General features: G+C 34.7%; 1 protein-coding gene across 5 annotated transcripts; it reads right to left on the bottom strand.

Annotated features, from left to right (window-relative positions):
- Positions 1–13284: 13284 nt before the first annotated feature.
- Positions 13285–64907, bottom strand: LOC145668003 (uncharacterized). 5 transcript variants are annotated; one of them, XM_081735449.1, is made up of 4 exons: positions 64678–64907; positions 52908–53226; positions 51802–52391; positions 13285–25166 (listed from the first exon to the last, which is right to left on the bottom strand). In XM_081735449.1, exons 3-4 carry the CDS (start codon positions 52293–52295, stop codon positions 24110–24112), a joined length of 1551 nt encoding a protein of 516 aa, XP_081591575.1. In that variant the 5' UTR covers positions 52296–52391; positions 52908–53226; positions 64678–64907; the 3' UTR covers positions 13285–24109. The 5 variants fall into 5 exon arrangements, with proteins under 5 accessions (XP_081591575.1, XP_081591577.1, XP_081591574.1 ...); XM_081735451.1 differs by lacking the exon at positions 52908–53226 and adding an exon at positions 61122–61189 and having other exon boundaries at positions 64682–64907; XM_081735448.1 differs by lacking the exon at positions 52908–53226 and having other exon boundaries at positions 64682–64906.
- Between the last annotated feature and the right edge of the window lie 7182 nt (positions 64908–72089).

Below are 72089 nucleotides of genomic sequence, written 5' to 3'. Positions count from 1 at the left end.
TATACAGCGCCATCTCGCCATTGCTAGCTAAAAGTTCTGTTAAAGGAAGAGGTTAATGTGTATATATGTATGTTGATGTGATGAGAAGGAAAGAGAATTGGATTGGAAGGTCCTATGCTGGTACTGGAATCGTTCAAAATGAATCAGTGACAGATCACCTGTTCCGGAGTTGTATGTATTCCTTCTCATTGAGTTTTTAAAGCTAATTATTAACGGATTTTCATGATTGAAGTGTCAAATGAAAGCTTATAAACTGGAGATTAAGATGCAATAAATATATTTTGTGTAGGATTCCATTGTAAGTTTTTTAGATGTAAGTTTAGGTGTAAAATTCTTTTATGGTTATATATCATAAAAGTAGATTGAAGATGTGTCCTGTATGGGGTCAATGTGGGGAAGATGTAATTTTCGATGTGTATAATTAGATTCTATGCTGGAGGATTTCATATATAAAAAGCCTGGTTTGAGGAAGTGGCCCAAACTGGTTTTATGAATACTCCTAAAGCGCTTTAATTGCAGAACGAACTTTGTTAAAGAAAATATATACACAGTTAACAATCTCGATTTGTACCCTATCATGGCCAGCTATAAAATTCCTGTTAGCATGTATGTTTTTTTTGTTTTTTTTAACGAGAACAAAATCATAGATTGTGCTTCAGTTATTCGCAGGCCATCACTGATAAAAAGTATTATAAATTAATATAACACGCATGTTGAGTCGAAACTGAAATTTACAACACTGATGATGCAATGAAAGTCGAACAATTGTTTGTAAGATTTCATAATTTATAGCCATGCCGTCCAATATAAACAAGGAAGTTAACCCTGTTCAATAGCCGTTTCCTGGATGCGCTGTGGCGTCAAACAAACAACAGTAATGAACAGATGTTGTAGAATCGTGTGACAAAAGACAAACAAGCCCATAAATGGCATTATAGTTTCACATGGGTAGATTGATGATTAGTCACTCGTGCTCTTATTCTTGCTCTGCAATAGTACAAACTACGCTCACTCAATGACAGTGTCTGATGAATACTTTGGGAGACTACTAATGAGTTATGCGTAAGCAATTGTGCACTGTTACTTTCTTTTACGATGGCACTTTGCTAGCTGAGGTGCTAATTGAATACATTATACCGGTATTATCGTTTCACTACTATTTACTTTAACTACGCTTCTCTGGCGATCCTAACACTCGATTCTTCGTCTGCTATAAAAAATGCAATTTTGTAACTACTTACAGTTTTCTTCGGTGTTGCGATCTGTGACAAGATTTATCCTCTTCCGCTGCTATGAGAAGTCCTTGGAACAATTCTTTCGGCGTTTTGTAGAAACGACTTCACACTAAGTCTGGTCAATTGATGTTCGCAAACTTTATCAAATAACTAAGGAATTAAAACTGTGTTCGGGCACTGATCGTGATTAACTATACAAATTCACGATTAAGAACGTATGAAATGGCCTTTGGCTTGAATTTTGTACACTGGGTCTGTTAGCGGATAATTGCTTCTTCGAGCCCTCTGTCGGGGTGGCTCCACATGTACTACTCCCGTAATGGAGGATTTAAGATTCGCTGCCCGACTTCCCTCCCGTGATGGAGGGTTCGATGTTCGTCGTCCGACTGACTTGCGCTTCTCTGGTCACCGTGGGTCACATGACTAGTAATCACTAACTGAATATAACATCGTTCACTATTGGTTGATGACTAAAAATTACTTTAGATGTCACTTAGGCAACTGGGGTGACTTGCTAATTTTCGTTCTCGTGGGCACTGAAGTAGAACTAGTCTCACCGACTTTTCGGACAAAGAGTTATTGTTCTACGCGCACACACATATAAAGACAAAACTAATTTTGGCGTCTTTAAGCCGAAACTCATGATAAGACTGATTTCACTGTTACCAACTCGTATTCTTTTCACTAAAGTTGGTTGGGAAAACTAGTAAAATAAATATTTTAATTTTCTTGTTTCGATGAGCGTCCCGCTGTCGATAGCATACTCACGAATATCTGTTACTAACTCTCCACTTAATAAATCATTTAAATATTCTTTAATGGTGTAATAGCACTTTTCAGCGAGTAGATTATATAACGTATTACCAAGAATGGAAACAATGGTCATATCTTTCAAGTACAGAGGAAGTTTATTATACAATCTGACACAATTCATGTACACGGTTTTGCTGATATTAGCATATTTTTGATGCATCACAAATATGCCACTACCTTGTCTTGTATTATTGCTATGAACATTTTTGTTTAAGATAAAAAGATGCTTGTTTTTCACAGTAAAAAGAATAGATTTATAGATGTATACGCTGGGGAGTGTTAACATTTTTGCTTCTATGAAAACCTTTTTACACGTAGATTTTGTGGCTAATCCAAAAATTATTCTAATCGCATTCTTTTGCAATCGGAAAGTGTTTAAACTATTTTCAGCAGATCCTCAGTGTATTATGCCGAAGTTAATTAATGAATTAAACTTGGCGTAGTAAAAGCTAAGAAGTGCTTCTCGCGATACAGTATTTTGAAGTTTGTATAAGGCAAAACACACGCTACTTAGTTTCTTGTTTAAAGTGGAGATATGAGCAGACCATGAAAGATCGTCACTTATGATTACACCTAAAAGCTTTGTCATGTAAGAATATTGGAATAAGTTAGAAGATATTTTTATTCTAGGTGATATACGCGATTTTCCTGGAAAATGAAAATGTAAGAGAATCGATTTATCATGATTTATAATTAGCCTATTCGCTGTTAACCATTCTACGAATTTGTCCGTAAAAATGTCAGATTTCCTCTCAATTTCTATGGATTTTCCTGATATTATCATACTAATGTCATCAGCATATAGAAGACATGTTGCTGGATAAATATATTCTAACAAGTCATTTATATATATCAGGAAGAGAATAGGACTCGAAATGGAACTTTGAGGAACACCTCTGATTACAGTTGATAAAGACGGACAAGTTGTTTGAAACCCATCTGCAGCTAATTTTGATATTTGTACCGCTTGTTGTCTACTCGATAGATAAGAGAAAAACCAGTTGTGAGCTACTCCTCTAATACCATAATCATACAGCTTGCTTAAAAGAATAGCATGATCAATTATATCAAAAGCTTTGGATAAGTCGACGAATAGGTCTTAAAGATATTGTTTTTTTTAATAAGAGAGTAATCAAACAAGGCTGTTTCAATACTTTTTTATTTTGGAAGTTTTGCTGTGATGGTGATATTAAGTTACATGGACTTTAAAAAATTGCAGAGTCGTGACTTCATTACATATTCAAAAATTTTTGAAAACGTGGAAAGAATGGAGACTGGGCGATAATTTCTTACATCATGCATACTACCCTTTTTATGGAGTGGAATTACTTTTGTCACTTTTAACACTGATGGAAAATATCCTTTCTCAAGAGATAGGTTTACTAAATAACATTGATGATTTACAATGAAAGGGAAACAACATTTAATAACAGTCACTGGAACATCATCAAAACCTGAAGATCCCGAATTAGACATCCTACTCATTATTTTCCATAACTCCTCTATTGTCGCTGGAATTAAAAAGAAAGTATGTGAATGCATTGGAATTTTCATCGAGCCATCATAACTCGCTTGCATGTTGTTAGGTAATGGTACACTATCTAGAAAATAATCATTGAAGACATCTGCAATCTGCTTACGTCCTTTAGTAATTTCGTCCCCAACTTTAACATACTCAAAGTCACTCTGTTTTGTTGTTTGTTCTACCATTTAAGATTTTCCACTTAGGTTTAGCTTTTTTAGTAGAATTAAGTATTGTGGAGCTATTCGGTAGTAATTTAGCTATTTTAATTACCCTTCTGTATATTTTCCTGTACTTAAAAATACAATTTCGAAACCTGTGAGGAAGTGATGTATTTGAGTAATCTATTATATCTGAATGTTACTTTTAGAAATCGTAATACATTTAGTTAACCACGATTTAGTGGACGACATTCGGATTTTACGAGTAACTTTTGGAAACGCCATATTGAAGTAATGTAAGAAAGATTCAAAGAAGTATTTAAACTTATATTCAGTGTTAGACGTGTTATATGTGCCGTTCCAAGACTCGTGAGAAAGCAAGTAATTAAGTTATTACATATTATGACTGGAGAAAATTCTCTTTATAACTGTGTATACTTTAGACATAAGAACAGTGGTGTTGTTTAAAGTGATCTTTAAAATAATCGCAGCACTTAGTGTTTTTAAGTGATATTTAAAATAACTCTATCTGAAAACTGTAGGCCAATTCGTTTGTATTTAAGAGCAATTCCAGTGATTCCTTGCGTTTCTCCAGCGTTCCAACAGTTCAGCCACCTGGAATTTCATGAAGCGACCACAGAAGATTAGGGAACTTCGATATGTTTTTCAGGACATCAAATAGAGCAAATGTACCAATTTTCAGCTTTATAAAATTATTTGTAATTTTATTACGTAAAGTATATGGCCTGCAGGTGCTCCATAACGGTCGTGTAAATGGCGAGCAATAGTGCAGCGTGCGTCACTTAAACGTACGTTATTCCGTAACTATTATTCGTACATGCACTACAAAGATACTAATGAAAAGATGAAAGTGTGCTGAAACTTTTTTAATCGGGGTAGTTTTACGATATCTGCGATAGCAAAAAGTCCATAACCAAGCAAAGAAAAAGCGAGTTCGTTTAATTTCAACTTTCGAGGGGTTCAATCGTTTCGTGCGGCCCTGGATGGCGTCCAGTTAAAACAATATATAGCTTGAACTGAAGCCCTATTATTTATGTTTCATTTGAGACCTATTTTAGCTTTGTGGGTTTAACGGTTTGTAAGTAACATCCTCTCCACTGATAACTTGTGCTTTTCCAGCACTCCAGAATTTAACCGCCTGGAATTCCAGAAAGCGGCCAAGGGAGATTAGGGGACTTTTGATATGTTGTTCAGGACATCGAGTAAAATAAATCTGATAATTTTCAGCTTTAGACTATTTTTCGCAATGTTAAAATGAATGGGCTATTAGGTAACATATCAATGTTCGAACGCGGAGGGTGAAAAAGTGACATAACTTTCTTGGTTACTTATATATTGCCTCACTTGCTAATGAGTACAAAGGTACAAGCAGATCAATATCTTCCCCAATAATTGATACTGGATGTGGCTGTTTTAGAGAGAGTTCTATTTATTGCTGTACACAAATCTGGGTATGTGCATCTCTAGACGCTTGAGGAACACTGGTGTCACCAGCCGTGAGATGATTAGAAAGTATTCCAATAAATCTACATTTTGTCTTCAGATTCACAAAGAAATTCTCTAGAGATGTGACAACTAGCGTTGAAGAAGTAAACATAACAGTTGGAGAGTGTAGCTTGACAGAATGCCTTATTCGCTTTATGCGTAGTCAAGGAATAGTACTTAACGAAGTCTTTTATTATTCCGATTCTATCACCATGATTTGAATGAAACTTGGATGTTATATTGTGTGTATTATGGTGTATTTAGTGTAAGATTAATTGCTACTCTCAGAGGACGAAATAGTTCGCTGATTAAGAAAAAGGAAACCGAAGAAGAAAAGTTTATGTTTATTAAAAAAAAAAAAACTCCGTAACTTCCCTCATGTGTGTAGTAGACTGGTGTCTGTAGCCGTAGTCTTTTGTTATTCGAATGAACTAAAAGTAACATCAATAGTACAAATACAATGTGAGTTATAGCTATTAAGTTAGAACTTGTTATTCTTTAAAAAACACACTTTGTTGGCCATTTTCCAATATGGCGGCCAAACCCGTCACCGGATATTCCCGCCTTCCCAAAGGTATGCACAAAATGTCAGCCCTTCCCTTCAGCGTTAGTCCTTTTTTTCCTAATTTGACTGGAGTACAAGTAAAAGCACTGACATTATTTCCCGCTCGATATTTTCGTCTGCAAGACAATTTGCTGAACCAAACCGAAAAACATCCTGAGTTATGAATTCTAAATTTATTATGTATACGTAAATCTTTAGTCGACCAGTTGTACGAATTGCTATATCGACATCCGATTGCTTCTTAGCATGGTTCACAGGGAGTTACTGTACTGATCTGAACAAATATTATATGCTGAACAGTAAGGCTCTTTTGGCATTCAGAATTAAGACATGTATAGACTGTTAAAAATGAAAGTGCATACGTAAAAAATCAGAGGCCAAACTCTTGCACCACCCAGTTGATTTCACTGGTGTTCAGTGGTAATTTGACACTAGAACTCATCCCAATAAAAAACGGTAAAGCATATTTTAGTAGATACACAACCGGCTGTGTCATACTTAGTAACGAAAGTTGTAGACGCCATAACGGCAGATGTGGAAAAATTCTTTGCAGATTTCATTCTATATGTTGGATGTTTTTCTTATATTCAACTGGATAAACTTTCTATCAACAAATCGGAAACACTTCTAAAAATTAGTAAAACTCCGCCATTTTGAATTTAACTTTGTTCGATTTTTAACCACTTCGATATTGGTATTGTGGAAATTCATAACAAAACTATTCAAAATAATTTGAAATTTTCCATTCTATCGAAATATACACAATGATATGCATTACTACTTCACGTTGCAGCAAATAAATTTTGCTTACAGGAACTAAGAAACCGGTCTTCACTTTGATGCACGAGTAAGAACCCAGGATCGCTGATTGTCAGTTAAACACAACAGCTCAAATACACATTCAAAAGAATCCTTAGACACTATGATGCAAACTAAGAACTAGATGTTGGGTAATGAATAACAGAAAAAAAATATTTCGACAGATAACACAACTCGAATAACAAGTTACATCTCTAGAGGCTTTGTTAAAGTTTAAAGTTGCCGAAGTGCTGTCTAAAATGTGTATGTAAGCCATCACATTCTTTAAATTTAATCCAAATACGTATCGAGTAAAACAACAGATTCTTTTAGAAATATGATCCAAGATATTTTAGTCATTAAATTGTAACCATTTAACGGAGATACTTAACCTCTTCCACTACGATTTACTTTATGAATTGTAATAATTGAAATATAAGTTATAAAAGTGTATTATAGATGGTTTCTCATTATAACATTATATAGTTCAAAACATCAATATAGTAATCCTACGTGATGTTACAATAGTTTAAATTTTATGACGAGTGATGCTCGTCATTGTGTATTTTGGTATCTGGAGGGCATGACGAGCTAGATTCGTCATTTCAGAGCAAGGGGTTAACAATAAGAGGAAAGGAAGAAAGAGAAAAGAGAAGGGAAACATGATACCTACACTTACAAAATAAGCAATTACCTTCCAAACACGTGCAATGCAATCTAGTGTTTCAAGCAGGTAAGAAAAACATTATCTTTCTCTTGAGTCATACACAACAATTAATGTTCACTTTAAATAGTAGAATAAAATCACTTACCTTGCCTTGTAAGAACTAATATACAAAAGAGTAGTAACTTACCTTAATATATACTAAACCGGATATACGACTCACCATTTTCTGTCAAATATTTATCATGTTTTACGTTCACGTGTATATTTTTAGAGAAAATTTAGAATAACATTTTGTAAATGTAGTTAATTGTATTACCTTATGTTCTAGATTCATTCTTGGCAAATACTTAAAGCTCTTTACTTTTCGTTTTCAATTAAATGATTTATATCGCTTGCTTGCAGAGAATCAGTCATTTTAGCAACAAATTTCTGTCCCCTCATACAATCATGACAAAAATTAGTTATCGAATGCAATCGTTAATGAAACTAAATTTTAAGGTTAGCCTGTTTTCTCTTAGTAGGAAGAATTTAATCGCTAGGTGAATCACATATTTGATGATGAATGTCATTAATTTCTGTTATTAACACATACTTGATAAGTGAGGTAATATTTCTCGTCACGATGCTTAGTTTCTTGAGAGCAACACATATAACTTTTTTGCTATTCGTACTATCTATTACAAAATTTCAACTGATAATTAACTACGAAGGGACTGAATTTATGACGTATAAAGTAGATTTGCAGTTTCCGGCGACCCACTACAGAATGAATAAACTTCAGTCTATGAACAGCTCATGTCATTACAACACGACAAATCAAACCAATTAACAAATAAAGTTATATCCTGTGACTTTGAAACAGGGTACCCCGAATAACCTACACGATTGATATGTGATTTTCTACAAAGATTGGTGAATTTTTGTTAAGCGGATATTCTCTTCACGAAGTCCAAAAATAAACATCTACAATCCACCAAATGCAGGCACAAAATGATTATTAAAATAACCAAGTCAAACACAGTAACTTTGATCTGACGTATTTAGTAACGAAGTTTGCTGTAGCAGTTGAAAAACTAGTGACACAAACACATCAACAAATTTTTTCAATATCTTTGCACAACACCACCGAACGAAAGCATTCTAATTACTGTAGTCAATTTTCAGAACAGAACTTTCCGATTTCATCATCAAAAGTTTACTGCAAAAGAATGTCTATTGCAACTTAATCAAGCGAGTTAGCAAGAAACTTCGTTCAGGCAACTCCTAGCCTCAGGGACTCATTAATAGAACAAGATTTATTACTGTGTTAAGATTGCTCTAAAGCATATTTTATGTTCTAAAGTCCTATTTATCTAACTAGGACAATATCATCTAGGCACCAGTAATACACAATAAGGATTATTATTTAGAGGCGATTAATTTTCGCCTAAAATCCCGAGAATTCTTCATATGGAATAGCTACAGCATTTACGAGCGCGATTTCTCTTTGTCAAAAACACCAAATGTGCTCCATTTATAAGATTCAAGCGCAGATGTGATCCCAGAAGATGGATTGTCTGTAGAATGTTGTTCCTAGGGATTCAACATCGAGTTGCCAGCTCTAGTATACATTATCAAAAACTCAATCTTACTTATATATCACTAATGAGTTTATATTTAACAAGCAATAAATCTGTCAAAATTACCAAACCGCGAAACCACATATTACCGAAAGAGAAAATCAATTAATCTTTAACTTACTTTTCTTGGTATGAGGAATTCGAGCGGATCATTATAAACACTCTTAATGTCCGAACACCATTCATTCGGTAAATTTTACGATAGAACAACTACTACGGCGTCGGAAAGATAATTTGTATCTTACTTTCCACCTTCAAAATTTACGACGAACTATCTCTTCTATGACAACTCTCCTCACATACATGCAAAATTTATTACTTGACCATCTTTTGAACATTCATTAAAATTCTACGTTCCCTCGGATTTCTAACACTGTATTAACTATGCATTGATTAGGATTGGCACATTTTTATATTATTTACATAAACGTACTCTATTTGACTGCTTAAACTCATGTCAATATCTTCTAGTATAATGAAGGTGATTATACGTATAGTCCTCGCCGCTATAATTCGTTTTTGTTTTAATGTATCTTTATATCCATATCGGAGACTTACATCAAGATCATAACGGCAATGTCCGATAATTGACATTCCTATGTCAATCCAAGAGGGTCTCTCTAATACACCACCACCCACAGATAAAAAGCTATACATTCCAGCGTTTTTCCAATGACTACCAGCTTCATGCTCTATAAATTTTAAACGTAAGCCCAGTGATCGTACATGTTTATCCCTGGGCAACATACAGATTCTGACTTGAACTGGGAAGTAACTGCAAGTGCCCACTTCCATACATACCGTCATATCCACGTCATCTTATATACTCAGCATTTTATTATACAAGTGTTTGATTATAACAGTGTCTTGTGTCAAATGTCATTGTGATTAAGTGCTGTTGTGATAATTTTGTACAGGGGGTGTAATAAAGAACCAAGCAGACGACGCTGCAACATCAACAGCACCATCGGAAGATGAACAACTCCAGCGCTACCCACGAAGGAGGTCCAAGACTCCCAAAATTCGAGGATAAGAGAATTTGGAACACACTTACCAGCATCACTTTGATGTGAGACTGGTTATCTCACCTTCTTTTGGTTCCTTTGGACTGTAAGTAAACTTTCATGCTCTTTCGGTTGCTGTGGCTGAAAGAATATTCTTTAAACCCTTTCTGTTGCTGTGGGCTGAGAAATTCTCCTAACGCTACTCTAGGCTGCTGTGAGTTGGAACATCCTACCAAGTCTAACTTTCTCGGTTGTTGTGGGCTGAGAAACTTCCTACTGGACTCTCATCGTAACACTATCACATTGAATTAAAGGACGGACATAGATCTTTAGATCTTGATTGTAAAGTGAATTGCATTATAGCCTGTGTAGATTGTGACACTTTTGTAATTAAAGTGTGCTGGGAAACGAAATCCCATATACATATATCGCTACCTAAAAAAACGTTACAATATTACGTATATTCATATTTCTGAAAGAGTTTGAATTTGAAATTGTTGGAAAATGGCATTATGATCTTTGTGCCAATTGAATAGGACCTACTTTATTGGATATTATATTTCTGTAACCAATTCTTCGAAATCATGTTCCATGAAAAACGAAACATTCAAATATCTCATTCCTTGTAACTTTGTTTTTATATGTACTCAAGGCGCGTCATATGATGATCAGAGCTTTGGATCATAAGGTACTTTCGATATGCATAGCAGCTTCCATGTAACTTACGTTGTTGTTTTTGTAAGTTTCAAGCTTAGTGTTGTTTTTAGATGTTCGTAATATAATGGCGTCCAATTTTTAGCTTGTAAAACATTATAATACCTGAGTATTGTAAATTTCTGTACACGTAAATTTAGGGTGGATAATAATTTGATGTACTTCTATGTAAAACAAATAAAATTTTACTTTGGATTCCCAAGTCGTTTCATCTCATTGATGTTGCAGAATATGTCAAAGTCCCCTGTCGATATTTTCATGGTAGGAAAATCTAGCGATTTATATGTTTTACTTTAAAAGTTACAGGAGCGTATCAAGATAAATGATCAAAGCTGCACAACGGAACAAAAGAATACAGAATTTATTTCAACAAATCTAGTTGCTAATCAGAACAAGAAATTGCAAAAGCGAATTTCACACTCTACAAGGGGAATCAGTGCACGTGATAAGAAACAACAGTGTTCTCGATAAGACAGCTAGGGCGAAAAGTTATTACAATGGCAGTTTGGAAAGTAACCTCCGATTGCTTAAAAGAGAAACACCAAAATAAATAACTTTTATATATATGTGAAAACTACTTCTTTGCTCTATTTTTGAACATAGTTTCCATAAATATTCAAGCACTTATTATATCTCTGCACTAGCTTAAAAATTCCATCAGATTAGAATCTCCGGCCTGTGCCTTGAGCCAGCCTGTGACCGCATCTTTGAGATCCTCCTCATTATCAATACGCTGAGATCGAAGACACTCCTTCAAGGTCTGTTAACTTCGAGTTCGTCAGAAGCCGATTTAAACAAATATTATACCACAATTTTGTACAGTTTTGTGCACCACATCTCGAGATGCGTGCAACTTCAGAAACCGAAATTTTTTCAAATTTAAGTACCACAACTGATACCAGGCCTGAGTTCGTCCAACCGGAAAACCAGGAAAACATATACCAATTTCTGGACCGGGTTTCTTGCAGTTTTGTGAACCTCAGAAAAAGCAGATATGGCTTCTTTAAAATACTGAGTATGCCAAAGACTGGAGTCCGCATAACACCGATTCCGGCAAAAGTTATATTAATCGACAGCACATATTTTGTGCAATTTTGTGCACCACATCCCCAGCTTGGTCCACCACAAGTAACAGATATAATCCTTTGAAAATAGTGCGTATGCCAGGTACTGGACTTCGGATAACACCGATTCCGGCGAAATGTATATCAATCATTAGCATTATCTTGTACAATTTTGTGCACCACCTCCTGAGATTTGTGCTCCTCAAATAACAGAAATATAGCCACTTTAAAATAGTGCGAATGCCAAACACTGGAGTTCGGATTACACTGACTTCAACAACGTCATATCATTCATTAGCATTTATTTAGTGCAATTTCGTGCATCATCTCCCATGTTTAGTACACATTAGATACCCGCAATATAACCACTTGAAAAGTGCATATACCATACTGCAAATGCGTAAAGCACTGAAAAAAGGAGTTGGTATTTCAAATTATAGTACTCATAATCTAGAGCTTTGTGCACAATGCCCCGATAATTGTGCACTTCAGATAACCGACATATAACCCCTTCAAAATAGTACCTATAAGAATAACCCAAGTACGTACAGCAAAGATCAAAATAGTTGCTATGTCAAATTTTAGTACTTATTCTGTAGAGTTTTATGCACTTCAGATACCGATATATAAGAACTTGAAAATAGCGCGTATACCAATAGTGCAAGTGTGTACAGTACCGACCAAAGAAGTTGGTAAGTCAAATTATAGCACACATTCCGTAGACTTTTGTGCACCATGTCCCGACTTTTGTGTAACTCACGTAACCGAAATATATATTTGATTGAAAATAGTGCGTACCTCAACCGTCCAAATGCGAACATTTCCGACCAAAGTAATTGGTATGGCAAATGTTAGTACTTCCTTTGCCGGTAGTATAGATCCGACCAGAACAGTTACTATGTCAAATTTTAGAACTCATTCTGTAGAGTTTTGTGCATTTCAGATAACCGATATACAGTATGTCTACTTAAACATAGTGCGTATACCAATACCCAGTCCGTACAGCAAACCAAAATACTTGCTATGTCAAACAGTAGTACCCATTCCGTAGAGTTTTGTGCACCATGTCCCGAGTTTTGAGCACTTCAGGTAACCGATATATAATCACTTAAATATAGTGTGTATACCTATAACACAAGTGCGTACAGCGCTGACAAATATAGTTACTATGTCAAATTTTCATAGACCCTACTCATTCTGTAGAATTTTGTGCAGCATGTCCCGAGTTTTGTGCACTTTGGATAACCGAAATATAAACACTTGAAAATAGTGCATATACTAATAGCGCAAGTGCTTACAGCACCGACCAAAATAGTTGGTATGTCAAATTTTAGTATTCATTCTGTAGGGTTTTGTACATCTGAGATAATCGAGATTTATTCACTTGTAAATAGTGCGTATCTCAACGCCCAAGTGCGTACAATTCCGGCCAAAGCAATTGTTACGGCAAATGATGTACTCACTTTGCCGAATTTATTATTATTATTATTCTGTAGCAAAAGAGATGCTACAGAATATAGACTAAAGCAAACGCCAAAAATACAGGCGGGTTGCGCGCGCAACAAAAAGTGGGTGGAGAGAGCAACAGCTAACAACTAGCAACGTGCGCACTTGCCACATTTATATTTGTCTTGCTCAGTCACTGTCAAGGTTTCATGTTTCGCGCGCGTGTTGAAGATAGGTTACAGCAGAACACAGGCTTTGAGCTGTGGTTGGGTAAACGGCTGTCGTCTGCTTACACCAGCAACAGGAGGGGAAGGAGGTGGCACATGACAAGGGAGAGTTGACAACAGCGAGCTGTAAGGTGCGCGCGCAACCCGCCTATATTTTTGGTGTTTGCTTTAGTGCCGAAAGATTTATACAAGATATCTAAATTTGTTCTCAATATATTACACCAGTACAATCAAAACATATTTTCACTAACAAAATCCTTTAAAAAATAACAAAATAAGGGTTATTCAGCAAATTTATTCCAAAAGTCTTTTTAGATTTCTTTTTTAAATAAAGGTATTGCTTTTGTATCCTTTATGTCTTTAGGCCGACTATTATAAGTTTGTGTACTGTTATGCTTAACGCTATTTATACCATACTTTGTTCTTTAACATTATCAATATCAATATCATTCTTTTTTCTAGTATTATAATTATGTACCTCTTTTATCTTTATTAAAAGTAGATTACTATGTATATTATTTGAAAGTGCATTATGGACATACATACATGATTGAATTTTAATTAATAAATCGAATGACAGTATATTTCATTCCATAAATAAACTCTTACTTGGATAGTCCATAGGTCGACTATACATTACTCTAATGGCTTTCTTTTGTAATATTATGAGTGGTTGTATTTTCGATTTATTAGCATATCCCCAAATAATACACGAATATATCAAATGACTTTGTATATATGCATTGTATACCATTCTTTTTAAGTTCGTTGTTAGGGTTTTTCTAACGCGGAACATAATACCTACAATAAGAATTATTTTCTTTTCTAAATTTTTAATATGTGATTCCCAAGTTAGATGTTGATCTATTATTATCCCTAAATATGTAGTGTATTCACCTCTTTTTACCTCCAAATTTTTAATTCCAATTTTGTTAGACAGAATTATCTTTGACAATGGCTTGTGAAAATTATATAATGAGACTATTCTAAATTTAATGACAACAAGTTTATGCATAACCAATGATATAATGTAGATAAGTCTTCTTTAATGTGTGTTACCAGTTCCTCTACAGTATCAGCTTTATAGAATACATCACTATCGTCAGCAAATAAAGTTATTCTACCTCTTAGATTAAGCAGATGAACATCATTTACATAAATTAAAAAAGTAACGGTCCCGATATGGAACCTTGTGGAACACCATACTCTATTTGAGCCTCATTACTTTCTTTTCCGTTTACTAAGACATATTGTGACCTATCAGACAAGTAACTTTTAAACCATGAAAGAGATATACCTCTGAATCCTAAATTTTCTAGCTTTTTAAGCAATATGTTATGTTTGAATGTATCATATGCTTTCTTTAAATCAAATACATTTTTATTTGCACCAGTGTCCCAAGCTTTGTGCACTTCAGATAACCGAAATATAATCACTTGAAAATAGTGCGTACAGCGCCGAACAAAACTGTTGGTACGTCAACTTTTAGTACTCATTTTGTAGCGTTTCGTGCATCATGTCTCGACTTTTGTGCACTTCGGATAACCGATATATAACCACTTAAAAAAGTGCGTTTACCGATAGCCCAAGTGCGTACAGCAACGACCAAAGAAATTGGTACACCAAATAGTAGTACTTATTCTGTAGAGTTTCGTGCACTATGTCGAGAGATTTTTGCACTTCACATAACTGAAATATGACCACTTGGAAATAGTCCGTATATCAGTAGTGCAAGTACGTGTACCACCGACCAAAGCAGTTGGCACGTCAAATTTTACTACTGATTCTGTAGAGTTTTTGTACACAATGTGTCTAATTTTGTGCACTTCAGATAACCAATTTATTTATTTGCCTGTTTTGCATACAAATGAGAGTATTCTCGAGTACGCATACAGTTGTCAAAATTACAAAATAATTACATATATGCTATATAAAAACTTACAAATAGAGTACATACATCACTACGACTTTTATAGGCTTACACATTCATAACATAACTAACAAAAAACATTTATACATTTTCAAAAAACTCATCTACCGAGTAGCAACATTTATCTACTAAGAACTTGTGAAGGTCAGATTTAAACATAGAATACGATTTGTTTCGTTTTAGAACGTCAGGTAACTTATTGAAAATTCTTTTACAGTTAATATATACGCTTTTTTGAAGAAAAGAGAAATTTTGGGGGATAACATGCAAATTATTACCGAGTCGAGTATTGTATTTATGGACGTTACTGTTTTCAATAAATGTTTGTTACTTACGGTAAACAAGGTAATTTTATATAGATACACACAAGGTAATGGTAATATTTTTTGTACTCGAAAGATGGGCTTGCAAGAAAACTTTGTGACAAACCAAACACAACCCTTAGTGCTTTCTTTTGTAAGCGAAATGTGCTAATACATTCTGTAGAATAACCCCAAAAAATAATAACGTAAGTTATTAAAGAATGGAATTTTGCATAGTATACTGAAACTAAAACCTCTGTTGTGACATTACCTCTTAGTGTACGGAAGCCGAAACAAATACTACTTAATATTTTGTTGAGTTGAGAAATATGCTCATTCCAAGTTAGTTTCGGACTAATGATGACACCAAGAAATTTAGTTGAAATAGAAAAGTCGACTTTTTTTTTTTTTAAAAAAAAATACTATTACATGAGGAATACATTTATTTTGAAGAGGATAATAAACATTTAGCAAGGAAGTTTTATCATTGTTTAAAACTAATTTATTGTTACTTAACCAGTTACTTAATCGTGAAAATGCAGTGTTTAGATTATATTCAATATCATGTCGTGAGTTACCTGTAATAACAACATGGTGTTATCAGCAAATAAAACATTTATTAGGCAACATTTCATGGGTCAAATCATTAATGTATATAAGAAAGAGCAATGAACCTAACATTGATCTTTGAGGTACACCAGTTAGTATTGTATCTTTATAACTACTAACTTATGCATTTTGCCATTATTTTCGTCCGTAATTTGAACTATCTGATGCCTATCCTTCAAGTAAGACTCGATCCATTTATTGGCAGTTCCCCTTATACTATAAAAGCATAATTTTTAAAGGAAGAAATCATGAATTAGATTGTGAAATGCTTTAGTAAGATCAACAAAGAGTCCAATTGCTCATTTTTTACTATTTATCGCATGCATAACAGTACTAAGAAAATCTAAAATTGCAGAATCAGTAGATTTGCCAGTTAAAAACCCATGTTGTGATAATGATATTAGATTATTGGAATGTAGCTAATTCCTTATCCTATTTGACATTACCGTCTAAAAAACTTTTGAAAATAAAGACAAAACGATAGGACGATAATTTCTAATATTGTAACGACTGCCTTTTTGAACAAGGGAATCACTTTAGCCATTTTTAACCGCTGTGGGAAAATGCCTGATTCAAGGGAAAAATTTATTACATGAGTCAGATGGGGAGCAATTATCGAAGCATATATATATATATATTTTTTTTATAATAGTGGACGGTACTTGATCCAGACCTGCAGAACTGCTATTTCTCATGTATTTTTAATAGCTAATAGTTCATCAATAGTTACTGGGGTAACAAAAATACATTTTAAATAAGAAGGTATATTTGAAGAACCACTTGTAACCGCTTAGTGGGATAGAGCACCAACTACCTGAGGAGAAGTTATGAAATAATTATTAAATTTATTTGCAATTTCAGCAGGGTTGGTAATTCTTTTATTGTCGAAAATGACGTCATTCAAATTAGCAATACCATCTTTATTTGTATGTACCGACTGGTGAATAATATTCCACCTGAATATATAACCACCTCAAAATAGTGCGTATACCAATAGCCAAAGTGCTTACAGCGCCGACCATTGCAGTTGTTATGTAAAATGTTAGTACTCTGTAGAATTTTGTGCATAATGTCCCAAGTTTTGTGCACCGTAGATAAACCTAAATATATCCGCTTGAAAATAGCGCATATCTCAACTGCCCAAGTGCGAACAATTTCGGCGAAAGCTAATGGTACGTCAAATGTTTGTACTGACTTTCCACAGTTTTGTGCACCATGCCCCAAGGTTTGTGCACCTCAGATAACCGAAATACATCCACTTCAAAATAATGCGTATCTTACCCGCTTAAGTAAGTACAATTCCGGCCAAAGCAATTTGTACATCAAATGTTAGTAGTCACTTTGAAGAATTTTTGCACGATGTCCCAAGTTTTGTATACCTCAGACAAAATAATAATAATAATAATAATATGTAACAACTTGAAAATACTGTGTATCCCAACCGAAGGAGTGTGTACAATGTCGACAAAGGGAATTATTATTTACTCTGTATTAGTACTTACTCTGTAGTGTCTTGTGCACCATGTCCCGAGTTTTGTGTACCTAAGATAACCGAAATATATCCACTTGAAAATAGTGGTTATAAGTGGGTATACTTGTAGCGAAAGCAATTGGTATGTAAAATGTTAGTACTCACTTCGCAGAGTTTTGTGCACCATGTCTCGAATTTTGTACACTTCAGATAACAAATATATAAAAAAATTTAAAAACAATTCGTATGCGAATTGTCCCAGTGCGTTCAATGGCGATCATGGTAATTGTTATTTCAATGTATTTTTTTGCACTCCCTGCCGCTTCTTGTGTAGCTCAGAGAAGAGAAATATGGGCCTTTGTAATCTATTATCAAGTTGAGTTGATTTTAAGCTTAACGTCCCTTTCATCAGCGAGGCTATGAGAGGGGATGTACAGATTAACGTGGAATCCGAACCACATGAGCTCCCGACAAGAACCGAACTCGGGTCTTGCACTGCAAAAGCATGTACACTAACCGCTTAGCCACGAAGAAGCTCTGAAATCAATTATCGAGTTCATATAAAGATTACCAAGTTATTATGCGAAACATCTTTTCTTGCAATTTTGTGCGGTTATTCCCGAGTTTTCTAGTCCTCTTTTGAACTTACGTGAAGTTACCAACCCTCCCACACACGCAAAACAAACGATTGATTTTGGTTTCGAGTCGAAATTTTTAAGTGGGGGTGGGGCAACTTCACACAGATGCACAGCGAGTGTTATCTCAAACTTCAATAGTGAAATTAGGCAAGAGAGATATATATAGCTTATTACTGGTTATTACCTTCAATATTATAAGGAAACTATCATTGCTTATTTTTAAATATTTTTATTTAATATTTAGGCCTATTCGTTTTATATGTACGCTTATTTTCTCCGTACCGAATACAAGTATGTTTGTTCCCGATTAATTATTTGATTTGTCAACGTTATTTAATATTTAAGTAGATTTTAGCTATTTTTTTTCTCATTTTATTTCGGTTTTGTGGTTTTCGTTTTGATAAAGTGGCAAGTTTTATCAACTTGAGTAGTTATTTCTTTCCAAAAGAATATGGCCTGTATGCTACACTGACATTCCTATAACTAAATTATCCCAGCAGATACCTGAATCCCTTAAATAGCCTTTCAATAAGATGATGATTATTACTATTATCCACTTAAAAATGAAGCTGCGATTGCAGGTATTTGTTCAGGTTTTATTTTAGTCTCCGCTATAGACTGAGTAAACTTAGTTGTAGTGCAACATCTTCACATTCAAATTTTAACTAGCTCAGAATTTTGTCTAATTTTTGTCCACTTTTGTACAATCCGCGGCAGAAAACCTGCAACATGAGGATGTAAGTTTATTGTGAAACTGCGCCTAACAGCACAGGGAATGAGCATAACATCTAAGTGGAACGAATCACGCCAGGATAAAACTCGGCCTCCTCCCGTGCACACGTATTTTGGAGCAAAAGACTTCGTCATTTCACAATAAACTTATATGCTCATGTTGCAGGTTTTTTGCCGCGGATTGTACAACCAAGAAAAAATTTTATATCGCTCAAATTAACAAAGAAGAACCATTTCAACATTTTGGCCACTTCGGTCGTCGGTGACTCCTTTAAATTCGAATTTTAACTAGCTTAGCATTTTCTCCATTTTTGTAGTTTTTTGTACTAATAAGCTAGTGAAAATTCGAATTTTAAGATGTCTCACTACAGGTGATCGAAGTGGCACAATTTTGAAATCAGGTCGCTGGTTTATTTAAATGTTATAGAAATGTTTCTTGGTAGTACAGAAATTGGACAAAATTCGAAGCGTTAAAATTCAAATTTGAAGATGTCGTACTACAGGTGGTCGATGTGGCCAAAATTTCGAATGGTCCTCTTTCGTTTCTTTAGATGTTACATAATTTTTCTTGGTGGTACAAAAATGTAAAAAAAAAAAAAAAAAATCGGACAAAATTATGAACTAATTAAAATTCGAATTTAAAGAAATCACCATACAAGTAATTATATTGGTCAAATTTTGAAATAGCCTTAAAAATCTACAAAATTCTAAGCTAGTTCAAATTCGAATTTGAAGAAGTCAGACTACAGATGATCGAAGTGGCCAAATATTGAAATGGCCCTTCAGCGTTTATTTGGATGAAACATTTTTTTTAACTGGACAAAATTGAACATACTGTGAGCTAGTTAAAATTCCAGTTTGAAGATATAGCACTACAGGTGGTCCGAGTGGCCAACCTTTGAAATGGGCCTTCTTGCTTATTCCAATGGTACATTTTTTTGGTTGGATAAAAGTTGACAAAACTTTAGTAAAGTTCTGAGCTAGTTATATTTCGAATTTTCACTACAGGTGATCGAAGTGGCGAAATTTGGAATTGCCCTCCCTCGTTAATTTGAATGCTACAAATATTTTTCTTTGTTGGACAAAATTATGCACTAGTTTAATTTTGAATTTGTGATGTCGCACTTCAAATAATGGACCGCTTTGGGCTACCTTCAAAAATTTTAATTGTTCTCGGGTTCATTTCTAATATTTTGCTCTGAAAGGGGAATTTGAAGCATTGTTGCACTAAGTTTAATTAATATTACAGAAGATTAAAACCAAAATTTTGAAATTCTGTTAGTTCTGAAGGTTTTAGGAATTACAGAAAGAATCGTGATTGACAAACGTGCACTGCAATTATTTATTTTGATTATCTGACTAATGAAAAAAATAAATGAACTTTCCAAAACATATTTCGGTTATCTGAGGTGCACAAAACTCTACAGAAGGAGTCCTAATATTTGGCACAACTATTCCCTTGATCGACATTGTGCGCGTTCCGGCAGTTGAGATACACTCTATTTTCAAGTGGATATATTTCGGTTATCTCAGGCGCATAAAACGCGGGACATAGTGCAAAAAACTCTGGAAAGTGTGTACTAACATTTGACATACCAATTGCTTTGGTTGGCGCTATACCTACTTTGCGCTATTCGTATACGCACTTATTGGTTATATTTCAGGTATCTGAGTTGAACAAAACTCACGACATGGTGCACAAAACTCTACAGGAAAAGTACTATCATTTGACATACCAACTGCTATGGTCGGTGCTAGACCCCTTTGGGCTACTGGAATACGCATTATTTTCAAGTAGTTATATTTCGGGTATGAGTTGTTGAAAACTCACATGATGCACAAACCTCTACAGAAGTATTAACAATTGGCAAACAAATTGCTTTGGTAGGCGCTATTCGCACCTCGGCTATTGGTATACGCACTATTTGAAAGTAGTTATATTTCGAATATCTGAGTAGCACAAAACTCACGACATGGTGCACAAAACTCTACAGAAGAAGAACCAACATTTGACATACCAATTGCTTTGTTCAGAGCTATACACACTTGGGTATTGGTATAAGCACTATTATCAAGTGGTTACCCCATGCCGTAAACGTCGCCAACACCTAGTGGCCCACTTGCAGGTAAATGTCGATCGTCGCTATAGCGACGCGTCGAAAGACTGCCGCTAGTGTGCCACTGGCGACAGGGTTTCGTCGAACCGAAAGATATATCTACAGTCGGAGTATTGAAGTTGCCACCGCGTAGCAGCGAGGATTTCATTTTGGTCCGCGCTTCTATGATTCGTCGCGGAGAATCGCGAAGGGACCAACACGAACTATCGTCAGTCACGTGCATCCGGTTATTGTTATATGAGTGCGCATAATCGTATGAATTTAGATGACAACTGTAGCCTATCATTTAAAACTAAATATGGGAGAACCATGAAATAAAACAAATAGACGTGCGTTTTGTTATAAAATTACATGGCGAAGGGATTTTATCTAAGTTCAAACGGTTATCGTCGAATATACACGATTACAGGAGCACTCTGATTAGCTAAATTAGAAATACCTCAATGACTTATGCCTCTACAAGCGACGTTTACTCCATCGCTTCCGTGGCTAAGTCGGAAGAGCACGCCCCTAGTAATCCAACGGTTGGTGGTTCGCGCCTGCCTGGGACACGTAATTTTTTACTTTTTAAAAGTGTTTTTAGACTCTCCTTAATGTAGCAAATAACGCATATAGGCGACTTAACATATTTTGGGGGGAGTAATTTTGTTCATTGGCATTTCGTCGTGTGTCTGCCGCTGGTGGTATAATTTTCAAAACGGAAGTGGGGCCACCGTGGATCGAAGCTGCGGGGCGGCAATTTTTGGTGAGATATCTCTAGTTACGAGATATCCTACTTTTTCGTATGCAAGAAGAGATGATTTTCACGAAATTTTCCATCAATTTTCTGAACGAGTTTATCAATGACCACTGGTTGCCTGCCACTCCTCTTTTCGTCATGACTGTTTCTTCGTCCAATTTTAAATGAGCGAACCGATTCACGAGTAAGTTTTTCTCATCACACTTGCTCCATACACGGCACAATGTTCTGTATGAAAAGCTGTTGCCGAATATTGTTTTGCTGTAAGAAAACATAAGCAGCTCTCATCTCGCTCATGACGGGGATTTATATTGCAGCACAGATTCTGACTGAGATGCTACAAAGATGGAACTAGCGATGTGGAAACCTTCACTCTACCACAGCTGAATGCAGGCTGATCTACTACGCACGTCTTTCCGAAGATAGTAGCGCTTAACCTTCTAGCTCACACAGTGACCAATCGGTGGTTACTTTGTGCGAGCGTGCCTCGATTGAACAAATCACACTAAATTAAGAGTGATAAGATAACTAGATACGTATTCATTTCAAAGTGAAAGATCTGTGTTCCACTGGACAAAAACTATAATACACTTAAGTTTATTGAAATAGTAAATAACAGTTCAAAGCCTTCGTGTTACTTCAGCGCTTTTTGTTAGAAAGATTTGCTCAAAACTAAGACAAAACTTAAGAGAAATTTAATTTTCGATTATGTCAAACCTTTCAGTAAACTAAAGAAATTGTTGAGTTGATTTTAGTTTAGCGTCCCTTTCAGCAGTGTTAAAATAAGAGACCAGGAATTTGAATTACTAATGTATAAATAAATTGAACACTGTTCTTAAAAGGCCAAATACCAATAAAGGAAAGTGAAAACTAACATAAATCTTTGTTGTTATTGCAGTACGTTACCCTTCCTTACATTTCTGTAACACAAAACGAGAAGATCTAAAACATAAAGATGAAACTATGATTATATACTAAAACAATAAACTTAAAAGTAAATGATTAAGATGAAAAGCTAAAATAAACAAATTTCTTAGCATGTATATAAAATAGTAGAGACCAAATGGAAACACAACGCTAATTGAGTAAAATACTTAAAATACAGAAAATAAAGTCTCTTGGAAAACTAGGAGGTAACACAAAAGAAAAATAAACATTCTTCATACGTTTGGAAATGTTTTTAATTATTAACTACGTATGTGTTGAAGAATCTTTTCGTCATATTCAGGGATCCTACAGATTTTAATAATCGGCAATATTCCAATAAAATAAGCCTAAAGAAACACCATTACGAAAGTGGTAGAAGGTGTCAACGCTTATGTGACATTTCTTTTAAAAAAGAAAGAAAAATTAGTGATTGTACAATAAGAAATTAAATAACGAAAAGAAAGTTAAATTATTTCAAAGAACTAAACATATCATTATTGTTCTTTTAAAATCAATGCTCCAACAATATATTTGTTAATGTAACTCAAACACCTAGAACAAGGCAGATACATATATTTATGTATGGTGCAGGATTCTATCTTATTCAAGAATTACATGACAATCTCGTTTATAACTGCATTTAAAATATTTTTAAAAATAAAGAAAATAGACTTGATCTCCTAAATTCGTTACACAATTATACACTTAAAAATAGTAAACATCCACTCTTACACTAGTAGTTATACTGGAGGTAATAAATTATGACACACAATTGGATACTTATACGAACTTTTACGGAGAAATGAAATTAATGCGTATCAATCATATCCAATATGAGAGACCGTATTTCGGGGATGAGACTTTCCACTGATAGCCTTCCTAGCTAACGCCATTGTTTTGCATGTATTAATACGTAATAAATGAACAGAGTTGTAAAGGACACGTTTTGTCCTTTTTTCTGGAAGAAAACTTGGGGGGATGAATGAATTTATTGGGCAACACGTAGTTAAAATCACAACTGGAATGTTAACCTGTGTCGTCTGTCCGATGCTCTCCGATAATGGAAATGTGATACCGTGCTCGAAGGAGTAGCTATCTTAGAACTTAACAGCAAATTAAAATTATTCAAATTTAATGTGTGAAAGAGTTAAAAGTGAGTATTTGAGACTTTGTAAGCTGTGGGTCTTCTTCAAAACAGCTAGTAAGTATAGATTTACTCTCACTTGTGCTTGTGCTATGTGAAAACTGCTTTTTTCTTCCATTTGTGCAGCTCTAACATTTTGCTTAATACGTATATAATTAGTCAAATGTGACATAGTATGTGGCGTTTCAAACTCGATAGGTTCCAGTATCTCCTGTTACACTCTTCGCAAATATAAGGCTTCTCACCGCTATGTTTCAGCATATGATTTTCTAAACTAGATTTCTTAGAAAATCCTTTGGCACAGTCCATGCATGAAAAAGGTTTCTCACTAACATGTACAAGCATGTGTTTAATTAGTGTTGACTTTATATTGAATATTTTACCACACTGTTCGCACGTATGAGGCCCCTGTTTTGTATGTGTTACCATGTGTCCTAGCAAACTATGTCTATGACGAAACTTTTTCCCACACTCGTTGCAAATATAAGGCCTATCACGTGTGTGAGATAACATGTGCCGATCCAAAGTTGATTTTAAACGAAATAACTTGCCACACTCCAAGCAATTATGACGCATCTCATCTATGTGAATTAACATATGATTTCTTAAACTTGATTTGTTAGTAAATTTCATACCACACCTTTTACAATTATGACGAATTTCAACTCCATGTACTGACAAATGGACTAATAAACTAGTTTTATGACGAAATCTTTTTTTACACTTTTCGCAGGCATAAGGTTTTTTACATGAGTGAATTAACATGTGCCTTTCCAAACTTCGTTTTGCACTAAGTACCTTGCCACATTGGCGGCAAGTATAAAGTGAAGAAGCTGTATGCGTTACCATGTGGTTCTTCAAATAGCTTTTCAGAGTAAAACGCCTGTCACACTGCGTGCAAATATGAGGTTTCTCACCTGTATGCACTAGCATGTGGTTTCTCAGTTGTATTCTTTTACTAAATCTCTTCTCACACTGCACGCAAATATGAGGTTTCTGACCTGTGTGTAGTAACATATGGCACTTCCAAGTTGCCTTTAAACGATATAGCTTACCACAATCTGGACAAGTGTAAGGTTTTTCACCTGTGTGGACTGACATGTGCATTTTTAAATTTGATTCTGAACTGAATATCTTATAACAGTGATGACAGGTACGAGAGTTTTTAACTGCAAGATTAAATTGTTCGTTTTCTGAAGTCGGCGTATTCCCTTTCCTGAAAACAGTAAATTTGTATAAAGTATAATGGAAAATATGTTTTAATTACCAAAACCGAAAAAAACTGCATGGGTCGGACCTCAATATTTTAAAAATTAACGTTTTTTCCAATATAAAATATTTGAGCTATACGGAAAACAGCAATTATAGAGAGAGCTATTAAATAAACTTATAGTAACAATAGATAATATTTATATTCCTTAAATTCAATATAAAAATCAACAGTAATCTTTAATTTTGTATTTTTAAGTTCTTTTTTAAAATCTTTACAGAAGTCTCCAGCAAGTGTTTCAATACTCAGAGTAATTTTCTTACACAACTAAGATAAGTCGCATCGCCAGTTTCGAAATTCGTACTTATTATTACACACAGTATTAACTGAAAGCAGTTGCTTACATATTCTCGATATATCAAATGTAAATAATAAAGAACGACGCTCCTATGGTATAACAGTAACATGTTACAATTGGATGGAAACATATAAATAGAAAATATGCGCACGAATTGGGTATTGCTGGTGGTAATGATGACTTAAAGGAAAACAAGATACTTAAGAAATCATAACCAAAGTAATGTATATGTTCATAGGTGTTTCTGTTCTGTAATAGCCCTTGCGCTTACAGGTTTCTTTTTTCTTAGTGCGCAACAAATTCGTTTTTAATACAGTCCCGCGACGGGCGACATGGCAGGCGTCGTGGAACTGTAGGCCCATGGTCGCCATTGAGGTATGTCCTCAAAACAGATAACGCATTCCAAGTCCGTTGAATAATAGGCTGGCATGATGGAAACCACATAATCACAATGCCCGCTCGGTTAATTGAGTATTACCGTGACGTAACAGATGGAATTATTCCAATACATGAATGCACTGTACGTGTATACGAGCGAATGAACATAATATCATCTGATACTTCAACATTGAATATACTAACTAGATTATAATGCTACTTCAATTTAAATAATTGAGACCGTTTAAATATAAAGTTCTATTTACAGTTCAAATACATCAACAGTAGTAACACCTGGAATATCAATGAAAATGTGAAATTTTATTAAGCAAATAACGTTTCTTTCAGGAATAAAAAGACTAGATTATAATGAACATGTTCCCTTTTACCAACCGTATTAACAGAACGTAGGAATCACAGAACGTAAGTACCCATTTCAATAATATTTATACATGCAATATTATCAAACTTCAGAAGCCACTGTTTGCTTTACCACAGCACGTTTCACATTAGTGTACCAGATATCGTCTTTGAATTAAGAATCAATTGTACTTTTAGTACACTTAGGAAGATAAGTCGCATCGCCAGTTTTGAAATTCGTACTTATTATTACACATAGTATTAACTTTAATTATACTTTATTTCTTTATATTATTAGTATTAACTTCTTTATATCAATAATTATCTTATACTATTCAATTACGTAGAAATGCAATGACCTATCACCTATATTATTGTATTAATAAAGTATTATTTTCCTTTTGGGTGCAAAATGTCGTAAGCTGGTATTTCAATGCTGAATTCCTAGTGGCAATGATGAATCAAGCTATTAGTAAAACGTGCATGTATTCTTTATTATTTCTGTATTGGTACTCTCGACGATTCATGTATTGATAATAACGTGCATGTATTCTTTATTATTTCTGTATTGGTACTCTCAACGATTCTACGCATGATAAATTGACTTTTGCTTCGGCAGGCCAATAAGATGCAAATTTACCAAATATAGATGATTGAGTTATTTCCAGAATCTGTTTTGTTAACTGTTGATTTTGATTATAATATGGACTTACAATATTTCTATGAATTTTGATGAATTAGCATTGCCCCTGGAGTTTTGAAGAAAAGGGGCAGAGCCCCTAAGCGTATTACTTACAGGTTCATGTTATTCAGAAGATTAATTTTCAAAACTTCAGATAATATTGCTTATTGTCTTGTATCAGTGTAATTAAGTATATTATTTTTTTCTTTCTTATTTTAGTTTCAAGGGATTCGGGCCAAATTCCAAGTTATTTTTCACAGTCTCCTGGTGTAGATTAGGAATAACGTCATCTTAAAGCACTAATAACAAATATAATAACTTAAACGAACAATGAGCAAACCCTTAACACATTTATGTAGGTGCAGGATTGTAATGCGTACACCAAATGGTGGAGCATTAAAGTTTTCTTTATCACTTTTTGTAATATATTAATTCTCTGTTTAGCGTCCTTATGTGGCAGCTGGGTCTTCTGTAGATTAGAGTATAATTTCAGTTCATAGTAATGTATTAAGTTGATCAAGTAAAGCTATAGTATGTAAAGTTATAATTTATAATTATTTTTATCACAAAATTACATGATTTTATATCTTACTGTTATAGCTAGTTATCAGACGAAGCTAAATTGTTAAGTGGATATATAGCTAAAAGATCTCAAGTCGGAGACCTATATTCACGTATCCATTTAAATTCAAAGAGAGAAAAAAATATATACATTCGAACTTAATATTTTAGCGTAATTGATTCTATGAACAAAAACGAGTTCAAGTAGTAATTGCTTTAGAACAAACGAAAAACAACAAACTATCCAAAGTAGGAAAATTAAAAACAACGCAAATTTCTGGTAGAATGCAACTCATCCTACCCATCTATTATATCAGAGATAGAGAGGAAAACGATACACTTCTTCTTAAAGTGTTAAAGATCACACGTAACAACGTAAACCACATTTATTGCAATGTCAAATAACAACCTTCATGATAGAGTAATTTTTTTAATACAAAAAATAGCAAAAAAAAAAAAAAAAAAAAACATTAAACCGAAATTGGAAAGGCCAATATGTCTTTTGCTCATTTTGATGAGGTAAGGGCGATTATTTAATAGCGGGATTGTAAACTAACTATTCTTCCAGCGAAGTGTTTATTATACTCTGTTATATTGTAATTTTTGTAAGTAATACGAAGTAATTTCTGATATGTCGTTTCGTAAATAAATAGAAAATTTGATTTAGAAGTACGCACGCAAACATTGATGTAACAAAATCATTTAAATGACAAAACTGTATTCTAAAATATGTATACACACTAAACTCATGCATAAAGTTGTAGGTTTGTTAAGACGATTTTCAAAATAAGAGCCAAAATTGATTTGAATGATTATTAAGGAACAGTGGTATATCCAGAATTTCATCAAAAGGACTCATGCTTCCAAGCATTACCGCTAGAAAAGAATTATAAATATACATTAAAATAGTAAATGATTTTTTTTCCGGCTAGGCTAAAGAAAACGGTAATGATGAGAATTGAATGAAGAACGTGAGAGCAAACGAGAGAACCCCGATAAAAGCCACGCACACGGTGTTTGTCCACAACAAAGTACACTTGGTTTTAATGGGAATCGAATCAGGGACCCCACGCACCAGAGGCAAATGCTCTACCAGTGAGTCACGGAGGCCTCAGACTGATTTCAAGTTGCCTGGTGCATTTATTTTTACTTTGGATATTCAGTGCTCTTCGTCCCAAGTATCCACATTGCTGGCGCTGCTATTAGTAACGTATCCATACTTCGGGATCACTTGATGGCTTGTTAATGATGGAGATATCTTCTGCTATTGTTCATAGCCAACACATGGCCAGGATATTACAAAACAGTATCTCAGGAACACCTCACTTAAAGGTGATAAAACACTATATAGACTTCTCATTGAAGGAAAGGAGAATAATGTTATAGGAGTTTCGAGAATTGTCGTTTTGTAGTGAGGGAGAAACGAGAGAATTTCTAAATTTTTCATCAGATGGAAGAGTCGTTGTTTATATTTGTGATCACATCAAGTAAAAATGACTGACAAGTTCGAAATGAATTTTAGAACATAGCCAGTACCTACGTTGGGCTATTTCCATCGTGGTGTTCGATTCATGAGCGTAATTTAGACATGAGAGGTTCAAAATTTACGCAAAAAATATCTCAACATTCTCTTAAAGTAGAACTATAGAACTCGACATATAAATACCAGTTTTTGGATGGAAAGAGGGAATTTCTTACATTTTTGCACCTGGACATAGACGTCTATTATTTTGTCATCGCATTACCGTAAAACAGCTAAACCACTTGAAATTTACTTTAAAACAGTAACTAACTACCTCAAGCTTGGATGTTAACGTATCATTTTGATTAAAGCGTAACCAAAGGAAAAAGGGAGGAAAAAACCTTATGCCAGAAATAAGTAGAACTCTTCTTATATTTTCTCATTATACTTTCATTAAAATGTGTATATTGAGGACAAACGGGAAAAAGTTCTTTAGTATAAACCTATTTTCACCGTTTGAAAAATGTAAATGTCAGCTAGTATACTATAAACTAAGATCAACGTTGACGGGATCTTCATCATGCTAGAACGGCGTCGTCGGTATTTACCTCATTCTGGAATTGTATAGTAACATTTTGAATAAAACGTCTATGTTAAGAAGTAGAGGGAGTTCTGAATTAATGCTAGAACATTTATGTCCTTCACGTTAGGGATATAAAACTCGCTTTTCAATCTCCTCACTCAAACGAAGCAGATACTTGTCATTCTTCCTGAAAATTCCACATTTAAGGCGAAAGGGTTAATTTATGCAACTCTTTTCTCGACAATCAAATTGATGTTACCTGATTCATCATCACGGAAACACGGCTGAACCTATTACAATTAATTTTTTAACATGGTTAGTCATGTTTATTTATTCCATAGTAAATTTGCGATAAATATTACTAATCTCCTATCTTAAATGTATTTATAATACTGACAGATTGCGCTACGTTCATCAATAATTGGTCATGTTTCTTTCTTTCCATAGGAAAACCTATGTTCTATTTAATGATGCTTTACCGTTGATCATAGGTTAATACTGCAGAACCGCTTTACTGTATGTTATCACACTACACCAGTGTTTGTTTTCGATATGTTTGGTTGTCTCTCACCATTCTGTTGCAGCAGATACAGGTACTCACATTGATTATCGTCTTTCAACATCTGTAATTATTGATCCTTGCTTTGAATGAGTGAACACAATTTAAAGGATGATTACAATGTTAATAATTTCATTCTCTCCATCATCTAAGTTATTTTCTTGAATTTTTTTCGTTTACGAAACCTAATTTAAAAGAAATTCCTTCTATATCATCCATAATACAAAATGATTTCGCTTTTTCTCTGTACAGACAGATAACCTATTTTTATACAGTGACAGTAGGATTCAAATTGATAACAAAAATAAGAAAATAAAGTAAGGAAACAACACAAAACCAGTCGCAAATCAACAAGTGAACACGTTTCGAAACAAATAAAGCAATTGAACGAATGTAATAAAAATATATTTAATTGAATGTGTTATTAGCAATAACCAAAATGTGAAGTACAATATACTTCAAAACTAATGCTAAATATACGAATGGAGTGAGTGATAAACAAACGCCTTGAACAATTAGAATAACATATTTATAAATTAAAGAGGTGTGTCTAATACCCTATAGCTTCCCAGTACCGGTGACATGAACCATGGTGAGAATCAACATATAAAATGCTAGAGATCCAAATACGAAACTATTGCACGCTGCACCTAATTGCACTGCTAATAAGATACAATTGAATTTTCTGAATTGAAGACGAATTCAGAAATCTCTCTCACAGCACCTAGCATGAGGGAAAAAAATGTTTAAAACAAAATGCTGGTACTATTTAACGAAGATAAATTTTGGAATAAAACGTGGGGCATCGCATTTGGGGAAACCTCAATGAAATTAGCTTGCACATATTACAGCCTCAACTACCAAGAATCGGAAATATTTTTTCAAGCCTATTTATTTTTTTTTCGTAGAATCTGAATCTGCATTAAAAAAAACTGAGGGATCCACTTTAAATTTCCGAAGTTGCCTACAACCGTGAACCCAGCAGATGGAGAGGATTAATAAATCACAAATAGATTTTCCTTTCAAAGTAATACAACTGTTTCCAACATTTATTTCTTTATGAATATTTTCGCAGATATTTTGGAAACTTAGATCAAAGAAAAATTTACAATATTAACAGGAGTTGGACAAAAAAATCTAGAACGTCTGCAAAAGTGTGAAAATCATGCCTAGTATGGCGTGGGGTCTTCTTTTGCTTCCAAAACAGCTTGGATCGGACGTATACAGCTCCTGAAGCATGGTGTGTGGAATTTTGAACCATTTTTCTTACAAAACATGCTCCAGTTCCTTAAGGGATGCTAGTGGAGGGTAATGAGACCGAACACGTGTTTCAATCTCAGACCACAATGGCTCAATGATGTTCAGATCTGGTGATTGTGGGACACAGGGGAGGTGTAATAGCTCCAGGTCATGCTCCTCAAACCATGATTTCACCATTTTTGCAGCGTGACAGGGTGCCAAATCATATTGGTAGATGCCATCACCATCTAGGAACAATATTTGGGCCGTGGGTAGAACATGGTCCTTCAAAACGGCCTCATACACCTTAGCACTCATCATTCCATGCAGGGCTATGATGGGAACTGCAGAAAACCACGATATCACTGCCCATAATTTAACAGAACCACCCCCATGCTTTACAGTTGGAAGCAGACAGTCTCTATCATAAGCCTGCGACGGTGTTCTTCATACGTAAACACGACCGGTTGTTAGAAACAAAGTGAAGGTCCATTCGTCGGACTACATTACGCGTTTCCACTTCTCATGAGTCCACGTCTTGTGGTCCTTGCACTACTGAATACGCCTGTTAGCATTTACTGCTGTGACCAGGGGTTTGGCGATAGTGCCCCTGCCATGAATTTTCATTTTATGAAGTTCCCGTTACACTGTTTTCGATGAAACCAGGTTTTGTAGGCCGGAATTGAGTTCAGACGTAATTTTCATTGCAGTGGTCTTCCTTTTAGCTGCTACAATCCGTTTTAATGCCCTCCGGTCCCTATCCGACAGGATTGCCTTTCGACCATTGTTGTGCTTTGCAGACGTCGTTTGCCCATGAATAGTGTATGCCCTCGTGACATTAGACACAGTGCCTTTCGATACCCCCACAATGTTTGCCCTTGTTGCCACTGAAGCTCCAACGAGACGGACACCAACGATCATGCCTCTTTGGAAGTCTGTCAGGTCGCCAATTTTGCCACACCACTTTCACATCACGACACTTACAGGTGAGCTGGTTCCTGTTGACGGAAGAGAAAGGTTTACATGACACATTGAAAACTAAAAACGATCGGCAACCGCAACACGTTGTACAATGGAGGGCCAAACTTATGTGTCCTGTATGAAATGTTTTTAAATTTTTTTGTCTTCCCCTGTATATGCAGAATGGACGATTTATCCTGATATTCCATCGTAATTTTGTAGATACGAAACGCTGGAATTTCTAACCACGCTACTATCGGAAGGTATCTGAACACAACCAGATTAAATGCTGTCACTCCATACCGTTATGCTATAGATATCTTAAATTTTCATGCAAAACAAACACTTACAATATCACATTTATTATGCAGCATTGCGAACTAAGAACGGTACAGTACAACAAACATAGAAAAACGATCAAATATTTAATGATTGTAGAATAATAATATCATCAATTACACAAACGGGCCAGTGCTCATCATACGTATGTAAGTATCCTTTACTACGGTCATAATATGTTGTATTTCGAACAAAGTTACAATAAAGTGAAAATTCCTTCAGAAAGGCGGATAGAGAACGTTAAAATGTATGCATAAAATATAGTATTGGATTGAAATTAATTTATAGTTTTCAAAGAATATTAATTCGAAAAACTGTCTAGCTAAGCACATTTATTTATGTTTACAATAAGCACAAAAGTCATAACGCAGTTTACAAATATTTGGTATTTCACAAAATGAAAGAAGATATAAAATTTTGGGTTGTTTTATACATCGTTCAAAACGGTGTATTTAAGAAAAAACTTCTTGAAACAATTATTTATTTACTTCGCTTTTAGAATATCACGCCAATCGTTTTCGGTAAGTGTAATTGCAAACTCTTAGGGTGACAATCTTATAAAGCGCTGCAAATTTTAGTAATATTTTCTATATGTCCGAAATTTCTGTAAACAATATTTCGGTGTTCACACGTATCGAAAAACGCCTATTAAATTAGGTAAGTTACTTGGTTAAGCAATTTAAAAAAAAAATGGCTTTGAAAAAATAAACAAATTTTCAATCCATTGTATCTTTGCTCCTATTCACTCAACTATTGTACGTCATAGTGCGAGATACTAAAAACCTAAAAATGTGTAATGCCACATTCGTCTCACTTTCGTTATTACTACCTTAAAGGTCCCCAATAAACGGTCGACCCTATATATTAGTACAGGGTGAACCAATTACCTTGAAGCGATCTTGTAACTTTTAAAATAATAGACAAAAAACACTCAAATTTTATATCATTCAAAATCAGCAGGAGACATATTTTGACTCATTCTCTGGTACCGCTAGTTTAACTATAGCGACAACTCAATTAAATTTATATATATATTTTTTTTAAATAGTAATACATCAGTTTATTATAAATCTCAATTTTACATGTTAAATGAAAACTTACAGTATCATATTCGTTAATCAGTTTTGTAAACTATGGATGCCACAGTGTCATTAACAAAATTTGGTGGCTTCTACAGGAGTGAGATTGACGAAGTACGGGACATCCAAAGAGGTTTGGTGTCTAATAATGATAATGAAATCTTTAAGTCTTACGTCCCACGATTATGTGGGCTAAGCTAAAGCAGAAGGTGATCAAAAGGAATGAATAAATGGGAGGAAACGGAAGAACCCCGAGAAAGCCAACGCACACTGTTTGTCCACTGCAAAGTCAACTTGGCGTGAGCTGGGATCCAACCAGGGACACAACGCACCAGAGGTGAACGCTCTACCACTGAGCCACCGAGGCTCATACAATGATAATGATTGCGTGCATTCAGAACATGTAGCAACAAGTTTACAAATAATTGAAACTGAATTTTTTCAAAACTCATGGTTTCCAAAACAAAATAAAACAAAAAAAATGAAATCACCAAATCTGAAACTCAAACGTGGCTCATATCCTTTAAATTTTCTTCAAATTTTGCACATGTGTTACGGTACTTAAACGTAACACACCTTGAAAATTTTACAGCTCTACTTTAAAGGGGACTGCTGTAGGAGCCATTCAAAATTTAGGGGTTTTGTGCAAAAACCACGTAAGTCCACCTTCGACTTAAAGTACTGAAACCACTAGATCCCTGGAGATATTGAAGCTATTTCAAAATGGTTTTCACTAAAACAGTCTAAGAATTTGTAGCATTTAAGACGTTGTAGTAATGAACTTTCCAATTGGGGTTAAGCATTTGAATTTCACCATCAAAAAGAAAAAAAGAAAAAATGTCAAAATTTGGCAATTATTTCTGAAAAAGGCCCACCTAACCTTAACCTTAAATTTTCAAAATATGTAGCTCTGGTGTTCCTCTTTAACATATAAAAAAATTAGGAGGTTTTTTGCTATGTTCAAGAAAAACAAATTATGCACAACGGAAGGTGAGGGCGGATTAAGGCACTTTTTGCAGAAAACCCCCAAATTTCCAATGATAGTTTCCATTTTTCGTGTTGAAAATGTTTATAATTTTCAAGACTGATGTGATTGAATAAATGAATTGTGACAGAAATCCGAAACTTCTAGTACCATTGCTAAAAGTACTGAGATTCTGTCATTAGTTCCAACGTCATGAACGATTACGATAACTGTTAAAACATTTCAAATAACCGAGTATCTGTTCGTACAGCACAGACGATTGGAAGGGAGCATGGTATTTTAGCCAAACCTGGCTCTAAAAAAAAGGTCATAATATTCCTGGAAACACATTTAATTTTTCACAGAATTTTACAACAGTGATAAAAAAGTTCCCTGAAATATTGGATTTATTGTCTGTGTTAGTAAGCAGATGAATTTCACGATCAAAGAGAAAAAGGAAGAAAAAAAGTCATTTTTCCATTATTTCTGAAAAAGTCCACCTAACATCAACCACAAATTTTAATAATAGTATAACTCTAGTAAAGTATAGTTCTGGGAATCCTGTTTATCATATTAAAAAATTAGGAGGTTGTTTTTTGATATGTTGAAGCAAAAAATAACAATTCAAGTGTCATATTATTTAATTTTCTAGTAACACGACTTGCATGGCTAAGTATGCTCCTTTTTAATGGTTGATGATTTTTATGAATAATAATAATATTAATAATAATAAAGTAGAAACACTTCCTCAAATGTATTTATAAAGTTATTTTGAAACAATATGCGCCTATTACGCAGCATACATAGTGCTGTTTGATTTAACAAAAGAAACAATGAACAATAGTGAACTATCGTTATATAATACACAAATAACATTTAAATGCTTGGTTGATTGTAAGCAATTTGATATATTGAGCCTAAGATCTGTTAGATATTTTAGTTCTTCACAGTAAATTCAATTTCTTCAGAAATGCTGTAATTTCTGCCAGTACCAGTTGAAATACTGGCTACTCCAATATTAATGATGCAGTTTTCGTATGGAATCCAGCATGCGTCAGGTGTGTTTGTTCAGAAAAACATTTTCTTGGGTCCATGGGGATGAAGGAAATTCACATTAGTCTCGATGTTCCTATGAATTCTTAACTATTATTTCAATCCACCATTTCTCTTCAGTAATCCACGCAATAAATTGCTCAAATGAAAGATTAATGTCTTTCGATTCTGCTTAAGTATTTAGAATGAATGTTGTCTATGAGAAAGATACACGATTGACTTCAAGTTTCAACAGGCTGATGTGTTCATAATGATGAATTTTACGCGTACCTTGCAACATTATGCCTGTTACAGTCTCTTTTCAGCATTGGATGAAGTTTCCAACATATTCCAGCATAAAAAAGCATTTGGTTATAGTTTGACAAAATTCGAAGAAATCGGCAACGCTAACAATCCGGTCATCCAGTGAAGATTGTAAACTAGCCTATATCGTTAGACATTTTAGCGTCTCACCTATGCCATCGCAAATACTTTTGTCGGGGCTTGTAGCAAAATAGTTCCACTCACAAGTAAGCCCTAAATCACTCGTCGTGGCCTAAGTTGACAAAGTTTTTTATAGTCTTTAAATCGGACTGCTGACCCATCTCCGAAGTAGATAACGAGTTTAATCTGAGGGAAAACATCGGTATTATACTTCAAAAGAATAACTTGGAAAACATAAAATGTAACTGTATCGTGCTTGAACATATCACTGACAACATAATGAACATTTGATAAGAGAAGTTAAAGATATCTTAGGATGTTGCATTTAAAAATATTAGAATGTTGCACAGTTGAGTGGAATATTGGTCTAGTGCTACTCTTAAACTTCATCTTGAATAATACAGGAGTAGTTTTCAGCAAATTCAACTATAATTAAGTATAATTTGTCATCCAGTCTCTATTGTGTGTATTTGAAATAGTCGCTCTGGGATTTGGCTATGAAGTGCTGTTGCGCTAATCTCATTGAAGTCGTCTGTATCTTTATGGGTTATGTCAGTTTGAACTTAAATTTTCTGAGTCCGTTCTTTTAATGGACGAACGAGATATTCCGTGGTTTGGAATGATTCAACAGTTTTCATAGTCGTCCGTGATTTTGGAACTAATGACATAATCTGAGTCCTTTCAGCAATGGTACTTGAAGTTTCAAATTTCTGGCACAATTCATTAATTCAATCACCTCAGTCTTGAAAATTATAAACATTTTCAACACGGAAAATTGGAGTCATTGGAAATTTGGGGTTTCGTGCCAAAAGTGCCTAAATCCGCCCTGAACTTACATTGTGTCATTTGTTTTTTTTAACATACCACAAAACACCCTCCTAATTTTTGATGTGTTAGAGAGGAACACCAGAGTTACTTATTTTGGAAATTTGAGGTTGGTATTAGGTGGGTCTTTTTAAAAAATAATTGCCAAATTTTGAAATTATTTTTTTCTTCTCTTTTTCTCTGACCCTCAACTTAGTGACGATCAGAAGCAAATGTTTTATTCTGTTATAGAGGAGTATAAGGAGTGTGTTTCTTGGTCAGGGGATTATTTTGGAGTAGCTAAGGGTTACGTACATGAAATTAAAGTACTAGATGATGTCCTAGTGCATACAAGTCAGTTTCCAATTCCCTTCCACTTAAGAGAAGTTAAAGAAACAGGTTGATACTTTGGTCAAACAAGGGATAATTAGGAGGTGTGTATCTAGTTACAATTCACCCATTCTTCTCGTGAAAAAAAAGTCTGAATATTTTAGATTTATTTTGAACAGGTGAAAGATTAACCGCCACATAGCACCTGACCGCTTTCCTGTGCCGTAGATAGAGGACATTATTTCGCGTCTTACTAAGTGTAGCTACCTGTGCTGCACCGATTTATTCAGTGTTTTTTTCCAGGTGAACTTCGGTGAGGAATATCAACATGTCACTACCTTCTCAATCCAAAGAATTGGTTCTATTTGATTTACAGCTCTCCCACAGGGTCTTATCACTAGTTCCGCTGGTTTAAAAAGATTAGTGAAAATGACATTGGACGGATTAGAATCTGAACAAGTTTTGGGGTACTTTGATGACTTTTTCTAGGGTGGAAACACTTTTGAGGACGTCATCAATCTCACCAAGAAGTTATTTCAACGAATTAGGGAACATGGTCTGAAACTTGCACCGGAAAAACCAAATTGGCTTATTTTTCATTAACGATTTTGGGACACGATATTTCGTACGATGGCTTGGAAATTTCCAAAAGAATAACTGACTCCATTAGTAAATATGAACGTCCGAAGACGAAAAAACATGAAAAGTTTTCTAGGATTAGCTAGCTTTGTAAGAAGATTTTTACCTAATTTTTCTGAAGTTGCGGAGCTTTTGAACTCGCTTCTCAGGAAAGATGTACCTTTTAAGTGGACAGAAAAACCACAAGATACTTTTCAGAAAATTAAAGATCTTATCATAAAGTCGCCATATTTAATGCATTATAATCCGAAACACACTGTATATTTGTTCTGTGATGCATCGACTCGAGGTCTAGCTGCTGTTCTCAAACAACCGATAAGTTCTCCAAATCACCTAGAGTTAGCACCCATAGCTTATTGTAGTCGTAGCTTAAGTAAAAGTGAAAGTTCTAGACATCCTTATGTACTTGAACTTTTGAGCATTATATATGCCTTTCGACCCTTTTGTTGTTTTTTACTAGGAAGTCACTTTTACTTAAAAACTTATTGTTTCTGAAACAGATAAAAATGTAGGTGAATTTGCGAGGTGGCTTAGTTTTATTGAGCAATGTAACTTTACTGCGACACACATATCCGGCGTATTCAACGTAGACGCCGATACTCTTTCACGTTTTTCTCGTGCCCTCAGGGACATTTCTGACGAGCAACAAAATGAGGAAGATCCTCGAGTATCTTCGTCCACTGTGAGTGAGTGTAATATACGTTGAGTGACGAGCCTTCTCTTAGAGACGAACAAATGAAGGATCCGTTTTATAAGGATATTTTTGATTGGTTAGAAAACAAGGAAAAGAAAAATCGGAAAATTGAAAGACAAGCATTTTATTTCACGGTTAAAGATGGAATATTGTATAGAAAACAAAAAGAAAACATCTAGTGGTAAGAAATTTTCAGTTGCTGTACCTGTTTCATTGCGCTATAAAGTTTTTAATGCGGCTCATACTTCTGCCATTGGTTCGTCACGAAGGTTTCTCTAAGACGTATGACATTTTAGTGAAATCTGTGTATTTCCCTAATATGAAACTATATATCTATCAGAAATGCAAAGAATGTTTAATTTGTCAGACAAGTAAAAGCACACCTGATTCTTCTTATAGTACATTGCAAACGTATTTCCAAGTGCCGCCCTTCTATCGCCTTTTCATAAACATCGGAGGGGTTTACTCCGCGAGTAATATTTTGAGACATAAATATTTGATTGTGGTTGTAAATGCTGCCACTCGTTACACTATTAGTGGTTCACTAGCAGATAGCGTCTTCTGTAAGTAGTTTTCTTTATGAAAACGTAATTTAGAAATACGATATTTTTTTTAAAAAATAGTTACAGACAAAGATCCATGCTTTACTAGTAACTTATTTAAGGAGTTATGTGCAATATTTGGAGCTACGATTCGATTTGTAAATGTTCAAGCTAATGGGACTGCTGAGATAGCTATCCAAAACATTGAACAGAGACTGAAATCTGTTTGATGGGGAAATTTAAATGCTTAACCCCATTTCAGTTGTTTATTAGTATAATGTTTTAAATGCTACAAATTTTGAGATTATTTTTAACTAAAACTATTTTTAAATAACTTCAATATCTCTAGAGGTCTAGTGGTTTCAGTACTTTAAGTCGAAGGCGGATTTAGATGTTTTTTGCACAAAACCTCCAAAATTACAAATGGCTCCTACAGCAGTCTCCTTTGAGGTAGAGCTGTAAAATCTTACAGGTGTACTATGTTTGGATACCACATTTGTACAAAATTTGAAGAAAATCCAGAACACACGAGCCACCTTGATTTGTTGATTTCACATGGAATGGCTCAGATATGTACATCATCAAACTGTATACATGGTTTACAATAGATATGGTCATAATGCCGTTTATAGCAGTTTGATATCGGAACTGTTCCGGAAGTGCAGTAAAAACTGTGGATGATTCCAACACTACTATAATTTTGTAATTTCTAAAATTTGTTGTTGTTGCACCTACCAAAAATTGTTTTAATATTATAGAAGGTAAATAAATCAAGATCTGCTTAAAAAGTTCTCACAAATACGTCATATCAAGCAAATTAGGACACAAAGTGTAACGCACAATGCTTGATGTTATCGTATGTTCACGTGTTCTCGTATCCTTTTTCTCGCGTTAGTTTACCTCAAAGAAAAGTCCTTTATAAGCCTCCCCTTTCATACTAGGTAACCATTATTTTAGAGTGACCACAGAAATTCGCTATACCTATTTCTTTGTGGGCTGAGAGAGAAGTGGTGGTGGCATTTAAATCTCTGCTGGATTTGGATATTCCACATGATTAAAGTAGGCGTGGTAGAAATGACAAGCTGCTCATGGGACAAAAATGAATCATATAATTTTAAGGGCGACACAGTTTCCTAGGTTTTCGATGAACAGTTGTATTTTCTTAATGATGCCCATATATAAATTACCATGACAAAAAATAAAATACTTTCTTTATGCATTTTAGGATTTGAAATTTAATTAGAATGTACGGTATGTGTTATTTATTAATTTATTTTCCTTCTCTTTCGTTTATATTTGTAAGTATTATAAAATCGAACGAATATCCTTGAACAACGTTTTGAATTGATTTAAGTGTTATTTTTAATGCAAACATGTGAAGTCTCAGACAACTATTAACGTAGGACTTGTAATTCAAATAAATAAACTACCAATAATTAGAGAATAATCAATTCCCAAGTCATCTAGGGCAGGTTTAAGGCAAAGAATATTTAGAAGATTCTGGAATTTTGTTTAAGACATACTTGAAATATTTCAAGCACATCCTGGGGATTTCTTTACGGATATATGGATACTTAACAAACACGTCTGTGCAAAGAATATAAAGGTTCCATTCACGGTAAGAGAACGTAGGAATAAAGTTTAACGCTAACCACTATGTCTGCCGAAAGAATTTTCTCTTTTTTCATCAAGTACTAAAAACGAATGAATAACTGAACTTTAATTGAACATCAAAATGTTATCGAGTCTTTATTTTATAAGTTCATAATTATTTTAAATATATGAGAAATAAGACAGCTTGTTTCCATTACTACTTAATTTTAGTATCCACTTTAAAGTGCACTGTTAATAATGGACATTTCCACTGATCTTCTTTATTGCTCTAAAAAAACTTCAGAGCTCGCTGATTACGGAGAACACTTCCTTTCGCTCATGAGACGCTTCTAACTAGCCGAAATTTGTGACTGAATTCCGGTCTGCTACTCGTGCGCTTAAAACAACGATCACCATGTTTGTACGTCACAGACCGGTACAGGGGGAAAAGATCTGCGCCGCTCACTAGGGAAATGGCTTAGCAAAAGACACTAGGCATGTTTTCCAAGTGTATACGATGTTGCCAATTATTATAAAGAATAACAAAAGTAACAGAATTTAAGGTTTATTTAAAAAGCATGCTATTAATATATTTATTTATTACCAAAACATGGGACGTAAAACTCAAAGATTTCATTTAATTTTGAATGTACTTGAATATCTTAGGACAAATTTGAAGTATACTAATTTGGTATATTGTTTGCAGCGAGGCAAGAAACTAATTAATATTTTCAAGTTTCGGTCATCGACCGACCTTACGAAGCGAATTTTATTCATTAAAAAAAAATCAACAATATAAAAGCATAGTAATCGATAGTAGAGTGTTAATTTCTTATATGCAAGTTTATCCTGGATTCGATAGTTATGCGCTCAGGGGGAAACCCAAGGAAATAAGTCCTGAAAAAACATTTCTCTAAGTAAAAATAATCGAAATTCTTTACTGAGTTCAACACAAGGACGCACAAACCTATGGTGATAGTTATGTTCATGAGGATTCTGACAATTTACCAGTGCTATTATCGAACTACTTTGCACATTAGCATCGCGCTTACTGTCGTTTTCTTTAGCCCATGGGACATACCGGTGAATTGTTTATATTAGTCCATGTGAACATTTACAGATTAACTGAAGTGTTTTGAGCACATGAGTTAACATTTAGATCAACAAATAAACAGATATGGTATCACAGTAATGATAACAAACTAGTTAGATTGGCTCATTACTGAATAAAATAAAATGAAATTTTTACTTTTATGTTCCACGAATATGTCCTGTAGATAAATGGATGCGGATGATTAATTAGAGTGAATGATTATAAAAGAATCAGTGGAATGGTCATGTGCGAGGAAACGTCTGAATCGCAAGAAAACCCAAGGACACGATGTTGTCCGTCAGAAATTCATATGGTTTGCATTCGAACCAGGGACCTCTCTCACTAGAGGTGAGCGCTTCACTAGTAATCCACTGTGTCCTTTGATAATAAATGTTAGTGATATGTCAGTAACCCAATATTCTGTTTCAGTGAGTGAGACCATATAAGAAAAATCAATTTATTGGACGAAATTTACCAAAAGGCTGAATTCTTCAAACGTTTGCTTTTATGACTTTTTTTTTTTCACTTGTGAACCTCAGAACACAAAACACAATACTTCCACAATATAATATTTTGCAAATGTACCACTTTTACCAAACATTAATCATCTCAGAGCTGAGGGCAGGCTTGTAGCCACCCCAAAAGTGTAGGGGGGAGTAAGTTTAGGCGGGCTAATACAACCATATTATATAGTTCATCACCATATTATAGTTTATTTGCAAACCTACCTTAAAAATTTTACGGGACAGTAAACATTTATGGGGGCTGCTTCCCGTGGATACGGGCCTATATGAAAAGGAGAAAGAATATAAACTTATGTTTGTATATTTAGAACATTATTTCGTGGGAGAGTATTGAAAAGAAAAAGCTGGAGTCTCAAAGTAACAACATAAGTAACACATTATGAATTTCTGTCAATAATCCTCTTGTTCAGGCTTCAAAAATTCTGAACGCCAGGTAGTCAAGGCGATTGGAAATAGGAGTCTGGCTCCTAAATAAGTTAAATCAAAAATCAAATTATGAACTCCCATGCATTAAATTGTATTATTATGGTGCCTAGGTCACTCTAAAATTCTCGAGCACTTATCTTGTTTATGATGGTCTTTCAGCAGCTTTATGATGGTCTGTCTGCCTCTAGTCGCCGCAGCTTTCTTCGGCTTCAAACCACAGCGGTGACCGCAAAAGCAATTTCTTTGTTGAAATATACTAAGAAAGTAAAGCGCTATATAATACGATTCTTGTTGCATGAAGATAAGAATAGTTGTAGCAATTGTGTGGGGTGACCAATTGGAAATATGCAGAGTAAATAGAAAAAATGTAAGGATGTAAGAGATGAATATTTTTAAAGGGATTAAGAGCTTTTTGGTACAGAAAGTGCTTATTTTTAGCCGTAGTATAATGGCATGGAGATTCATGACAAATCTTCGAAATAAAGAAAAGCTATAATAATCATGGCTTAGATATTCTAAATCTGCGCATGAGCGGATACAGTGATTAGACTCTAATGTTTTTGGATGTAATACAATAGTAAAGAAACTCTACTCAAGTGTATAAGAATCTAAAATATTAGTAATGATAGAACATTTACAAATGACCATTAATGTATTTCAAACTAGGAAAATAGGTCTTATTAACACGTTACGTTTATGTACAGTAAGTGTATTACTTATTTTGCCATTTTTCCTTTCACTATTCTTCTAAATTTATTTGTACTTTGCAATAGGAAACCGTAATATGACAAGATTCCCTGAACCTTCCAATGCGACTCACAAAGCGGTACGGACCTGTGACGTCAAGCTAAAACTCCGTTTGTACTGCCATGACGTAAGCAGCTTATTTTTCCATTGTTTGAAGCGTTGTATCTTTGTAACGAGGAAATATTTTTCTGAGATTTTTGGTATGTGGTATATTGAGAACTAGTTCTACACGATGGTGTCTTTAAACTACAACCTTTGGTCAGAAAGGAAATGTCCATTATGTATATTAATGGTATCTGCCCAAATTATACTTAAATAATCAATTGAGAAATTCATTTTTAACAAATAGTTTTAGCACTGTTGCTTTCATATTTCATTTTCCATTTCTTGAACAGCATGCATTTTATGTGCTGGGTAAAATATATGATATAGTTGATAATTCTGCAGGACATGTATTGGATATAGGATTGAGGATTATCTAATGTCAAATTGGTCATTTTTGTAACATTTGTATCTTACATCAGAATTTAAGAAAAATGCATTGCAAGAAAGAAAGGATTAGAGCTCCCGAAGGCGGGGGTTGCTTTTGCGGCTGAGAATACACAGCTAGTTTCACTACAATTATCGACTGGATTTCCCTCTTGTGAAACTCCGGAGTCGCCACTGTTTGGATTTGCATTAGTTCGTCCGTCACCTTAGCGTCAAATACTGCTGGAAAACCATCCAAAATCTCGGTTTTTGATATTTCTGCTACTTAAACGTCCGTAATTTGCAACACTGCATAAAAAGTGTGATATTGTAAGATCTAATTTTACATGAAGACTCGAAATATGTAATCTCGTGACTTGGTGAGACTTGAGAAAACCATCTTTATGTTTGCTTTGCACCAGAATATGTCAAAGATCTCGGTATCAATCAATGCTTATATGCTACGAAAATTAAGCTTCATTTTCCTATTAGTTTGCAAGTTACAAGGACGCATCGAGATAAATGGTGCGTCCTTGTAACTTGCAAACTAATAGGAAAATTAGGCTGAATTTTTGTATTAGTGTAGGTCGATTTTCAACTTTTTCTGAAAATCGGTTGGGTGAATGCGGTTTAAGGGTGTCTTTCTGGGCAGGGTGTACCAGATCTTTAAAGAAATTTTAGTAACGCCTTTCTGTGCCGCATCCAGGTTTTATGGAAAAGGTATGCAACACGCACGACACAGTACCATATTTCACGAGAAATGTATATATTCTCATTTCTCTCTTTATTTTTTATTTTTTCAAATTTTAGATTAACTTTAGGGACAGCTGAACTATATATAATTCAGCTTCCGAAGCAAACTGATGTGTAGTTCTTCGCTTAAATTTGACAAATTTCAATACTCAAGGCAAAAATGTTATGCTTTTTGTATGTACAAAAATTGGATTGTTTAGCGTAAGACTACAGTTTACTGTTTTGCTGTAATGCAATTCATTATGAGCATTCTTGATCATTTATTTTTTAGCCAAAATAAACAAGCATTCACCACGAAGAGGTGACTGCACTTCGAGTTCCGATTACCCTCAGTTCCGCCCTCTTACCCTGTTTAATTTTTTACCATGCCTTGTTGTGTCCTCACTTGTCTTACTTTTCTACATGGCACAGTCCTTTTTCGATCCGAATGTTGGCATGTCCTTGCGAAACAGCAAGGCACAGCGTATGAATCCACCGCGACTTGCCGCCCACACACGGATTGAGAAGCTTGCGTTACCAAACGCACCACTCACTCTACTGCTTGGATATCGCACGGAAACGCAGTTATTTCTTCTCCGGGCATTGCAGTTGACTTTACATTTTCTCCAATCTCGTCGTCGGAGATCTATGTGAGTGGAAGTTCTGTCATCCGTCCCATCATAGTAATCGTCGGCGTGAAAGCTTATTTTAGGAACTGTGAATTCTTGGATTGATTCTTTTTCTTTTCTCTGTGGCAGCCCTTCTTAATCCTCCTCCAGCCAAGTGTACGAATTTCTGGATGAAAACGGAACCGATCTGTCAATGTTGGTAGCAGCTGCCTGTGACGGTACACCGAACACGGAAAGATTTTAAGGGATTTTACTTTGTTCGAAGAAAAGACTAAATCGAGAACTCCAATGGATCGTTTGCCTTTTTAACGCAAATAAACTACAGCTTCGTCACTTAATGAAATATCTCGACGGGGGAACAAAGGGTCCCAAAACTTTTTCCGGACCCTAATGAAATATCTCGACGGGGGAACAAAGGGTCCCAAAACTTTTTCCGGACCCATCGGAAGAAAGCTTGAAAAGTGCGAGGAAATGCCCTTGGTAAAATACCAAGATATAAATCTTTACTAGTTGGATGAATTCGCATAAGTTTAAGACCTCAGGGCGGACCAACAAGATTTGCTAGCAATATTCAGAGGAATTCACTCAGGTTACAAATCATGAAATTTGGCGAACACAAAACCTGCTCCAGTCACATTGGCTTACCACGGCATGTCACATTCTTCATTGTACATTAGCACAGAGACCTAGCGGGGCATTGGTGTTTCTTGCCCAATACACCGTCAAAGGTTTACGTCTGGGTCTGGTTTACCATCAAGCAAAAGCCATTGTGCTATGAAGGACCACGGCGTTTACGGAATTTGGGGCGACTAGCTCAATTTCTATCCGGGGAACCTAAACAGATAGTATTCGCTGTATTTGAGACGAATAGTTTCTTCACCCCCTCAGAAAAATTTGTTTCTTTGGATGATCACGGATGCTAGTTCGAAATTCATACACTTGGCTGAAGGAGGATTAAGAATTTAGAAGAAAGGAAAAGAATCAATCCGAGAATTCACAATTCCTAAAATAAACTTTCAAGCGGACGATTACTACGACAAGGTGAAGCGCATAAAATTGTCCCCAACAGAACCTCCACTCACAAAGATGCTATCCGACGAAGAGATTGAAGAAAATATTGTCACCTGCTATGCTCAGAGAAGAAATAACTGAGTTTCCGTGCCATACTTAACCAGAGTGAATAGTGAGTTTGGTAACGTAAACTTCTGAAACCATGTGCGGGCCGGCAAGTCGCGACGGATTCATACACTGTGCCTTGCTTTCTCGCAACGAAATGCCAACATTCGAATCGAAAAAAGACTACGCCATCTAGAAAAGTAAAGCAAGTATGTGAGGACACGATGCCATGGCAAAAAAATTAAACAGCGCGGGAGGGCGGAACTAAGGTTGGAGGGAACTCGAAATGCAGTCATCTTTTCGTAATGAGATTTGGTTTATTTTGGATAAAGAATAAATATCGAGAATGTCGATAGGGAAATGCATTACACTAAAAAAATAAATTCTATTCTTAGCCTTAAAAAATCCTTTTTATACATATGAAAAAAAGCAAAATTCTTGCTTTAAGCGTTGAAATTTGGCCAATTTAAGTGAAGAACTGCACATAAGTGGGCTTTGGGAAAGTGAGTTACGTACAGTTCTAGTTGTCCCTAAGGTTGGAAACAAATAAAGAAAAGAAGAAAGAGAATATATGCATTTTACACAGCTAAAAACGTGAAATGTTACCGTGTAGTATGTGTTGCATACCTTTTCTATAAAACTTCGATGGGACACATGGAGGCATTGACTAAAATTTCTGAACAAATCTGGTACAGTCTGTCCACGAAAAGACGCCCTTTAACCGCTTCGCCGAACCGATTTTCGAAAAGAGTTTAAAGTCGGGCTACCATAATATATATATTTATATATATTAGAACAATATAATGCCGTATTGTGGCTAATAATTATTTCTATTACTTTACAATGATAGTAATAACCTGACGAAAATATGTATAAAATATATATATAATGTAAAAGAAAATATTTGTTTGTTCGTGCAATACCTGACATCAATGAATGATGCGGGCATTTTCCACTCGAATTCCTAATTTAGTAAAATGTGATATGGTGATTCACCAATCTTAGAAATTAAACAAATTATTTAAAGTTGAAATCAGTCAAGAATGGAAATTATGCAGAAAATGTGCACACGTGCATTCTGTAAAAAATATCTGCCGACATTTTAGACAATAAAGTATATATCATTAGGACCACAAAATCGTTTGCAACACTTGCTGTTGAAATATTTTAATTGTAAGAGGGTAAGAGGTTTACATTCTTCATTTCCAGAACACCAGACATCTTTCATAAACATTATTCAATTTTTATGAAATAAAGTGTTTATTCGTTCTGTCACCCTAATCATAGTCATTGTTTACGGTGAGACTGTCCAGAGTCAAAGGATAAACCAACATCATTCTTTAAATATTTTCTTTAAACAATAATTATATTGGGATTTGGCGGGTTTCTGCGAATTTTCACCTTTCGTAATAATCTTCATTGCATAAATCTTAAGGTCAGTGAAGAAAGGGATGAACAAATATAAATTCGTGAATATATACTATTTGTCGTAAAAATCGACTTTGATTAACTGCACTGCATATTTCTTTCAGATTATCAACTCATTTCCATAGCTTCCGTTTAGAATAATTTCAGAATGAAGCAATGAATTTGTTCTGCAGATTAAAATAAATACATGATTTCTAATAATAATAATAATAATAATAATAATAATAATAATAATAATAGCAATAATAACACATGTCCGATTTTGTTGCAATATTGCGTATTTTACTTTTATCTGAGTTCCTTCTAACAATCTTTACTGCTTATGGTAAAACAAGTAAATAATGAGCAAGTTAATTTAACCCTTCTGTATCACATAGCTAAAAAATCTCCGAAAGTTACGTAAATGGTATCTGCCTTTTATGAACAAAATATGTGTTTTGTCTAGATTATAGATTGTGGGTGATTGAAATTAGTGATTTAAATTAGTCAAGGGAATAGGGGTACAGTGACATAATCTTATGGAACATGTTTGCCATTATTTCTTAAAAATAATCGAATTCTTGAGAATTGTTAAGAATTATCGACGGACCAGACGACTAATAAAAAAGACCACATGGAATGCCTTAGTATGAAAAAAAAAATGGAGAAGCTTTAGTTTGGTACTTCACCTGCACAGATAATTATGTTCCCTCCAATCTTCCACATTCATCATCACGCGCAGGTCTCGTAGCTGCTCGTAAGTGTCTAGACAAAAGGAATATGTAATTCTTGATAAATATTGGTTTATTCCAATTGCCATCGAGTCAAGTGGTACTTGGGGTCACGAAGGAGCTAATTTTATCAATAAAATCGCCATCGTATATCACTTATATCGGGAGATGAACGATCTAAATTATTCCTTATTCAACGGTATCACCGTTGAACGGGGGAACGTTTCAGCCAGTTTGGATACGTTACCCACCGGTAAAGAATTACAGGAAATCTATCTCATATAAGAAAGAATAAGAACGAGTTGGTTTCTGATTACCAATGACGCAGATATATTTATAGAAATTGGAGGAGAATAACGAAAAAGAAACGATTAAAAATGTGCAACAATCAAATTTTTGTTACAATGGTTGAGTGTTCACCGATTAGGAAGTGACTATTTCTAATTGTTACAATGTATGCGAATTTCTTCAGCACACTTTCTGTGTTCCCTGTTGTACAATTTACAGTATCATTTCATTACGACTTAACGAAATTTACCAAATTGCATCTATTATGAAGCACAACGGTTGTCTGACGAGAATGTAATTATTGAGCTAAAATAATATGAAAGATGAAACATTGGTTACGCCAGTATTACAGGTATTTTCTACAAAAACATCAATTGTTAAGAATATTTTCTTCTAGGCATCTTGATGGGGTGTATTATTTCTGGCTGACATCACTCAAATCATGGTGCCATTTTCAAATTAAGTTTAAATTCATGTTTCAGTGTAAATTTAGTAAAAGCACTTTAATGAAACAGACTGCTTTCTTTCAAGCTTCAGAATTTCTACTTTTCTTTTAAATTTGAATTAGTAAATGTTTAATAATCGAAAATCTCAACTTCAAATAAACTGTTTCGAGAGTCTTAAAAATACTCGAGTTAACTGACTTAGCTTCACGGAAGAGTTTGAAAAATAGCGTTCAAAATGCTGTCAAGAATCATTTAATCGAATACGCAATAAAACCTTTGAAAGCTAAGCCCTTTCGCTTAGCTCTTTTTAATTATTTAATTGTTAGCTATTACATTACCCCAGTGCAAAATAAACGTATAATCTGTTTCCGTACTCTTTTTATTTACTTCACCTAATATGTAATGTAAGAGGGGCATGTCAAAACAGGGGCCGATATTTTGTTTTAAAAACAAATAAATTTTAAAAGGATATATTTACTGTAATTGATACCTTGGCTATTTTTCGGCGTAGTCACCATGAATTTCCAAACACCTAACAGCGCAGCACAGTTTCCCGTGTTCCACTTATGTAAAAATTTGCAGATAGTTGCGCCAGTCCCCACCTGATGTCCTGAGCACTTCGCTATTATTCAAACGCTATCATTCAATGAATTATCTCAACAGTATGAACAGTTGTGTGTGGACGGACATTCTTATGGATCAGATTTCCAAAGCGTAGAATTTGTATCTGCTGATTTTGGATGGCATGATGCAGATTATTCAGCATTTGAAAATACGCTTCTCCTGAAATTGTTCATTTTGATTCCAAGAATCACATAATAATTATACTCTTTTTATCTCAAAATGGTTGCAATATCTTGTGAACTAATAGGTTTGTTTGAATTTTGTCGCTTTAGGAGAACCGGAGTGCCACAATTGCTCTGCTTCCTCGACTTTCCAGCAGGAGCGCCGATCCTGGGGAGCAAAGGGGGCCCAGGCCCCCCAAAGTTTATGTGGGCTCCCTCATAGTATTTGTAAGTTTACAATATTTGCCATAATTTGAATGCAATTCGTCCTAAAATCCTCATATATGCTTTCTGCACCTAAATGGGCCCCCCAAATTTACAGAGAAATCGGCGCCCTTGCTCTCCAGTGAAGTAGAATACCCGAATTTCATTCCCATCGTGAGTAAAGAGGTCATCCTATCCCCAGCAGGACAAAATGTCACATGCAGCTCTCATTCTGTGCTCTTTCTGAGAATCTGTTAGCGTTTTTCGGCACCCATGGCATACATTTTGTGAAAACCTAGCTTGTCAGTCACAACTACATGCACTGTTTTACGAGATAATTCTAGAAAATGTTTGCTGAGTTCAGTTTTTGTGAACTGGCGATTGGATCGCACTTTTTCGTAAACACGCTTCACCAGATCGTCCGTGTGAATACAGTTTCCACACTTCATCGTTATGACAATTTGAAAGCCGTTTCCGAAATTCTGTGGTTCATTGTCTGAACTCCCCTTCACTCACTGCTGTTGGTCCGTAAATTGATATAAGATGCATTCTGTTCTTTGCCGTTCAGAAATCGTATGACAGAGCTCACTTGATATTTAGCAGGATTTTGCATTACTGCTATTCACACGTTCGCTGCTCCATTCAGATGATTCTACTTGTGCACAAGCACATAATACTAGGATGTGTTTTAGTACATAGTACTCTCATTACTGTTGTCAACCTCACATAAAAAAATATTGGCCCTTTTTCAACATGTGTCTGTATGTTTAAGTGTATCGTTCCTGTGTTTCCTGTTACCTTCCTCAGCGGATCAGGAAGCTTACCAGAAATTCATCAGGAAACTTACTAAGAATTCGTTTCACTAATCAGAACTTTGTCTTGCACTTTTATATTAATACTGCAATACTAGTTCCGTAGCAACTCACATAGTCACCTATTTCGTTATAAGTCAGTTAAGTGCTTTACTGCATTAAGTAAACATTTATATGTTGTGAATAATATTACACGGTTAAAGAATTGCAATTCACTGAATTTTAATGTAATTAAAGTTTAACATAGATGCAATCTTACAATAAAATCTTCAGGAAATGCCTGCCATTAGTGAGCAAAATTGTTTCGGATAGCTCTGAAAAAGTTTCAAAACAGAGGGACAGTAGTTTCAAAAAATCTACATTTTCATATTAGCCACAGAACTTAAAAGTAAATTTTAAGAAGCAAGACTGATTGTAAGTGAGCTACCCAACCCACGGGAACACTGAAGCAGTAGAAGGTGTAGAACTTTAAATACCAGACGCAGTAAATAAAACAGTGCGTATAAAAATTATTATAAATATACAAACTCTGACACCATTATTAAAGAAAGAATAATTAAGGACATTGCAAAATGTGAGAAAGTACTTGTATAAAACACAACACTGAAGAAAAGAACAAACGCAAACAAACCTGAGTTCTTGAATATTGGAGCATATCTCCCGGCAAGAATTTTCTTGAATGTTCTCTTGAGTGTTATCTTCAGTAACGCTACACACGTGTTTACTTGATTCTTCCATAGGAAGTACATAACCACTGACTTCTGTTTTTAAAAAATTCAAGTTACTATATAAAATGTTCATATTGAAATGTAAATCAGACATTGTCAAACGCTTAACCAAGCATATTGGTCTTGATTTTAGTTTCCAATCTGCTGTTGTTCCATCCTCATTATCTTCTACATGGAATGTATACTTAGGCTCTAAAATTCCTTTCAACAAGGTTGATTTAATGTTATTATATCTCTCCGTTTCATTTCTATCTTTTACGTTGCGTTTCAATTGTGACATGGAACGTTTTGACAGATTCTCATATTCCAACTGACGATTACTACTTTTATATATTTTACAGTTGCAATCTTTAAAAAAATCACTTTCTGTCTTCATTTCAACTTTATTTGAAGCCATTTTCAAACAACTGAAAATAATTCAGTTAACACTAGAACTGTTGACGATGGAGGTTTGAGATCCACAGCACTCAGTGATTGAGCGAACTGACTGACACTGAAAGTATTAGCAAATATATTATTAGTTATTCTGTAACATTACAATCTACGAAACTATACCAAAATAAGTGTGAAACTTATCTACTTTATTTAAATAATACGTAAGATTACTTAGAAATTTCTTAGAATGTATGGTAAAAACGTGCATGGAAATATATCATCAATATATTTCAAGTAGGTAAGTTCATCTAAAACAAAGAATATTCAGAAGTATACACATTTGTATTACCACCCAGCGAAATCGATAATTTGATATAATAAAATTAAAACTAAAGGGAGTTTTCAAGAATTAGTGAATATCATATAAAATAAAATTAATAACATAAACTAAGATATGAAAAAAGATTGCGCAAGAATAATGATTATCACCACACGTATTTACAGGCACGTTAGCAAGGGTCAGGTCCTGGTAGTCCTCTAAATTAAAACAGTCCGATTTTAGGGGTTTTACAAATTCTATTACATCTTGATATTGAAATTGGACAGCTTACGAAGTAAATTCCTGCGTACGTACCTGCATTTGAGTTACTTTCCTCAAATTTTGAAGCTTGAATAAACCAACTCTGTGGTCAACTAGAAGTCTCATCTTGACATAATTGTTATGTACACAGCGTTCATTAGATGGTGTTCTCTCCCATTTCTTTTAATATTCCATCAGGTAACTCACAATCTCCTTTCTCAAGCAATGTCCTGACCAATTTCTATCTTTTCTCAAGTCTATTTCAACATTAGTTTTCGCTCTCAGAATAGTCCTGACATTTCCTCATTGATTTGGCAGTCGGCCAGTTAATTTTCTCAATTCTTCTCAACACACATACTTCGCAAGCCTGAAACTATTTATTTATTTAAATATTAGTTTTGCGCAATGTTCAACTTCCTGCTTCGTAAAGTATACCACCATACGATCATTCTATGAACCTTTTTCATATTTCTGTATTTAGTCGTCTATAAATTAAGCTCTCGTTTTTAAAGAATTGTTTTGCTATCTCTTTTATTGCTTTATTTCCCGTTTGTGTTAGCCTTTAGTATCAGTACTATCTAGCTATTTAAGTTCAATTCTATCACTTACATTATATCTTTCCTTTTGGCTTTTGCCAATGCAAGATCTTCACCTTCTTTTCAATCAGGACTGCTTTTGTAATTTTAGTATTTACCTTCGTTCAATATTCTTTGTTGTTTCCTAAAGTTTTCTAATGTACGTTTTGTTCCAGGTTTCCATATGCCTGCACATATATACTCCTTCTATTGAAGTAAGCGCACATTTTAGAAGTCACATTCGTGCCTCTATATCGCTGTAGATTGCGTTTCACTGATAACATATAACTAGACCCGTAACATCCAACGAATAACCATAAGAGTATACCAACTGAAATAAGTATACCAACTGGTTGTATGAAAAAGAATACTCAAACTAGGTCCAAATGATCAAAATGAAACAATGAAGAAAGTTAAAAGAAAATTCAGAACTTTGAGAAAACTCAGAGGCATTACTAAGTCAATTAGGACGCGTTGGGATCGAGCCAGAGACCCGTTGAAAGTGCTGTATCACTCAGGTATCGTGGGTCCCTCCAATCTACGTAATGCTAATTACACAACCACAAAAAGAAACAAAATTTCCATGCACTGGAGTAAAGGGTATGGATTTTGTTACAGAAAATCCAAATTTCGAAACCCTAGGGCGACTGACCATCCCAATTTTATTTATTGGCGAGAAACTTGAGTAATTTTGGATAGATAGACGTAACACAGCCATACAAAAAACGTAAGTTGTGTGCACCGGACACCGGGGTATGGATTGGATGTATTTTCTAAAAAATCATTAAAATTTCAAAACCCCAGGATGATTCACCGTGTCAATTCCATTTTATCGGCGAAACATTTGATCAATTTTGGATAGGGAGAATACATGTAACACAGTCATACAAAAACCAAATATTGATTTATGGTTGAAAAATGTGTCGTCCCTATCCAAAATCGGTCAAACTTTTCGCCCATAAAAACAAAACTGACCTTTACTCGCGCTGGAGTTTCAAACTTTCGATTCTGTGAAACAAAATACGAGAGTCATTAGGAAAGTAAAGAACGTTTTGCGCTAGCGCGCGCGCGTATACCCCCCCTCCTGCTGCCGCTGGGTTATTGACCTGGGCATGCTTTAGCCTCAGTCTGGCACCAGCTGCGATCCGCTACGGTCCGTTATTGCTTCGCTGTGCGACTGTAAAATGTGCGATACAATTACTGATTCCGCCAAGTGTGAGGTTCGTAGTGTGATAAGATTTTTGAATGCAAGAAAAGTGCGTCCGATAGAAATTTATAGAGTAATCATTGAGGTGTATGGAAATGTGATGAATGAAGCATCAGTTCGTAAGTGGTGCATTATGTTTAATGACGGACGGACGAATGTGCACGATGAGGAACGCTTGGGCCGGCCTTCTGTTGTGACTGACGATCTCAAAGGAAGAATTGAGCGGAAAATTCAAGAGGATAGGCGATTCACTATTGATGGGCTGCACGAATTCTTTCCTGAAATTTCAAGAACTTTGTTTCCTAGTGTGATTGGTTCAACAGTTCTGTCTTTAATGTACACACGTTGACGTTCTGACCTCCTGATTAGCCCAAATAGATGGGCATTTTCCGTGTTGAAATCTTGCATGTTGTAAAACGAAATGAAAATATTGTCTATGGTTTCAGAATCGATATCCTTCATATCTACACCACTCAGTTTTACAACATATTACATCACTTCGCATTTTATCCGGTACTTCCTTCCAACGTAACTATTTCTTGCGTTCCTCTTACGCTTAAGTTAATTATCTTTCCATGTCTTCGTTTCGTGGTCTCTTTCGTGGTTTAACAGACGAATCTCCCAGACTGGAATTACTTTCAACGTCATGCACAGCAGCCATTATTACTTTCAACAGCAACATGTATCAGCGGTTACACTTGGCTGATTTCTAGACTCACAACCAATGACAGATAGTGTTATATCACCACAAATTCACAATATAGCTGGAAGCGGGATACGTCATTTTTCCACTCAAGAGTTGCAGCTGAAAAGGGATACGTCATTTTTCCACTAACATTTTTGACACAAATATTTCCTCATTTTCTTCCTACGCTTATGGGATCCACAGTATACGGAGCCGAGTCATAACACTTACTCTCAATATACCGGATAGTTCCATGTATCCAAACATGTAGATATCTCGATTTTCCAAATTTTGTGGGATACGCCCCTTTTCCACTAAGCCCCTCAATTGGAAATACTACTTGTAATTAGAAAATTCTGAACCTAATCTAATAAAACTTGAAGAATTTGTCCAGAAACTAATAGTTTTCTTTTTATTTTAATGATCTGAAGATTTTGAGCTCCAGTTGTTGGAATGACACCAATACTCCTATTTTAGGATATGAGTTTACCAGATATAACAAAGAAGATTCTCAATTATGACTTGTCAAGGGTGTAAGTAATGTTGCAGCTTAATTCTATGTTGACGAATACAGTAGTTTTACTGCGCAAAACCTGGGTTTTATTCGTTTCTTGGGCGGTATTACGTTTCAGAAAACAACTCTATTAATAGCATGCAGTAGGGCAACAACCCAGACTTAAGCCATTCTTAATTATACATCACTAAGCAATAAGACGAAATTGGATAGTTTCCGTTGTCAAAGCTATCTTCATTATCATAACCTCTTATGACTACATATAGTAAATCTACCCTGAGAAGCCACTATTTACATACATTATTCTCTAGCCTGTTTGCTAAATCAAGTCCCTACTACACAATTAATGTAATTAACAATTACTCCATTGGCCTCTAAACTTCAGACACTATGGCTTCCGCTTCAGAAACTATCCGATATTCAACTAGGTACCTATCTTATGAACAAACATCAATTTCTTCTTCTTGAGGCATGTTTAAATTCAGTCGCGCTTTCCACCACATATCCTTCCAATTCCACACAACAAAGACGACGTATACATATATGTTTTAACGTTAGTGCTTCATTTCTTAGAAATAATTTTGGAATCATGTACACACATCGACTTCTGGTAAGCGTCAGTGCGTTGAAGTAGACAGAATTTTGAAGAGAGTTTATTATTTTCAGATGCTAAGTATAGATATTTATGGTTGGAATGATATTCCTCTAATTTTCGGATATTGTACACAAATTGTCTTAAAATATAAATTATTAACATTTTCCTTTTAAATATTTAATGCGGTTCCAATGACATATCATTCGAGCATTGGGTAGAACCAGATTCGACCAGCTCGAGGGTATGTGGATATAACATTCAGTCTTTGCTGTAAACAAAGATCTTAGCACAATCTACGTAGCTGAACTGCCATAAGTTTATACGAATTGTCTTATTTTCTGCACACTAACAAGCTTTCTTTTCTTTTTTTTTAAAGATTTTTTAAGGTTTTAAGATTTTTCTCTTTAAAAAAATAATCCATGTCTGTACTTTTCAATGAAAGTGATTTGAAATGGAAAACCCAGAAATTATTTCAAGAAGATATATTTTTATATTTGTTTCACATCATTTCAATCTTAAACAAGATTTCTTCACAAAAAAAGGAAAAAACAAACTTATTTTATTTTAATAAATGAAGAGACTGTACGTTATAATTTTATAAGCTTTTAGTCTTTACTCTTTCTAAATCTTTGTTATCAAGTCTATTAACGTCGTTTGCAATTTTTTTCTTTTCTTTTTTTTGGCCAGAAATTAAAAATATTTACATGTCCTAGATAGGTAATGTAGTTTCAACGATTTTATTTCCAGGAACTTAGGACGTCTTTGTAATGTATTAGGAGCTTTAAAATTATTTGTCAGAAATCGATAATATTTTCTAATAACAAATTTGTTTAGTTTTAAGATCATTAAACATATATTGTTATAATTTAAATAATGCTAATTATAATATTGATTTTCTAAAAATTTTGTTGTGAATTTTGAGTAGTATATGAGTTAAATCAGAATATTACATGCATTTTTAATACAACGAATATATATATATATATATAAGAAATATTTGGTAAGGCAAGCTTGAAACTATAAACATCCTTTTTTTTTAGCATTCGAACAGAAAAATGTGAAAGTTTTATCCGACTGACGGATATATTAGACTTGCGAATCTCCTTAGTGTATATAAAATTTATTTCAGAAACGGATAGCAGAATTACGGAAGCATTTTACTTTAGGTTAGTCAGAAGCAGTATTACAATATTCTAACAAGGAACATTTTTGAACAAGGTAAAATACTAAAACTACAAGCTGTTACATTTATTATATTTATTTGAAATTTATCAATTAATATCACCACCATAATGTTTCCAGAGGAAACTTGAAACTCGATGAAAGGCTTCTCAGCATTTGTGGTTTGGGTACCTTGAAGATTTAGTAGCATATTTTATTTCAGTCATAACGTCATATAAGTTTATGATGGCACAAATAATATTACATTTATGTACTTTTATACTGTTTCCTCACGAACTTTGCTAATTTGGAAATTGCTAAATTGTGCTTTATGAAGAAACAAGATCGATATTCTTAGTACATTTTTATTGGCATATGTCGGACTTTCTTTTATATATACTTCAAGGTTATGAATCTCAAAAGATATATTATCTCTAATAAACAATCTTTGGTAACAGGTATATCACGCATTTCAGATAGTACACGAATCGTGTTCTATTACATCCGGAAGACGTAAATTTGGCAAAGTGTGTCACTCAGGTAATGCCATATGATATTAATGCAAAAACTTAACATTTTAAATAACTATCGTATTCCTGGAAATTCTCTTTTTTCAAAACACACCTATACAATTGAGAATAGCTGTTGTCATGGTGAGAAATTATACTAGACTCTCACTTTTTTAATAAGGTAATAAAAATAAAAAAGGTAATTAAAAAGGAAAAGCCCTAAAAACGACCTTTAATTTGTAAGATCATGGCAAAAGTTAACAATTACATTAATGAATTAGTTATTCAGTTCACATCGTTTAAAAAAATCTCTGGTACAGCACAACGAGACGAGCAGAAAAACTAAGAGTTAGTTGATTCTGATAACTGCTTGATGAATAACTTGTGCAAAATGTACAAAATCGTGCCCATTAAGTAGACAGACGAATAATAACTCTGTAAAAGCTTCACGTGCGAACGATTTAGTTTGTTTTAGTTACGAAAAGAAGTAAAATAGAAAAAAGTTATCGTAATAAAATAATGTAGTACGCCAACAATAATTCTTTATCCTGAGGAACCATAAATGCAACATATTAAAAGTAAAGTAACTTCCTCCCAAGATAATTCATCTGAGTGATCAGTGGTAGTAAAACGACAATCAAGAATGGAACAGAGATGACAAATCGGCCAACAGTGTCTTAGGCGAGTGATTCATTATAAATAATAATTAGACCTAGAAATATGTTTCTTTATCATATAGCTAATCACATTCATGAGTAGGCCTAAATTGATATATATTTCAACTTGTGATTTGAAATATACATTGTTTTGCACAGTGATTTTTAAGTATTGTATATTAAAATGTAAGACGCAAGTATTACGTATCCTTTCACAATTGCGTAATACGGTAGATTTGCAATAATACCAGCGTCACACTGAGGTAAAATATTTATATATTCCACAAGTGTACTTCCTCCACATAAAATAATATACAGTTGTAATATCATCCCGAACTATGAAACATGTATTTTGGGAAGTGGCAATAGGTGCAGCTGAACTTTCCACGAGTTTTTCTATTGGTTTCCCTGTCCCCGGCAAACAATATAACATTGGTATTATACGGCTGGCACAGGCCGATGTATACTAGGGGATCTTTGAAGATCATATCTGAATACTAGACTCAAACCGGTTTTTCTGATCATATATAAAACTATTATAACAGTTAAAAGAAAATACTGTCTAAGTTTCTCCAACCAACAAACAGTCCCATTGAACTTCGATAGAAACACAGTCACACACCGACCAACAGCAGTAACGCACATTTTGTCACGTAGTGCCACATTACAGTTATATATGTTACTAGTAAACATTTGTATTTCTGGAACCACGGGTATATAAATCTTCACTTATTGAGGAACTATCGAAATTGATATGACGAAACTATCTTTCTGTTATATTCCTATGAACGATTTGATCGTTTTCCAGACGTCTATATTGTATATTCATGTTCAAGACTATCAGTACTGTAAAAGAAGCAGCAATATATTAACAAACATAAATTTCAATAACTTAAGTACCTTTAATATTAATTTTCAACATTTTCAAAATTAGACTATGGCTGATGATTCCTAGTGAAACGTGTTTATGGGTCATGCTAAATCGAAGTTTTTAATCTATACTGCTTGTACTCAGTCTTGCTGCCTCTTAACCTATAAATGGCAATTTGGGTTATATAACGTCGACTCTTCATTTTTCTTTAACCAATAAAATTGGTTAATTTAATGGCATGTTTTCGACTTCGAATTCACATTATTTTTAAGGGAAAATCGATTTCTAACTTAAAGAAATGCAATATTGGATGTATCAAGCCTGGCAATCGGTCATAGCGTGATCTATATTTCATTTTAATTAGTTGAAATATTTGTTCCATGTAATTTTGTGGATGCTTATTACCAGAGCTTGAAAAGTCGTGCTTGGAAGTACCCGCCAGCCAAAACAATTTGCTAGACAGACCATTTTGCGGTTAGTGTTTATAAAAAAAAAAAAAATCACTCTGCGACACACTTTTTCAATATATTTTTGTCTTGTTTATTCGCATGTCTCCTACAAAAAGTGATATTTGGTATTTATTCTTGAATTCACTTTTTTGATTAATCAGAATCTATTCGCCAAATATACAAACGTACTCGCCACTGGGAAAGTACGTAGAGAAATGGTGATTTTGAATCTTTGAATAATACCGTTTCATAATTTGTAAAGATAAGGTTATTATCACATATAATTAATAATAATAAAATATTGATAACTTACTAATTTAAAAATATATTTATAAAAGAAAGTAAAATATTACAGCATTCTTTGGTAAATATATAGTCTAACCAATTAGTACTCGAATTTGCACTACTAGTAATCAATATTAATTCTTCTACTGCCATTACTGATATTGAAATGTTTTATACAATTATAGTAAGCGAGGACATTATTTATTAGTTTCAGGTATGATGTACTTAAACTAATTATTTTAAATGTTAGTAACTGTGATCGTTTATGAATTTTTTTTATAAGAAACTGTAATTAGAAAGTAAAAAAAGGAAAAGATACGAGAAAATAATAAAACGCACTAAGAATAAATCCTTAGTTTTTCGCAAAGGTTTAGAGAATAAACACCTACGTTTACCCACTTCAACTTTCCCCAGAGAATTTTACGAACTAACACCCTGAAAACAGATAGATGTAAAGACTTAATGGAATATTTTGATGCTATCTTCAATAGCGAAGAACTTATTTCAGTACATGTTGTAAAATAGAAATATTGAGTACTGCACATTTTTGTAAGTTCTGTCATAAGGCATCAAAGGACGCATTCTGTCTGCTTGCGTTAGTTGCAGCAAACATCTTTTCAGGTATCATTTGAAACATTCTTGATGTTTGATACAACATTAGTATATAAAATCTCACCACTCTGAATAACTTTCCAGTGATTTCTTATTATTAAAAGTTACTAGTAATACAATTAGGTCATATAAAAAAATAATTTCCTTACCTATTCTCATGAGAGCAAAATAGCTACCCGACTGTTCCAAGTTGAACTGTGCTTAAAAGTACATTTTCCTACAAATTGACATTTCAGAATTATTGTTGAAGTTTAGGAGAGTTACAAATTAATCGTATTCCAAATTATGAGAATTTCCAGAAAACTAAAGTGACTAAATGTGAGTTTTCTTCCTTAATGACATAACACCTTACTCTTCCTTCCTAATGCTCTCTTCTGTGCTGTTCCGAAGAGAAAAATAAATCGGTAGAAGAGAACAAAAAGACTGAAGTATTGATGTTTGAATGACAAGAAGGTAGATTAATGTTGACAGGCTTTAGTTTTCCGAATAATTTAAATTCCCGAAGATCTAAATCTGTGACAAGAAGCATACTCATCCATTAATTTTTTCCAATATGGAAGTATGACAATCCAATATCTCTTAAGTGTCAACCTTATAAAAAGGAACATGTTGCAGCTCAAACTAATTGTGGAGGAATTCAAGCAGCAAGTACATTCCGAATACAGGAAAAAATATTCGAATAATATTTAATATGCCTGCACGATCCACATATAAAAATGCTTTAAAAAAAGTAAATTATTGACACTACCTAGTTTACATATATATATCGCATAATTATGAATGTGCATCCAGGATGCAAACCTGATAACTAACACGGCTATACGTAAAAATATAAAAGAACACAAATGATAGTGTACAGTAAATTTATGAAATTATTAAGCTATTCTCAATGCATTAATGTTGTTTGTAAAATATATTTAGTGACTGAATGTGTTCAAAATAACATTTATTGCACACTCTTTGCACTTTATGCTTACAAGTGTAGCGTCACTAGTGTGAAAGCATTACAAGTAGTATTGAAATTCATTGTAAAATGTCACGTTTTTCAGTATTCTCATTTAGGCGAATACACATCGTCGCAGATACACCTGTTTGAGGAATACACGACACACCACCGGCCTATGGCACGGATCTACCAACTTTGCTCTCTGCTGACTTGATTAGATAATATTCTTGATTTTTGTAGCCACCTTAAAGCAATTTGTGTTTGTTCTTTGCACTGTAGTATTTATGACATATATTTCGATGCTATATTTATCCGGTACGCAAATCGTACTACTTTTTCTCACTTCCTCGATTTTTTCTGTGCTTCGTAGAGTAATGTTATGTCGATCAGCACTAATCTTTTGGAGGCCTATAAGAAGGTAATTAGTAAAAGAATTAGAACTGTACAACAATTATTTCACGTGGTGCGCCTAAACTTCAGTGCATACATATTGTAAATCTGAACACAAAAGAAACGCAGATCACGACGTTCTCATGTATACTATTACCTTCGCGTGTTTATGTTTCCAATGATGTATGTAGGACAGATTTAGGTAATAGTATACATGAGAACGTCGTGATCTGCGTTTCTTTTGTGTTCTATTACCACTTCTACATGAAATACCAAAAATTTTCTACGTAGTGCAATAGTAAGAAGTATCCATGTGCACAAGACATGCGGTATGCGTTAAATTCCCCCCCCCCTCTTACACACACATAGTCATAGATAAAGTACAAGGGCACTAGACATGCAGATATGAAGTACAGGTACGTTTTGTTTTATTTTCGTATCAATCGATAAGTAAATCAAAGTCGCTTTGTTACCCCCTTGGTAAGTTCGTAGATACTCAATGAATAATCCCTGAAAGTATGAGCGTCCAGCTCCTTCGGGAACTGACGCGGATTTACGTATACTATATCCCACCAGTGATGCTAGGTCCTAAAGTTAAAATTTCCCTCCGGAATGCTCAAAACTTCCCTTTTTAAGATAAAATTTCCCTCATTTTCGTTTACTGTATATATTTAATTGTTTAAAGAGAGCATTATTGGGTATCTATGGATTATTATACTGTGCCCTATCCCCACAATATATATTTGTACTTTTGATCTTCTGTTATTCAATGCAGGCCCGTATGTACAGGGACTAAGGGGGACGGGCCCCCTCTACATTTTTGGGCTGGCTACAGGTCAGCTTCAATGTTATCTTGTATAATGACATCCTCAAGGCAGGCCGCGGAATGTTTGTGGGAAAAAATGAAAAATGTGTCACTGTGAAATTCTGGAAAGAATGCCACCGTCTTTCGTCATACAGCAGCAGTGCTTAGTAACATAACATTTGTTGAAAAGCTAAATTTCCCTACATTTTATCTCAGATTTGTAAAATGTCCCTTTTTCTATCCTTAGAAAATTCTTTGCTAAATCTCCCTACGCAGAGGGAAATTTCCCTCAAACTAGCATTTCTGTATCCCACGCGAAATTAGTTCAGCACTACTGTACTCTCGTACAAACAAATTATTTCTTTATTAACTCATGTCTGTAGCAATTTTTCATTGTTGCCAACTCATCAATGTGCAGAACAGGACGGATGGAATGAATTAAGACAATTACAAGATAGAAACAAGGAATTTCCAGTAATGTACAGTAGTCTCCGTATTATTCAATTTTCCTGAAAATTTTACGCATTTTGTCATTTGTTGCAACTTGAAGTAAGCTTACAGTTTTATTCTCTCTTGCAATAAAAGAAGACTAATTTATTTCAGTTATCATTATGCAAAAATAAGTAAACTCGCTTTGGCTTATGGATATTGCAGGAAATGTGGTAGAAAATAAATTACCCCCAACATAGTCATAAAACATTTTCGAGCAGACAGTTAACCAAATCTTGACACATTTCTTACATTTTGAGATTGTAAAGTTAGAGTCTTGTATTTCTTTTAGTAGAACATGTACTAACTGAGAAGTTCCATAACTAGTTGCAGAGACAGTTCAGGAGACTCAGTTTAAATAGTGTGGACATATGGCATATAAACTAGTCCATAAAACACTAATCAGCTTGTGCTAAGTGGCCACTAAAAAGCACGTATGCTATCCAATCAAGTAAAGGCAGGATCATAGCAGGTAGGCCCGAGCTTTAATGAGGATGTGCATCCGTACGAAGCTGGCACGTTAGCGACGGGACGTATACCAATAAAAGAGGATAGTCAGAAAGCACACTTAAACATGCAATACTTTCACTATCACTCAAAGTTTATTTGAAAATGGGGCCTATGTTTAGCAGAAGGGGTCCAGTTCTTTTCTCTAAAAAATGTTACAATTTTGGTAATTTCTGTTCACATTCGGTTAGTTTAGAGTAGGGTTGGTTAGTTTAAGTTAGGTTAGGCCAGTTTAGTTTACGTTAGGTTAGTTTAGTTTGTGTTATATTAGTGTAGGAGTCCCGCATAATTTTCGAAAAAATGATAGAATTTCGCTTATTTCTATTAATATTACGTTAGTTTAGGTTAGTTCAGGTTAGCTTAAGTTAGTTTATGATAGGTTAGGTTAGATTTGATTACGTTATGTTACGTCTAAGTACTTGCATCACTCGTTTCTCCTGTAAATTTTGTGTTTTTCACGTGCTTCTGGACCCCTTGTACTAAACATACCCCGAAAATGGTGTGCACTGACACTAATTACCCATATTCATATTCTCATTTCTTCACAAAAATTATTTTGTGATTTTACCTACAAATTTTCTATTTGGTAGAACCGTCTGCTCGAGAGAACCCCAAAATATTGAGATTGTAAAGGTACTGTACAATATAAACACTTTAGTCATGGACAATAGACAACTATTGTCGTCGAACAAAACGTTACTTCCTGAAAACATCATTTCACTTCTCTTCTTGTCTTGTCCTATGACTATTATCAGTCAAATAGGTGGGTGCACCAGCTCAATAGTCATAGTGCTACAAATGCTAAATTGTCAAATGTGTACCTCAACCAGAGGATTTATGACTCAAAAACAAAATAGAATAAAATACAGGACACAATCGGGAAGAAAGGACACAAGTCAGGAAAATAGTCAAAGTTAGGGAAAGGTAAAAATCGGGAAAGAAGTTCAGACAGGGAAAGAGGGAGAAAAGCCAAGATGAACAGGGCAAAAAATTAAGGGTAAGTGGGAAGTGTAAAATGAAAAAAGAAAGCGTATAAAAAAAGAAGGGAAATTATGTACGTGTAAATGTAACAGAAAGTGTATGTGTAGTGTAGGTGTATAGCAAGTCCCACTTAATCTTCTTCCTCACGGAGCACCACCAGACACGAGGCACCCACTACAAAGCCACTGCCGAACTCCTCACTTCTCTTCATGGGGAGGATAAATTATCGGGACCGCGCCAAGGTTGGACTACGACAAGCCTAGACACGTTTTGTGTCCAGGCTTGTCGTTCGCCAACCTTGTCGTCAATGACCAAGAATGAGATATGTCAAAGCATCTCGGGGTCGATCGCGACAAGCCTGGACACCTTCAGGAATGTATCCAGGCTTGTTGTTGGCCAAACTTGTCGTCAGCGACCCAAAATGAGATGTGTCCAGGCTTGTCCAGGAATGTGTCTAGGCTTGTCGTCAACGACCCAATTTGAAATGTCTGTTCCAACAAACTCTACCAGTTAAGGGAGCTCCTCCGTGGCTAAGCGGTTAGCGTACGCGCCTTTGGCGTAGGATACCAGGGTTCGATTCCCGGTGGGAGCTCATGTGGTTCGGATTCCACATTAATCAGTAGGTCCACGTCTCATATAGCCTCGCTGCTGAAAGGGACGCTAAACTAAAATCAACTCAACTCTACTAGTTAAGGCGTTTCCAGTTCATACATACATGCCTTTCAATATAGAGTTGCATGGCTTGCATCTATATCGCTATTAACTAATTCTCGCCAGTCAGCTACTGCCCTCTACTAGAGAATTTTCGAATTATTTTAAATTTCTTTATCTTTTATTACAAGAGATTATTATTATTTGTAACTGTACCGAAATTTTGCTTAAAATATTTTCCGTATAAACGCAAATTCTGCGTTGGTGCATTATGTGACGTTCATCTGAATTCGTACACTTTGTGTTGTGTATGTCTCTCACTGATTGTGCTGCCGCCTAGTGGTGCTAAAAGACAGGGTAGAAGAAGAGGAAGAGGAAAGTAATGAGAGGCAACAACAAGTTTTTCAGTGTGTTGGTGTGTGTGTGTTTTATGCATGACTCAGCTAAAATTTGAGAATAATGCTAACTCCTGGACCCAAAACATTTTGAAGAATATAAATAGTAATATTCTTTTTTAAGAAAACTTTGATATTCGTAAATTCGCGTAATCATCCATTAAAAACAGTGCTGTTGATGTGGACGTTTTGGTAGTTTTGAAATAAGACATTATTAAAGTAAATCGACCCTAAATAATATTTCATAACGACGAGGTTATGGGATAGAGATTAGGTGTGAAAACAAAGACTTGGCAGGTTGCTCTTGTTGATAATGGACGTACAATGACAGACTAAACCAAGAAACGTCCAAACTACTTGCTTCATCCAACAGTAGCTGCTGCATAATGCTATTATAAGATCGACGTGGAGTGATCGTCGCCTAAATACATAAAATCGGAAGAAAGGACAATTTCTATACGTGGATTGTTTCAGATTTGGTGAGTGAGCAGCAAAATGTGATAATAGTGTCTGGCGCCATGACGAAATAGACAATCTTCGTGGACGATTTTAACGCGTTTTTACGAATTACTACGCAATCGGGGCTAAATATTCCAAATAATCAGTGTATCACAGGTATGTTTATCCATTGAATAAATGGCACAGTAATGTTTAAATTTGTTTGTTTTCTCTTATTCTAGATTGCATGACGAAGTAAGACTATGGTCATTGTGTCATTTGTAAGTAATCTATGAGAGTAGGTGATGTTATCATCTATATTTCATAATCTGCCTTAGATCTTCACCCAGGTGGTTCCGTCCGGATCTGGACCGTAACGGTAAGGTGTGTCGCGCCTTCCTTAGGCGATAGTCGTGGGGACGAAGTTTCCGAACCCTCAAATAAAATAGTGCAAAACTATATTATTTTAGGGCGAAGAGTAGAGAGAGTTCTCTGCGGAGGCCGGTTGAGGATGGTGTGCACCGCGCAGCCCTATGCTGCACCGTAATAGAATGGCTAAGCCCTTCACAGGGACTAAAATCTCTATCAGAAAGGTACGCGGATCGAGCCCGGATACCATATTAGAATGGCTTTGCCGATCAGGAACAGACTAGAATCGAACCCAGGTGCGTAATAGAAAGCTGCGCGAACCCAATACCGTAATAGAATGGCGTTTCCCTCCAGGGACGGATCAATTAATGATTATTCGCGTTTTTATTAATTGATTCGTAACCGATGTAACATCTGGGAGAAGATCTGGGTGTAATATTTGACAGGTTTTATTTCTCATGATATGCTATATGCGCTAAATTGGTGTTTGTTGTGTTTGTATACTTGTAACTTGCAATCATGGCAGAAAGTGAAAATTTGAGTTTGCAAACTTTGCTTGAAGCTATAAATGACACTAAGCAATCACTTAATGGTGCCGTGAATGAAACCCAAGCTCAGATAGAAAAATTTTCTCACGATCTTACAGGTAAATTAGAAACGTTAGAACATAGAATGGATGGGCGAATTCAGACATTGTCGACTGAGTTAGTACAAATGAGAAGTGAAATAGACAGGGTTAGTCGTACTTGTGCGGATAACTTTAAAAAACTGTCTGCACAGTTTCAGGAGAAATTAAATGTGCAAGAAACAAAGGTTGATGAAGTTAAGCTTGACGTGAAAAATAATGAAGACAAAATACGTTTTGTCAATGCTAGAGCTAATCAGTTAGGAGATCAAGTTAGGGACACTGAGGAACGTATTATAATGATTGGAAATAAAGTTAAGGATTTAAGTTCCGATGTCGATTTAGTGAATGATAAAGCTGAGCGAGCGCAGGAAAAAGTGGGTGAACACGAAAGTAGAATCATGAAATTAGATCAAAGTGTTCGTGAGATTTATGGTGTAAGTATTGCAACACGAGAAATAGCTCATCATACTCAAACGATAATAGATGATGTTAAGGGTGAAGTAGAAAGTAAATTCGAGATAGTAAATCAAGAGGTCAGAAACTTGTGCGTGAGTATGATTGAAAGTCAAATTAGGTCATCTACGTTCGTGGGAAATGTAAAGCCCGAGGTAGAAATTAAAGAAGAAAAAGTTGATACCAGTGTACGAAAAAATACCAACCCTTTTCTTGACTATGATGTTAGTCCTGTGTTAAGTGAAAATGATTCTTCGGATTCTCACAGTGATAATAGCCTTGTTGGGATAAAACAATCAAACGGAGGAAAAAGCGAGAAAGAAAAGTAGCTTTAAAATTACGAGATTTAGAATCTTTTGAGAAATTCTCCGGTCACGAGAACGAATTGACTGCCACTGCATTTTTACGTAAGTTTGAAGATCAAGCTTCGCTTATGTCAATTTCTCGTAGTCAATATTTAGAAATTATCAAATTTTTGTTGACTGGTTCTGCACAAAATTGGTACATAAACAATTGTGGGTTTTCACTTCTTACGATCGTTTTGCCGAATTGTTCAAATTAGAGTTCGAGAATGAACAGGTTCGTGCTAACAAGTTAATGATATTGCAATACAAACCCTATGATGCAAAAGTTGACGGGAGTGTGTACAATTTCGTGTCATATAGATGTAATAAGATACAAGAAATCAATCCCGACATAAAAGAATCGTTAGCTATCAGTATGATTCTCAATTTGATTCCACCCTACTACCGGCGTCAGTTAACAACTTTGTCTACTATGAATTTGTCTTCTGTATTGTCTGTTATACAAAGATTAGAAGCAATTCCTAGGTCTGATAACCGTAATAACAGCAATAATCATAGATTTCTGAAAGTCAACCAGGTGTCTGTTAATAAGAATGGTAAGCGTGAAAGTAATCAGAATAACGTTAATGATTGTGATGAATCAGATCAGGTACAATCGAACGAAAATTCAAACAACAGAGGTAATCGAAAAAGAAAAAAATATTTTCGTAGAAACAAAAAGAAAAAATGGAATAGTAATAGTAGTTCTGATAGGCATGAAGAAAGCGTGTGTTTTTGCAATCATGGTTCCAATGTAAGTAATACCAATGCTAATGTAAATCAAAATGAAGCCACTAGTGATGCGACTAATAGGTCAGCGAATGGTAATTCCCAAACGAGAAATTCACCCCAGACTGGGTACAGTAATGGAAACTTTGTAAATCCTTCGAATTTTGGTAATCCTACTGGCTTTAGGCCACCAAGACCGAATTTTACAAATGTCACTGCAGGTAATTTTGGGTTTCAAAATAGATTTCCTCCCCCAAACTAGAAGCACCCTGCCTGAAGAGTGCTCATAGCAGGGAATTAATTCAAACGTGTAGTAATGAGTTAAATAATGCACTCCTTCCAAATAGTCAGACTGTTTTTGTAAAGCTTGATAAAAATTTAATAAACTTAGTACAGTGGGATGATGTTTTCTCATCTGACGAAGAGGAAACTAAAGATTTTTGTAAAACTAATGTAAATTTGTGTGCCACTGCTGAAATTCTTGTCAAAATCATGAATGAGAATCTGTACGCTCTGTGCGATTCAGGTGCTTCGGCTAGTTTGTTAAGTTATATTGCGTGGAAAAAAATATCTAATATAGTGTCAAACGCTGTATTACAACCCGCTCCTCAAATTGTTCTAGTAGATTATAGTGGAAAAAGAACAAAATCAGTTAAGGGCGAGGTTACCCTCTGTGTAGAAATTGGACCTGTAACTTGTGATGTTAGATTTATTGTTGTCAGTGACCTTAATTGTAATTGTCTGCTAGGCAGAGATTTTTTATCGCTAGCTAATGCGAAATTAGACTTTGGCGAGAAATCCGTTACTGTAGGTTACGACCCTAACATTTGTAAGGTACCAATGAAAGAGTATGAGCACGGATTTGGTAGTGACCCCCTTCTAAGTAATGAAAGTAAAGGTAAAGTAAAAATACTTACAAGAGAGAGTGTTAATAAGGTTGGTTTTCATTTAAATAATGCGAATTGTATTGACACTGATTCTGCTATTGAAAGCGAAAACGAAGATGTAGTCGAACCTGTGCTAGAGTGTCCGATAATTCAGAGTTTAGAAATTCATAAGAAACGGCTGACGCAGGAATGGATGGATAGTTTATTAGAAAACAGTAAAGCATTTGAACAAGTAGATAAGTATACTACCAACAATGATTTAAACATAGAGCAAATAAAACGAGCACGTTTGAACGAAGCTGCTGAAGTAAATTTTATGTATCATTTTTATGTATGGGGAACAAATACATAAATTGGATGAGGTAATTCAAAAGTCTCATAATAATGTAAGAATAAATCAGGATGTTTGTAATACGAGTAAAATTACTCGTAATTCCCAAAGTCACTTTCCTTCTGTTACTGAAATTAGAACAAAAGTCCTTGAAATTGAAAATTTGTCTAACGTTCAAAAACAGCAACTGTATGATTTATTGTTGAAACATAGATTGGTTTTTAGCGACTTGCCAGGTAAATGTAATAAATTTGAATACACCATCGAAGTTGAAACAGACCAACCGATTGTAAAACGTCAGTACCCATTACCTTTTAAGTACAAAGAAAATATTGAACAGCAAATAGCTGAATGGCTAGAATGTAACGTAGTGGAAGAATGTATTTCTGTACATTGTCATCCTTTGTTGTGCGTAGCTAAGAAAAACACTAGTAAACTTCGTACTGTCGTAGATTTAACTCAATTGAACAAATTTGTGAAATTAAAGCAGTTAAAAGTCAATAAGATCGATGATCTTCTCATCAAATTTCAAGGAATTCAATTCGTTTCTTGTTTAGATTTTGTGGGAAGTTATTTACAAGTATGTTTAAGTAAAGAAAGTAAACAATACACAGCCTTTTGTTGGAATGGTAAAATGTATCAGTATACTCGAGTTCCGTTTGGTTAAATAAACGGAGGAGCTACTTTTATGTTGTGTTTGCAAACTGTCCTTGGGGCAGGTTTATATGAAAAAGTAGTTTCGTACATCGATGATGTCTCTGTAATTTCTATGACTTTTGAAGAACAGTTACAATTTTTGGATCAAATATTTTAGAAAGTTTACGAGGCTGGCATGACTTTAAATCTACAAAAGTGTACTTTTTGTAACACAAAATTCAGTTTTTTAGGGTTTGACATTAGTCCGCAAGGCATTACAAAAAATCCTTCTTACGTACAGTGTATCAAAGACCTACCAAGGCCTAGAAATTTGAAAGAATTGCAAAGAGCTTTAGGTTTGTTCCAGTGGTGTGCCAAATTTGTTGAAAATTTCGCTCAAAAATCTGAACCTTTATTTGGATTGTTAAAGAAAAATAAAAAATGGATCTGGGATCAATCTTGTGAAGATAGTTTTAACCAATTGAAAAGTGATTTGGTTCAAGAAGTAATGCTTGCACATCCTTTGTTAGATCGTGATTTTTGTTTAATTACGGACTGTAGTTCAGTTGCTTTAGGAAACATTCTTTTTCAAGAAGTAGATGGTAAGAAACATATTTTAGGGTTTTATAGTAGAACGTTAAAACCTGCTGAGAAGAATTACACTGTGACTGAACGTGAGTGTCTTTCAATTATAGTCGCGCTTAAACGTTGGTCTCAATTGTTGTATGGAAGACATGTAAAAATTTACACGGACCATAATTCATTGGTATATTTGCACAAAATGAGACAGTGGAATTCTAGACTTGCTCGTTGGAGTTTACAAATTCAGGGATTTGATGTACAAATTGTATATATTAAAGGTCGAGATAATCAAGCTAGCGATGCATTGTCACGTATCATTCTGTTTCCTGAGGTTGAAAGGTATGAAGTTAATAAGTACGAAGTGTTGCCATCTTGTTTTAAAAATTTGACTGTACAAGATTTAATTAGCAAGCAAAGAGAACATTCGGAGTATGAAAATATCATGAAGTATTTAGAGAATCCCAACGATCCTTATGTTAAGGTTAAGAATCGAAATATTGGTGAATTTTACGAAATCGAAAATGGTATTTTGTTGAATCGTAGTTACCATTTTCCT

Source organism: Thermobia domestica, chromosome 13 (genome assembly GCF_964235325.1).
Source record: "Thermobia domestica chromosome 13, izTheDome1.hap1.1, whole genome shotgun sequence".
NCBI lineage: Eukaryota > Metazoa > Arthropoda > Insecta > Zygentoma > Lepismatidae > Thermobia > Thermobia domestica.
The sequence above is the reverse complement of the archived record's forward strand: the minus strand, read 5'-3'. Positions and strand labels throughout refer to the sequence as shown.

Excerpts from the sequence above, each read along its gene's own strand:
- LOC145668003 (XM_081735449.1), bottom strand. The coding sequence starts at position 52,295 with ATGGCTTCAAATAAAGTTGAAATGAAGACAGAAAGTGATTTTTTTAAA. Across the intron at positions 25,167-51,801 it reads TCCAATATTCAAGAACTCAG|GAAAGGGAATACGCCGACTT; the intron begins GTTTGTTTGCGT and ends TACTGTTTTCAG.